This window comes from Saccostrea echinata, unplaced genomic scaffold (assembly GCF_033153115.1).
Source record: "Saccostrea echinata isolate AGI-Se365-2 ecotype Australia unplaced genomic scaffold, CSIRO_AGI_Sech_v1 ptg000009l, whole genome shotgun sequence".
Taxonomy (NCBI): domain Eukaryota; kingdom Metazoa; phylum Mollusca; class Bivalvia; order Ostreida; family Ostreidae; genus Saccostrea; species Saccostrea echinata.
This window is the reverse complement of record NW_026889758.1, coordinates 5,365,992-5,438,080: the sequence shown is the minus strand read 5'-3', so window position 1 is coordinate 5,438,080 and position 72,089 is coordinate 5,365,992. Positions and strand designations below refer to the sequence as shown.

Below are 72,089 nucleotides of genomic sequence, written 5' to 3'. Positions count from 1 at the left end.
GGCGCACAATTAATTCAATTGAATGGAATATCAAACTATGTTTAATTGTCAGGGAAGGGTAACAGAAAGATAACTCGTATAATTGTTGTGGCTCAATAGCCCCGTTAAAAGCCTTTGTTGTGTTAAACATTAAAATAAAAGACATTTTTACACATCATTTGAGATCATAGTGCATAATTGACTTTAAAATTATTGACTCGATATTTATTATAATTATTCTAAAGGAAAACAAGATGTGTTTGTGAAACACTGATGCCCCTCGTATGGCAACTTATAGCGAAGGTTAAACTTTCTCAGTTGCAAATCAAATATGTTGGTTCCCAATTGCAAAGTAAGGTCTTGTCTCGAGGAATACACCTGTGAAATATGAAAGCCCTGGCAGCAACCATTGAATAGATATGGAAAAGGTTAAAGTTTTTCCAAAGTAAGTCAAACAACAAGGTCATGGTCAAAATTAATGGTACCCAAGGTAAGGCCTTCTCACAAGAAATACACATGTGAAATATGAAGGCCCTAACACCAACCGTTCAAAAGGTATGACCAAGGTTAAAGTTTTTCAAAAGAAGGTCAAACTCCAAGGTCAAGGTCAAAGGGTCAAAATGGTTGGTATCCAAAGTAAGGTCTTATCACAAAGATTACATATGTGTAGTATGAAAATCCTAGCACCAATTATTCAAAAGTAATGGCCAAGGTTAAAGTTTTCCAAAAGTAGGTCAAACTCTAAGGTCAAGGTCAATTGGTTCTAATTGTTGGTATCTAAAGGAAGGTCTTGTCACAAGGAATGCACATGTGAAGTATGAAAGCCGTAGTACCAACTGTTCAAAGGTTATGACCAACGTTAAAGTTTTCCATAAGTAGGTCAAACTCCAAGTTCAAGGTCAAAATTATTGGTATCCAAAGGAAGGGCTTGTTACAAGAATAACATACATTGTATGTGAATTATGAAAGCCCTAGTTCCAACCGTTCAAAGGTTATGGCCAAGGTTGAAGTTTTTCAAACGTAGGTCAAATTTCTAGGTCAAGGTCAAAGTTGTTGGTTTTCAAATGAAGGGCTTGTCATGGATTACACATGTACAGTTTGAAAGCCCTAGCACCAATTGTTCAAAAGCTATGGCCAAGGTTAAAGTTGGGTAAAATTTTGTAAAACTGGGTCAAACTCCAATATCAAGGTCAAAATATCAGATATGATGTATGCAAAGAAAGGTCTTGTCACAAGGAACAAACATGTGAAATATAAAAACCATAGCTCCAACCAATCAAAAGTTATGGGCAATGTTAAAGTTTTTGCGGACAAACAGACAGGTAGACAGACGGACAGGGCAGAAACTATATGCCCCCGAATTTTCGATTACGGGGGCATAAAAATCGTGAATCAGAGGTCATAGTGGATTGAGTTCTTATAGACCGGGCTTTTGAAAAAATGCATAAAATGTAAAATTGTAAAAATTTTCAATTGTTCGGATGTTCCTTTTGCACTTCTCTTTAACTGTAACTCCAACGATACAAAAAATCAGAAAGGTATCCACTTTATAAAAAAATACACTTAGATTTGGCGATAAAGATGCCATAAATTTTATTCAATTTAAAAACCGTGTTTATGCTTGATTTCATTATAGATAAATACGAGGCGCTGTTTCATTACTTTTTACACATTTTTTTCTATCTGATGTCTGAAATATTACTATTTTACAAAATAGTATTTTGTCAAATTCTGTTGTATAAAGTACACATAAGTTATATATAATATCGGTGTTTCTAAAACCCTCTGAGGAAAGAAATTAAAGTGTCAACAATTGAGAGAATTATTTCAGCAATAGGACTCAATACCTAGCTCTTTCCATGAGGGTGAAAAAACATGACGAAGAAATTTGGGGAAATTTTGTCCATTTTCAGCATTGTCAGTAGTATGAGGGAATTAAAAATTCCAGGCAATTGTTAGGAACACAAGTAGGAGAAGCATGACTGCTCTATGTGCTACATACTGCTGGGAGAGAATAAGCTAAGGAAATAGATCATATATGCTTAAAACGGCGCCCCGTACATATTTAACATGTAATGGGTACAAGTTTACAAACGCCATTACATTAAGCTATAGAATATTGACAGATGGTGATATCACATACTTCGTTCTAAATCAGCTCAACAGATGTTATCAAGTGTCATAAGTAGAAAATAATCAAAATTCAGTTTGACTTCTGTACAATGTGGGGACTTTTCTTGTTCGTTTTACTGATATTACGAAGTGAAGTTTGCTCTAATGACCATCCCACTGGTCATGGAAAGCCTATAGGTAGCCATCGCCCTCCTATAAAGTCAGTAGAAGAGAGAGAAACGTTTCCTTCTCCGAAAGAAATGTTTGAAAATTACGTAAAAGCTAGTAAACCTGTTATTTTCCGAGGCATCCTAGAGAAAGGAATGCTACCTGCGTACAAACGCTGGACAGACTCCTACTTAAGGTAATTGATATAATAATTAATAATCTTTAGTTTTAAGATTTTTTCCACGATGCATGATAACAGATTAAGATTTTTTTCGCGATTATTACATGTTCTTTTTTTTCACGATGACTACAGATTCAGATTTTCTTTTCACGATGACTACATACAGATTCAGATTTTCTTTTCACGATGACTACATACAGATTCAGATTTCTATCACGATGATTACACACAGATTCAGATTTTTTTCACGATGACTACAGACAGAATGAGATTCAGATTTTTATCACGATGACTACATACATATTCAGATTTTTATCACGATGACTACATACAGATTCAGATTTTTATCACGATGACTACATACAGATTCAGATTTTCTTTTCACGATGACTACATACAGAATGGGATTCAGATTTTCTTTTCACAATGACTACATACAGATTCAGATTTTTATCACGATGACTACATACAGATTCAGATTTTTATCACGATGACTACGTATACAATAAGATTCAAATTTTCTTTTCACAATGACTACGTACAGATTCAGACTTTTTCCCAGTAAATAAGTACAGATTCAGATATTTGACCATTACTAGTATTGTTTTCAGATTTATTTATTTATATATTTATTTTTTTTTTACAAAATTTATGTTCATATTCACATTTTTTTCATGATGACTTCAGACTGAGATTTTTTTCCTCGAACCACGAGAACAGATTCAGTTTTCTAGCGATTATAACATATTCATTTTTTTTTCATATAGACTTCAGATTCAGATTTTTTTTTACGATGACTACGCACAGAAGGAGATTCAGATTTTTTTACGCTGATTAAGTACAGATTAAGATTTTTTCACGATGACTATGTACAGTTTCAGATTTATAACGATGGCTATGTACAGTTTCAGATTTATCACGATGACTAGTACACGTTTTGATTTTTAACCATGACTACGTACAGATTCAAACTTTTTCATGATGACATAATGAGATTCAGATTTTTTTCCACAGAGATTTCGTAAAGATTTAGATTTTTCACCATGACTACGTTAAGATTTAGATTTTTCATGGTGACAACACGAATTAGATTTTTTTAAAAAAAAAATTAATGATTTTTTTTCCACTAAAGATTCAGATTACTAGTATCATGATAACTAAATGCAGATTCAAACTTTTTCACAATGACTATAGAATCAGTTTTGTTTTGTTTTGGTTTTTTTTCAAATAAAATTATTACAGATTGATTTGTTTTGTTTTTTTTTTCACAATAACTACAGATTCAGATTATTTTCATAATGTCTTCGTACAGATACAAATATTTTCACGATGACTAGAGAATCGTTTTTTTTTTAATATTAGACTAATTTTATTTTTTTCACAATAACTGCAGATTCAGATTTTTTCCCCTTGAAGACGAAAGAGAGGGACAATAAAGACTAAAGAGTAATATTAAAAATAAATTAATATCAGCTGCTGAAAATATTGACTTATGTTGAAATATATTAATGTTGTAAATATTATTTGGATTGTCCAATAGTACGTGAATCTGTTGCCTGTAACACACAGTAACACCTGTTATTAGTGTTTGGTACATTTACTACGACGTGTTCAGTAGACTTGAATTTCAAGTGTCGAGCAAAAACGGAACAAAGGACTTCTACAAAATCAATACATTATACAGACTAAACGATGAACTTCCATAATGAGATACTTTTGTATGTCAAAAAATGCTTGCCGTGCATAATAGATTTTTAAGTATGGTTATCATGATACATATACATGTGTACGTGACAATTCGCATAAATAACGAATCTAATTTACGGTGTACATGTATGAATTATTTACCATGTGCCCCCAGATTATTTTATTTAACTTTTAACTCCAAATATATAATCATCTTTTAATTCAACCAATTTTTCCTGTTGATGTACGCTTCGCTTAGTACATGTACTTTTAAAATTGAATAAAGAGCATTTTTTATTGAAAATTTCATGTGAGAAAATGTTTCTTATTAAAAAAAAAAAAAGGAAAAACACTTTGATGTAAAATGAAATAACCAAATGGAATGATTTCTTACAGCTCCTAACATTCTTACAGCTCCTAACATTCATATGTAATTTAATATTATTCCGAAACTAAAACTTGTAATTGACGTGTAGGTTAGCATTTTTATTGAAATACAAACTAAATTATGTTTTAAGTTACAAAATTCATGGATTGTTTTTGGCTAACAGAACGTAATAGTTCGAATTTTAGTACAGAGGTCATTGGTTAAAACATTTACAGAAACCGTTTCTTAACTGTTTAGCTACAGTTAGATATCGGCATTAACTTACAGGATTATTAGGTCAATATTTGTTTTCAATTACTCTTTGATGAGATTTTTATTCATATAAAATCTTCCTGAGAGTTTTACATACAGAATCATTAGGTAGTCAATTTTTGAAAATTCTTTCAAGAATTTGAATTTGCAGTGAAGCTTTATAGAATGAGAGAAAAAAAAAACCCATTCAGATTCAATATGGAACAATTTATTACCAAAAACTTTATTATTTCTTGCCAGATCTTCGTCAAATAAAATTCTTAGAAGAGGTTTGAATCATGAACAATTTAAACATGACCAAATTATGTCTTTTGCAGAGAACATTTTGGAACAGAAAATGTCGATGTAGAACGCGGTAAAAAGGAGGATAGAGGAGGAAACATGCTAAGCATTACTATGTCTGACTTCTTAGATCGATACCAAAAGGAAGACATTTATATGGTTAATGACGCCTCCGAGGAAATGGCCAGTCAGTACAATTTTTCTTTCTTTTTTCTATGTTAAAACCACACGATCAAGTATTGCTTATATTCCTGAAATAGATAGTCTAAAGTTTTTTTCCACAGAAAATTTAACTTAAAAGTGCTTAAACTTCGTTTTTCTATGGAGAAAAATTAAGTGTTTCACCTTACAGAGGAAATAAACATGCCCTCCATGTTCCTGTGTGGGGGCTTCCAGAAAGTTGTACAGAATGTGATCATGTGGTTCAGTAGCGGAGGAACAAAGTCAGTATTACACAACGACGGATTGGACAACGTTAACTGTCTCATTGACGGCGAGAAATACTTCGTCATGATCGACAAGGTAGCAGTAAAGCCGAAATGTGAAACTTTATAGGGGATATTCATTGTTCAAAGCGGGATAGTGTAACGTTTTTACGATGTACAAATGATTAATAATTGGGTTCGCTTAGGTTTCCTTCCTAAGAATTACGCTTATGATATAAAATCAAAACAAACTTCAATAATATCAATGTCCCTAAAAGAACAACTGACTGAAATCGACTATATATGCTTTTTCCTGGGTCCTATCTGGATAATGATTTGTAATTAAACTAAACGAACTATATAACAAGAGAATCACCTTTTATCAAATCAATGATCAAATCTATAATATCTCAGTAGCTGCAGACTGAGTGGTTTAACTGACAATTCTGTTGTTTCCCGACACAGTCTGTAACTACCCTAAAACACACCCTAAAAAGTCACTGAGACAACTTTATTATGTTAAGTCAACCAGACACAATCTAAAGTCACCAAGACACTAGTCACTGAGACACTAAGGAACTAGATCCTTGAGCTGAGTGCTCCAACAATTCTGTTGTTTACCGACACAGCCCAAGAATATAGCCTTAAGAAGTGATACTCAAGCAATGAGTTACAAACCATGTACACGTAAACTTGATGGGTGTCTGTATTTAAACCTTTTATCCCATGCCTAATTACAATTAATTAAATCAAAAATTAAATACAATTACAACTTATTAAATCTGCAATGATTTGATTAGACGATTCCAGGCGCCTTTCAATCCACTTTGATTATTCTTTTTCATTACAATAGGATTATTTTTTAAAGAATGCAATGCACGAGTTAAAAGCTTATCTCACGAGTGAAAATTACAGGACGTTACATATTACATTTTCTTTAGTTGTCTTTCCGTATTGCAATGTCGTAGGCCGTGACGTCTGTGCTAAGCGGGGAAACTGGCAATTTTGCCCCATGTCACGATGGTTTCTTTACTTTCGCTATGTATTTACAACACTTCTTGAAGGGAAGGTTATATTTTAGCAAAATCATCACTTTTGATATTTCACTGCCACTTGCAAAATTATCACTAAATTACAGTACATGTATTTCACAGAAAATGTAATAAGAAAAATTATATATAATATACGTTCATAGGATCTTCCATGGTTTGTGGTTGGATATGATTTTATCCAACCCGTCGTGTGTTTTCTATTCCCGAGCCTTGGCAACGGGAGATTCTTTTTATCACATATTTTATACATAGCTATGATAATTTAACATTGTTTTTATTTAAGAAATACATGTAAACAATGTTATTTAGTGAAAAATGGCGTTATGAATAGCAATTGCTCTGCTGGCATATTCTGCCAAATATGCAGACAGAGAAATTGCTATTCATATCGCCATGTTCGCTGAATTTCGTTATCTATTACTTATATATTTACATTCCACGATGTTGTGAAGAATGATAGAGGAAGGACTGGCTGTAATTTGTTACACAACTGCATGTCAAATGAAAAAAATAAGTGATGAAAATAGATCAGCAATACAATTTAATTCCATACATGTAATACGATTCACATACAATATTCAGGATATTTCTAAACACCAATTTTACGCTGTTTTCAAAATATTTCATTGGTAATATTTCATAAACACTATGACGTCATCATTCGAAGTAATTTACCTCCACTGCAATGGGCTCAAGATTTTTGACATAAAGTTCAAAGAAACATAATATTCTAAGAATTATTTTAGATTAATAGTTTTGTACATGTACTCGAGTCAGTGACAGTGGTGAATATCTTAAACAGAACAACTGTTCAAAGCAAATAACCCTTTTCTGATTTGACTGTGATAATTGAAACAGTAAGACGTGTACATACTTTGACAGAAACACAAGGCGGAGGTGGAGGGCGATGGTTGGACTGAAAATGGCGCTTACAGTAAAGTGGATGTGGAAAAAGTGGATCTTTATCGATTTCCTAAACTGCGTGATTTACCGTGGTATGAAATCAAAATGCAAAAAGGAGACTGTCTTTTCATCCCATACAAGTACGTACATAATTATATAAATAGGATCATGTACAGTCAAACCTCGATATCGCGAACTTGATGGGAGCAAGAAAATACTTCAAGATATCCAAGGATTCGAGATATCCAGGGTAAAATACTTAAGCAATTAGCACCTGGGACTTCAAATTCACTTCGACATATCAATGGTATTCGAGATATCCCTGTTCGAGATATCGAAGTTCAACTGTATTAGTGTATTTACCTTCGCTTTTTTGTCCCCCGCTTTCGCTAAAACAAAGGAACATTAAACCTCATTCATCTCTCAGTCTGTCAGTCTGTCTGTCACTTTAACCCTGGTCATAACTTTTGGATAAGAAAAGATAGAGTTTTGATATTTCACATAGTACATTACCTTTGACAAGACCTTTTAAAACATACTATGATTTTTTAATCTGTGACTTTTTAAACATACTATGACTTTTGAACCTGTGACCTTGAAGTTTGACTACTTTTCAAAAATTTTAACAAACTTAAACCTTGCAGGCCCCTAAGTGACCTCTAAAATTTAGGCGCCAGCTGGCTCCTAATCAAAAAAAATTTAGTCACCAACAAAATTTTTTAGTCGCCAAGCTTCTCAGGCGCCAACTTTAAAAGCTGATAAACAAGGTGACAAAGAAAACACAAGACATGCTCATTGCTAACTTTTAAACTTCTTTTCACCTCTTTAGAAAAAAAAATGTTAAAAATGTTTATATTTTGGAATTTGAGAATCGCCAAGGCAATAAAAATGGTCGCCAATTTGGCGACTTATAGAGAAATTTTAGTCGCCAGTCAAAAATTTTAGGCGCCGTGGCGACTAAATTAGTCGCCAATTAGAGTCCTGCCTTGGTCATAACTTTTGAATGAACAAAGATAGTGCTTTCATATTTCACATGTACATTACCTGTGACAAGAACTTCCCAAATATACTATGATTTTTGACCTCGTGGCCTTGACCTTGAAGCTTGACCTAATTTTCAAAAGTTTTAACATTGGTGATAACTTTTGAAGAAGAGATGATAGGATGTTCATATTTGATAAGTGCATTACCAGTGTCAAAAAGTTTCCGAATGGTGATATGTTATTTGACCATGAGACCTTGACCTTGAAGTTTGACTCAAATTTCAAACAATTTAACACTGGTGATAACTTTTGAATGAGAGATGATAGAGTGTTCATATTTTACAAGTGCATTACTTATGTGAAGTTTCCGAGTGTTACATGATATTCGACCCCGTGACTTTGACCTTGAACTTTGACCTACCATTTTATCATTGTTGCTAACATTTGAAGGAGCGAAGATAAAGCATTCATATTTGACACATGCATTACCTGTGACAAACATTTCCAAATGTACTGTGATTTTTAACCCAAGACCTTGAAGTATGATTTAATTTTCAAAAATTTTAACATTGACGATAATTTTGATTGAGAGAAGATATGGCATTTACAATTGACATATGCATTCCCTTTTTCAAATTAAGACCTTTTCGAATGCACTCTAGTTTTTGACCTCGTGACCTTGACATTGAAGTTTTACCTTCAGTCTTTTTCAAATTAATTTTTCATTTGTATTAACTTTTGATTTAGAGAAGATAGGAGTTTCATATTTTTACATGTACGTTACATATGACAACACCTTTCAGAAAGACATATCATTTTTGGCTTCATGACCTTGATCTAGAATTTTGACCTACTTATCTTTTTTTTTTTTTTTTTTTGCCATAATTTTTTTCTCCAGAAGAGATGGGGATTTTTTTTCACATGTGCATTACTTGTGATATATTGTATTATGATATATAACTTTATGACCTTGAAGTTTGACTAAGTCTTGAGAAGCTATAATCTTTGCCATAACTGTTATTACTTCAATAATTTGAATTTTTTTTTTGTATGATGCACAGACAAGACAGGAAATACAAACAAGACAGTTACAATATGTCATAAATAATTTCATCCTAACCACTAAAACACCGATAGCGGGGTACGACAATTTTTTTTAAATTAGCTTGTTAAAATACTTACATATTTTTTTATGTCTGAACATTTGTAAAAATGATTTATGTAGATGGTACCATCATGTAGACTCCAAAAAGGGTAGAAACTTTGCTATAAACATTTGGCTACATCACCTCACTAAATTCAACGACAGTGATTGTAACATAACCAACCCTGACGAAAAGAGCTTTGTTTCCGTGTCTGCATTCAGGAAGGACGCGAGCGTCACAGATTTTAGGTATATTTGAAAATCTTTGCAGTTGTTCCATCTGGAACACTAATACATGTATGAAATAACATTATCACAAAATAACATTCTGGAGACTTGCTAACCGTATGAATTAAAATTGTTTGTAAAAACTTCAGGGACTTTTTGATGGCTGAAGTAGAAGAGTTAGAATCTATGGATTGGCAGAAGTTTAAAAACTTAATGAATTCGGCACAAATAAAAAAAGAGGAAATTGAAAAGGTATGTGTCCGATACTAGTATTTAATACAAGCGGAATAAGTGTCAAGGACAGTTTTTAGCTCACCAAAGCCAAAGGCAAAAGTGACCTTTTTCTAAAGAGTATCCAGCGTCGTCTGCCTGGTTGTGTGTCTTCTGTCAACTTTTCAACCTCTTCTCCAGAATATTAGGGCCAATTTCAACTAAACTTGACGCAATGCATCGTTAAGAGTGACGGGGATTCAAGTTTCGTTGAATAAATGGTCATGCCTCCTCTCAAAGGGATATTTGAGGGAAGGGGGATAGGATCCAACTCTCTCTTTGCGACAATGTAGTATTAGTAATATGTAGTATTACATTAAGGTAGTCCGCTCCTCAGGTTCTGAAAATCAGGCATTGATAAATTGAAAATGCTCAAAAAATGTCTCTGAATTCTCAAAGTAATGTGAATTTACCCACTGCAATTGTTCAAACTTCATCATTAAAGTTAATCATATTATGTAGGAAAAATTAGTAAATCTCAAATAAAATTTCAAGAAATGCGAATAAAGACACCTGCTATGCATTTTCTAATTAGAAATTGATCAACAAAAACATTTTAGGATAAAAAACAATAGGTATCCAGGCATTCGAAGAAAATTGCATGATTTTATACTTACACAGTACTTTAGTTTCTTCTGTGTACTTCTATTATTTTATAATGCATAGTTTATAAAGTGTTTCCTTCATTGCAAAACACCATAAATCATTTCTACTTTCATATCATGCTAATTTGCATTGCTATCTAAGGCTAAATTAAAGGAAAAGTCAATTTCTTTAAATCTGTATTTTTAACATACCTTTATAGGGTAAAAATATCAACGTTTTAAAAGACTGTTTCTAAAACTTCAAAGAACCTTGAATCACATTGAGATGCATAAAATGAAAATTGTTGCATGAAAAGATTTCATATTTTTCAACTTCATTTTGAGACTTTTTGAATTAAATAATAAATCAAAGAGTTATCCTTCCTGGCTGAGGATCGGATATCCTTAAGCTGGGAAGATGTTACCATACTGCAACAAAAAAGTGGGGAGGGAAGGGGGGGGGCAACCGGCTGTCAATGAAAGTTTCCAAACTGACTTAATATTCAGCAAAATATTGTTTTCGGAAAAAAGCTCCTCTCCTCTGATCTACGTGCTTGCACTCTATTTCTTCGTCACTCGTTAGTATAAGTTGAAACCCCTTCAGTAAATCCTTTAGGTAGGCTGGTTAAAAAAAGCATAATTTTTAGCCCCCTAAACTTGAAGAAACGTTTTTTTTCTTATATTGTCTCCTTCTCTTACTAAAAGCAAAGGATATTAGTACAAATCTCTGCTAGCCTTGGACTCTTAGTAGGGCGTGACGTTCTAGACGCTTGATACCGGTAATTACTGTCAGTCAAATGGTGATCTACATTCTCATTGGTTAAGAAATTAATATTATCATCAACTTTTTTAATTAGATTGTTGTTGACAAACGATGAGAAGACTAAAGCCCCATATCTTTACTGTAAGAAACGCTGTCATTGGTCCCTTGCTACACTTTTTGACGTTTGCCTGATTTTTATCCCATGTACAGTATATTTCACCCGTGAATGAAAAGCTGTGTAAATTTCAGTTTGTCACCTAGGGTCATTTGACCGACTTTCTATAAATCATGATCAAAATTAAAAAAAATGACGATCAGACCACACTATTGCATTGTAGTTAAAATGGTAGTGTACAATCTTAATTAGGTCGGAGAAATAATAATTTTTCAATGGTGAGGACATATTAAAAATATTTGCTTGCTCTCTCCCGACACAGGGTAAAAAAAAATTGGGTCGGTAGGTAGGTGGGCAAATCTTTATTTTCTCGGAAAATTTCAACATATATGTTGACGAATGGGAAAATTCAATTCATGAATAAAACGAAGAAAAAAAGTATCGTAATTCTTGGAGGTTGAAAAGGCGGGGGGGGGGGGGGGGGTGTCATATGTACATGTATATTAAAATGTCAACTTCGAGGTATTTCATATAGTGTTGGTAGATCCTCTTTAAATAGATGTTATATTAAGTATTTTTAAAAGATAAAAGATGGACTTGGGGCAGTTTAGGGAGTTTTTTTTTCTCTCTCTCTCATTGTCATTTTTTGGGAGGCTGCCTCCTTTTTACTTTGAAAAACTTTGCTACGGGCTTGACTTATATGCCACCTACGTATTGGAAAAATATCTAATCATCTAAATTTACACCTGCTATGCAGGATCCTAATATGTTCCCAGCGTAAGTGTTTCCAAGCCATGAATTGTTTGTTGCCACTGAAAGAAAAATTAAAAAATTAAATGAATGTCATTGAAATACGAACTCTTACTCGTGCTTATTTTTGCAAAGTAGACAACACGCAGAAAGAAATTATCGAACGCCCCGGCCCACAATTCTGCGTTTTCTTTTCTGGCACTTTTGCTACTTTATGAATATTGATGAGCTACATGTAGCAACCAATGAGAATTTAGGTCACCATTGGAGAGACGCTAATTATGCAGCGTTGAGAATGTCACGCCTTACTGAAAGTCGAAGGTTAACAGAGAATTGCCCTAATTTGAAATCCAGCCGTCCTTGCTATTGTCATTTTGTCTGTTTGTATCATTTTAGTTTCCGGACAATATCTCAAAACGTCCATCAGTTTTTGAAATGAAAATTTATAACTTAACCTCGTATGACTTAAAGAATTTGCAATCACAGGGCCAAAGGACGAGGTCAGAAATGTTATATATAGATCTAGAGAAGTATTTCGAATTTCTTTTCCAGATGATAACTTTAGTTCTCATGGAGCTTTTTCAATGAAATTTTATATGATTAATTAAAATGGTTTCCCAGATGACAACTCTAGTTTTTTTTTTTTTTTTTTTTTTTTTAGCTTTTTAAGTGAAATTTGTATCATAAAAGAAGATCCCTATTTATTTTAAGGTCCAAAAGTCAAGGTCAGAAATTTATATATAGCGTGACATCTTCAGTTCTCTATGAAGTTTAGCAATGAACTATTATATCATTAGTCAGTATGGCTGAAAGAAGACCCGTATCGACTTTGAGATCAAAGACAACGATCAGAAATTCATACTTGCATAATGTAGTTTTCAGATGATAACTCTAATTTTCTGTGAGCTTTTGCCATGAAACTTAAGGTTATGAATTTCTTTAACTTTAGAAAGAACCCCTGTTGACTTTAAGGCCAAAAGATGAAATGTCGAGGTCAATCTTTTTTTTTCCATCTGCATTTTTTTCTGCCTTTCATACTCTTATTTTGTCCTTAAACGGAGGTCATAGCTTGTTCAGTGTCCCACTGGCCCTGTGATTCTCAATCTCAAACATCGTTTGAGAAGCGGTAGCGGATTCGGAGCATCTAATCTATAATTAGATTGTAGACAATAATGATGAACATAATTACCTAGCTGGCCAAAGTCTTTTATTATACATTTTATCGATTTTCCATCGATTTAAAAAAGAAATAATCATAATTTTAGTTCGACTATGTAACCAAATCTTGCAGCAAGTCTGTTTTTTTTTTCATTGGTCTAATACAACTGTCATATTTATTGCGTTCTTCATTTTTTCATTACCTTTTTCTCAGCTATTTAGACTTCTTGATGCTGATGAAGATGGAAAGATAACAGAATACGAAGTGGAAATGGCGGATATGGAAAAGGCTTTGTTAGAGATTCCCACAATACGTAAACTCCTGGATGGAGAGAGTGGATACAGGGAAGAAGGAGAAGACTCTGAGGAGCCAGAGGAACATCGTCGCTTCAGGGAGGAAACTGTGTCCCCGACTGACGACTCTAATGTAGACGAAGAAATCAAAAAACGACTTGGGGATTTTAGTAGCTCGCCTAAACAAATATTGGAGAAAAAAGAGGAGCTTTGATGTCATAATCACAATTTATTATTTACATTTTCAAATCTGCCATCTGAAATTCTAATTTTTCGCAATACTTTGTTTTTTCTAGAAAAATGATTTTTTTAACAGCTGTTTAGCCTTATAAATGAAATTCTGACAGAAAGCAGCGCTATTGTTATCAAAGCTTTGTGGTGAATTGTAAATCTTGTAACCTACATATGTTGGTTACATTAATTGTAAAATGAGTATAGTTTTGTGTTTTGACTCTTTTTTTCTTATCCATTCCAAGTTTTCAGCCTTTTTCTGTTCTCAATGTTTAGATAGCTTAACTTAATAAAATATTTTAATATGATTATATACATGTACCTCTTGATAAATGAAACTTTGTAATTTGTCTCAAAATAAGAGTTCACGAATTCGTCGATTTTAATTTAAACTATATATGTAGGCTTGATCTGAACTTGACAAATATTAGCCTTGAAGTTCTTATTCTTCTGAATGTCAATATATTTGTCATTAAAATTTGTGTATTGTATTTGTGCACATCTGTATGAGTAAACTTTTGTCCTCAATTTTGGACACGCCTTAGTCCCTGCTTCTGTCATGTTCTAAATGTTGAATTGACTAGGAGTGAATACAGAACATGACATTTTGGCCAAAAATCTATCTGCATATAAACAAGCTTTACTATTGAATTGATCTACTCTCTCTAGATGGTTTTAACTATTTTGCCATGCGTATGCCGGAGTAAAGTTTTGAACACCATTTGTGTAAAATAAATCCAAATGGGTAATGTTTCCACTAAAGTCGGTGCATAAGCATTCATATATCAAATTTTTGAAACTATAACGAAAGTCCTTTGAATAACCAGACCAAATTGATTTTACTCCCTTGATAGAGGATGTGGCTCTTCTTTTTGACAAACTTTCAAGAATCCTCTCCACAAGGATGCTTTCTGTGAATGTTGGCCCAATGGTTCTGGGAAAAAAATTGAAATTATGCAAAGTTTTGAAAGAACACTCTAACCCGAAGAGTTCACTTTGTCAGTCAAGGATGGTAGACATCCAACTGGGCTGCGCATCCATCCTCCCATCCGAAACAGTGACAAAGGTCTCCCACAATTGTAACATATACATGTACATCCATTTTTAGTAAAATTTTCTATAAAATCTCATCTTTTTGCTTGATCCTATAAACATTACTCCACAGAATGACATAAATGTAATCTTGATCACTTTTGCAAGCACGAATTCATTGTAAGCGTGTTTGCTACAATTGTTTTATTGTATTCATATTCACTTTATTACGTAAGATTTACATCTTATTGTATAAAATATGTAGTAAGGCATAGCGCAGGTGGTAAGGTACAGTTAGCACAATAATTATACAATCAGTAATTCATTGTGGAGAATGCACAAAACATAAAAAAAAAGTTTATAATACAACATGGCATTCATTAAGCATTTTAAAAGCATGGTACAGAAATTTTCCATAATTACAAAGTTCTTTGATATTGTTTACACATAATAATTGTATTAATTTTAATATAGATGGTTTTTCACAGTAAAAAAAATTGAATATATTTTACACGTAAGTCCTTATATCGTGAACATTTTAAAACAAAATGGAATTCGTGTTCAATTTCAGATCAACACGGTTCACATATTCGGTTATTTCGTGGGATATTTTTATGTCGTCCACTTTCAGTAGCTAAACCATGTGATGACAGTCTTATCTTACTACTTTGCTTTTTATAAATGCTAAAATTGGTTTTACCGAAGTATGTAAATTTATCCAGCACTTCTATTTGCTCAATATATATACGCCACGTTATTAAGTATTTTTCCTCTATTTCTAAAAACAACAATTTTAGTTTTCTCAACATTAATGGCAAGATCCCATTTTGATGCATACTCATACAATGTATTTAACATTTGTTGTAGTTCGTGTATAGATTCAGCAAAACAGACCATGTCATCTACATACATCAAAGTAAAGAGATTTAATTCCTGAAGTTGTACAGGAATATTACCATTTGTTATGAACTCAATTTCAAAGTCATTCACATACAACAAGAAAAGTTCCTGGTCACCATTTGACAGAATTAAACAAAGAATATTGAGTATATTGACAAATGAATGTATTTTATGTTACTTTAATGTTCAAAGCAATGCATTGGTAGCAAACAGACTACTTTAATAAGAAAGTCAAGTCATTTTCTGAAGTTCCCACCCATTATTTTAGTGATTCTTGCTTACTGAAATAAAATCCTGTTTTTGATATTTGATCCTTTTAGTGGGGAAAAACAAAACACATAACATTAACTTTAAAGTTTAGTTTATTTACAAGTATAGAACAAAATTTGCAAACTGTGATGACAAACATACTGAAACCGGGAGAAGCAAGATGAATACATGTACATGTACCATACATGGATCATGGGGTGTATCTGCCAATTTTGTCTCGTAGTAATTTCTACCCAGTGTAATGCATTTCTTTGTATTACAATTTAAGGTCAGGAAATTTTGCATTGAAATTATAAGGATAACTTATTGTATCCAAGCCATAAAGAAAAATTATTGAAATGTAAAATACATTTTCAAACTTCTAAATGAAGAAAAGTTCAACCTTCACAAAACCTGAAGCTTAAGAATATAGTCATTAATTATACTGACAAAACTTATGGTTGAGTCAATGTGTATATATGTTTAAGGTTCATGTTAATATTAAAATTTCCCCAAAAAGAAATGGCATTAAATAAACTTTGTAACATAAGACATTTGACAATATTTATTTTTCCCTTGGATGTGGTAGTACTTTCTGGTTTTTCTAAAATATTTTGTCTAACAATGAATCCCTACAGACAAAAATAACTCAACACAGTCAAACTCTTTATTTTCCTACACCATAAACTGAAAGACAATGTAGACTTCTAAATCTGTACATTACGAAATATTAACAGTAAAATTAAAGCCCTTATTTACAATGTACAGGAGGATGCTATTTATCATCTTTTGGTCCAAAGAGTCTCATTTCAAACAATCTGTCGTAGAAGGATCTGTCATCAGGTTGTCCTGGCTTTTTCTGTGGATTGTCTGGTAATAACATAGGCTGACTAGGATTTCGTGCAGAATTGTCCCACTTATCATTAAAATCTTTCTTATTTCCTATGAAATAAGATTTGAATTATTTAGTTCAAAGTTTTCTGATTATGTTTAACTGATCATGAGTATTCAATCATTTCTTTTGATTTAGGTCTCTACAGACTTAATAAAAGCAAACACTTGTTTTAATACTTGCTGGGTTTTTTTTCATTTATTTATTTAATATTTATTTTTTTTATATTAACAAAGTACGATGAAAATAAGGTTTATTTTTATAAATATAATAAATCGATGATGAAAGTAACCAAAAAAAATGCAAATTTAAAACAAATCAAAATCTTGCTTTCCTTAGAAAGTGTGACAAGTTAATCAGAACAAAATCAATGTGTAGCATGAATAATGTAATAATCAATTACCCTCATCAATATTTGTGAAGGTTTCAGTTGTTTCAGGGGTTCCTGAGGGGTCTACTTTGGTTATTACTGTATGGGTTTGGTCCCCTACCGTGCGTGTGACAGTTGTCTCCTCCCGCCCTGATGAGTCTCTAACTGTCCTCTTTTGTTCAACTCTCTACAATAAACAGCTGATTTTATTTTTCAAAAACATTAAATATTTTCCTAATAGTCAGGTATTAGACAGTCTGAAATAGGTGCAAATCATACATTGTATCATTCTTTTTTCAATAAAACTACCTAAAGATGGATACATTTAACTATTAAGATCATATCCATTGAATTTACAGAAAAATTCAGAGTAATTTTTTTCTACAATGACTCTTCACTTCCAATGTTATGACTGTGTTAACTTTGATTTGACCTCGATTGACCTGTAGAATATTACAATTGAATATTACAATTTATCATATGGTGTCCAGCTGCAAGTGTTGTGAAAAAAATTATTCTACAATGTAACCTTGATCTAAATCAGGTTTGAGAGTTTGTTTGGTTGGTCTGCCATATACAGAATTGAACAAATTAAATTTGTTACATGTGTACAAATGTTCTACCTAACATAATCATGTACTGGTATATGTAGATGTTGCTTATGAAATATTTTGGATTCACTTCATTTACAGTTTAGCAGAGGAATCACAAAAGGACCCAATATAGGGCATAAAGTTCACTCATTGACATTCTTTACCAGAATTTTGCATGATGGAGAAAAGTTATGCTCCTTGCTTCAAATAAAGGTAATCTTAGAAAATCCACAGTTAAAGTGTACACATCAGAGTTTACTATTCATGAAAAATTCAGTACCAAGAAACCCTAGGCTAAAGTCTTTTTTAAATTGGAATAAAAGTTGAAATGCAATTAACACTTTGAAATACAAATGTACTAGTATTTATCTGAAATGTAATTCACTTAGTTTTAAAAAATATAATGATGCATGAACTTTCAGTTTTAAATGTAGAAGCAAGACGCGAATAAATAATCAGATGCATTCTCTGTTTAAGCATTATTTTATATAAAAATAAGCTCAGGCAGTAGAAGAACAATGCAGCGTTTAACCTTACCCCATCAGCACCCCTAATAGTGGTCACCGAGATGCTACTCCCACTGCTGAATATCCCCCCTCTCTGTGGAGCTGATGGCACTATTCCAGATTTTGGATCAGTAAATACTTGGGCAATGTCAATATCTTTTGCTTCTTTATCTAAGTCTATTAATCAAAAAAGAATAAAAGTGAAGAATAATTAAAACTTAAATATTATTTCAGAATTTGGATGAGCGAATATCTTTTTCTTCTAATCAAAAAGAGCATAGTAGTACATTTCCAAAAATTAATGAATAAGAAAATTTCATTTCAAAGTGGCACAGGTCAAAGAAACTTAGGGAATATAGATACAGTGTAATTATTCCAGCTTTGTAATATAAATTTTTCTCAGGGTTAACATACATGTAACTACCCATACCGAAATAAGTTATAACTAAGTTATAACTTTTCTGTAACTTTTTTGTACCTCAAGAAAAAGTTACATTTTAGTTATAACTTTTCTGTACCTAAAATGGACTTAGCCATTTTTAGATGTAACTAAAATATAACTTTTCTGGACTTTGTCATTTTACTGTATAACTTTTTTGTACCTTTTTGAACTTAGCCATTTTCTGGTGTAACTAAAAGATAACTTTTCTGGACTTTGTCATTTTACTGTATAACTTTTTTGTACCTTTTTGGACTTAGCCATTTTCAGATGTAACTAAAACATAACTTTTCAGGACTTTGTCATTTTTCTGTGTAACTTTTTTGTACCTAATTTGGACTTAGTCATTTTGCAGAATGGCTACTTAGTTAAACTGAATATTTTGGTTTTTTTTTTTTTTTTTTTTTTTTTTTTTTTTTTTTTAACCATACACCTAAATTAAATTTTTTTTATATAACTGTTGAAATTTAATCATATAAAATAATAAATAAGCATAATTATATTAGTATAGTAATACAGTTTTACATACCTGTAATATCTACAGAGGATATGAATAAAAAGGTGGGTATGATTAAGGGCTACATAAAGGTACCACTGTTTATATGCAGAATTTTCTTTATCTAAAAATTATTCATATAATGAATTGCATTATATACTGCTATTACTTACGCAGACATTTATTTTTCTGCTTTGTTGTGAGTTGAGATTTTTTTTTTTTTAAAGAAAAAGGGGGGCTTCTTAGACATCTTTACTACCAATGTTTTTCTCATCCATTACAGTCCACAGCCACATCCACTGTTAAGTTCAACAGAAGAGATGTGAAGTTGAGACTTGTAGTAAATTACATCTGAAGTTGGGAATAAATCTCTCTCTAAATCTCTCTCTCTCTCTCATTAATAAATATTGTTGTTTAATTAATATTTGTCTTGTAAGTACTAGTTTCATCTAAAGTTGGGAATAATCTCTCTCTCTCTCTCTTTCTCTCTCTCTCAGAAAACACGTATTATATAGATTTCATGTTTTGTAAATTATATGCATGTACATCTTAAGGTGGAATAATTTCCCTAATTCTGGAGAAATATAAATGTTCAAGAGATATAAACAGTGGTCAAATGTTATAATCTCATGAAATCATTTTGCACAGATTTTTCTTCGTGTGCAAAACAGTGTTAATTTCCCCATTGTTTTCTCGTGACACAGGTGTTTGTACTAGATGACCTTTTTGGCCTACACTTCGTAAATTTCAGCTTGTGTATTACGCAATGGTACAATTTTACAAGGGTTGTTTGAAATCTAAAGTAAATCAATCGGGTGGCTAGAAAGATAAACAACAACAACATACAGTGTGTGTATGTTCATTTATTAACAGATATTACGATGTTGGGAATAAAGACTGCCAGTTATATTAAGATTTTAGCAGAAGACTAGGACATGTGGATTTTATTATTTGCCTGATTAAATAACCCAGTTTTGCTAGTTATTTTCATAAATAAATAAAATATTAAATTCAAAAATGCGGCAACGACACAAATATGGCGGCCCCGACGTCCGTTTTGTTGGAACTCTGTTTCAAAATTTTAACACCAACTGGCTTTTTAATATTTCAGATAACTTTCAAAATACACAATTATGTTTATTTGGATTTAAAATAAATTAATTATGAATTATTTATTTATTTATTTTCAATCACGTGACTTATTCTAAGTCTCTGATTGGTTAACATCAGAGCGCGGATTTTTTCATGGACGATTTGAATGTTGGTGTGTTGAAAGTGTTGATAGAAAAACGATGACAAAATCATTCGGTAAGGCAATATTTATGTTAATATTTTGATGTTTTTGGTAGGAAATGTTTATTACCTCTAGATGGGCATTCAAAAAAGAAGAAATATGTAGAATGAACAAAATTCTAGGCATGTGAATCTCAGATGAATGCGGGTGGTTACGTTCCGACTACTTGTTCGACCCGCGTGGTTTCGACACGAATCCATGTTCGACCCGAGTGGTTTCGTTCCAAAGCAATTAATTAACAATTAATTGCTTCCGAACGAAATTAATTAATACTTTCAACAGTTTTACATTTTATTTTTTCGTCTACATTTTTTTTTTATATCGACCGCGTATATTTGTGTTAATTATCGTATGTAATTTAATTTGGAGAAACCTACATTAATGTTTAGACAGTGCATATGTAATCACGGTACATTTGATGAAGTATTTGATTAATTTTTATGGAAAACTGTTCAAATATAATTCATTACTAAATCAAATTCATCAACATCCATGCTCCGCGATAGTAGAAAAAAATGTTAGGAAACCTTCTCACTGCATGTTGACTACACATTATACGGAAACAACTACCTATTGACACCAGGGACCTATATACTAACGTTAGTATATAGGCCCCTGTTGACACGTACATCTCTGAAGCCATACAATATACAGCTACCGAATATCCATTTGTTTACCGCACAGTGTATACCCCTGTACTCAGGTATTCACATGTAGGGATATACATTAGAGTAGGTCGAAACCACTTGGGTCGTAACCACGTGGGTCGAACACGGAATCGGAACGTAACCACCCGACACCATCTCAGATTTCTTGTTTGTTTTGATTGGTATGTCAATGACAAAGACTGAAGTGAAGAAATTGAAACATAATATTTTTTCAGCATTTAGTATAGGAACAAAAAATGTTATTCTTTGTCATATTTAATTCTTTAAATATTCCTATAGATCAGTTTAATTATTAAATGACCTATATTGTGTAATTGTTTAACAGATTCTCTGAACTGTTTTAATATTGTACATATTGTAGCCTTTAAACACCACATGATCATAACATGATATAGTGTACTGAAATGAGTAAAATAAAATTTCTAATTTTTATTTAATTTCAGCAGTATACTGGTACATTATTTCTTTCCATGAGCATCTCATGTCTGTGCCAAGCTGGAGTGAATCCTTCAAAAATATCACCTGTTTTAGGTAAGTAAATAATCAAATCTTGTTTTTATTTCAAATTCGATAAATCTAAAGCTAATTCCTATAAAGCTGTCAGGTTCTATATTGTTCTTTATGTTTAAAATTTTTTTAATGCATGTTTATGTGATGAGCCTTGAGGTTGAATTTTCTCAATTACACAACAGAACTCTAATTCTTGTTTTCCAAGTTATAGATGCATATGCCTTGAATTTGAATGAATTGATATTAAAGAGTGGTTCCAATCTGATATGCTTTGAGTGCAGGAACACTTCAACTTTTTTTTAAAAGAAAAAATTAAAATATTTAAAGTTTGAACCTTTTTAATTTTTGCAGAATTGAAGAAAAATGAAGAGAAGGTTGAAATTGCAAGCATATTTCAAATGAAGACTCGGACGACTACCAGTGCAGGTCATTGAGGGGCGCAGACTGTCTGCCGGCCGGCCAAGTCCCTCGACCAGCTCGGCCAAATACCAGTGCAGCCTGTCGAGGGGGACATACTGCTGGCCGGCCAAGTCCCATGACCACTTCAGCCTACTACCAGTACAACCTGTCAAGGGGCGCAGACCGCTGGCCGGACGGCCAAGTCCCTCGACCAGCTCAGCCAACTACTGGTGCAGCCCGTCTTTAAATAATCCAGATAAAAATCACAACTGTACATCCACAAGGATACCTGTGCAAGGACTTGGGTGGTATGCAGCTAAGAACTGTGACTGAAATCACTGCTTAGAACCTTCTTTTTTTTTTTTGAAGTACAGCTAGATCATGGCGCTAACATGAAAAACTAGAGAGTTAAAATCTAGGCAGTGATGCCTATTTATAAAAGTTCACAAGAATAGAATGCAGTTTACTAGGTAATTTTACAAAAACTCTTATGACTATATGCTAAAAAAATGTATTTTAAGAAAACAACCATTCTGAGAAATTTCAATCTGTTATGATGGCTTGATGAAAAATAAGGTAGACTTGAAAACATGAATGTGCATTCATTCAATTGTATTTGACAATGAACCAAGCTCTCTTAATCATGTTTATAAAATAAAATTGTAAGTGCTTTTAATTTTTTTTAAATAATCTTTTTTGTAAAAAATTTAATAATCTTTTTGTAAAAATTTTAATGAGTAGCTTTTTTAAAGCCTATAATTGAGTAATTCCACCACAGGTCAACATGAAGTGTATAATTTTATTGTAACTTTTATTAGGTATAACTTTTTGTAGTTATAACTTTTTTTTAGGTATAACTTTTCTGTAACTTTTTCATAACTTTTTCATAGTTATAACTTTTCTGTAACTTTTTCATAATCTTTAAAGTTATAACTTTTCATGGGTATAACTTTTTTTAGTTATAACTTTTTCATAACTTTTTATTAAGTATAACTTTTTTATAACTTTTTAAATAACTTTTTCCGGGTATAACTTTTTTGTAACTTTTTCCACCGTTTATTTGGGTATAACTAAAGTATAACTTTGTAACTTTTTTATAACTTTTTGTGTAACTTTTAATAAGTATAACTTTTTGTAGTTATAACTTTTTTGTAACTTTTTGCACTTGCTGTATTTATGTTGAAATAAAAAATGAAAACTTATACAAAAGTTATAACTTTTTTGTAACTAAGTTATAACTAAATTATACCTCACTTAAAACAGGCGGTTCCAAACTCCGATAACTTAGTTATAACTTTTTTGCACCTTTTTTTAGTTACAAAAGTTATAACTAAGTTATAATTTATTTCGGTATGGGTAATAAAATATTAAAGAAAAATGCATACATGTATCTTTGTTTTCTTTAATATATTTTGTTACATTATACAAAATACCTATTGGAAAGAGACAATTTACTTTGAATCATAAGAATATAACAACTTGAGATACATGTACATGTATTGTAGCAATCAATATGAATTAAAAAGTACTCAGCATTGGAATTGCTGTATCATTACGAATACATGTATCATAGATCCTTAAATCAAAATACACTGCCCCCAATGATCAGAATATCCTGCCAGGTTTATTACATACACAGTCTATAAACCAAAGGTCTGGTGACCTCATTAGTAATCTGGTAGTTGTGTTACTCTTATCAAACATGTGTCTTATAATGATGTACAAAGCAATAGTAAATTTTATGCAATTAATTATTTATTTCTAAGTAATTTCTAAATGAAAATCACTTACAGTGAGTGATGTGCCTAAATAAAATATATCTGTAGAACTGTCTAGTGTCTAGATCTAACGTACCTTTATCCTCCTTGATTCCTGGTTCTTGTGCGTCAAACTTTCGAAAAAAGTCATCAAACTAAAATAACACAAGACATATCATGGAGTACAGAAAGATGCAAGTCTCATTTTATTCAGTATTTAATGTTTTTGTCAATCATAGTTCTAATCAATATATTTCTCATTTAACTAAAAAACAAATTAGTGAAGATGTTCATTTACTAAATTAGAGTTGATAAAATGTGCAAAGAGCCCATAACTTACAAAGTGACGATGTCCCCAGGGCTGAGGAAGTGGAGGAGAGGTCCGACTTTCTGGTGGAGAATCTGCCTCTTTCAGCATGGAGTCTCTAGGGTTATCCTCTCTTCTACTTGGATCTCTCTCAGGAAAACTATCAACTGCAATAAACAATTATGTATATGTTGACAATAACTTGAGACTCTTTGTTAAGCTTGGCATCACAAATCAAATTTCCTTGAAACACTGGATCATAAATAATGAGGGATGATGCAGGGGTAGGTTCATATAAGGATATCCGATATATATTATATAGCTAATAGATAGTCTAGTGTAATTAAAAAAAAAACTTTTGCCAACTAAAGATGACACACAGATGCAGCATGCTTTGGAAGGTAAGATAAACAGATTTGATAAATTCAGGTAATTTAAACTCACATGGTATGTCCATTGCTCCAAATCTGCGAAATATAGTCTCCATTTCTCTTTGCATCATTTCCATGTGTTTTTCCATGTCACCAAAACTTTCAGTAAAGATACTGTTAAAATCTTCAAACTCATCTCTACCTCTTCTATTCCCAGGAATCTGCTGGCCATGTTTGAAGAGTCTTGAAAAGATAAAAATAATATCATTAATATCTTAACATGACACGAATTGAAAAAAATATTAAATAACATTACATGACTTTTTGTCAATCAAACAATTTATATTCACTCCAAATAGAGTGGAGGAGGAACAATGGTATTAAGCAGTTTAGAAAGAGTATTGTGCAATGTACTTTAATTTAAGACCTTTTTTTCTATTCTTCATCATGTTCATGCATATATTCTTTTATTTTATGATATTGTTAATCTTGTATGGACTTATAAGATAAGTACAGTCAAACCTCATTATCTAAAACTCAATGAGACAGAGAATCAAGTTCGAGATATCCAAAGATTCGAGATATCTAGGGTAAAATACATAATGAATAAGTGTTTGGGACTTCCAAATCACTTCGACATATCCATGGTATTCGAGATATCAGTGTTTGAGATACTGAAGTTTAACTGTAGTTTAGTTAATTAACATGCTTAATTTTCATATTACCAGAGACACATATACTACAGACTTGTTAAAATCCGTCGGTCCTGTCGGCAAGGCCGGTAAAAATTTGTCTGGACTGATAACTTGGATTCAGAATTTTAATAAACAAGATTGTAGATAATATTTTTCATAAAATTACGATTTTTGAAAAATCATGCGACAAGTCCTTTAAGAAAAAGTCGGTCCAAATGACCGTTTGAAAAAATCGAGTGTGATGCAAATTTAAAAAAGGTCGCGATCGGGATGCGCAACTGAAGGTCACAAACACAGAAGAGATGGCTGTGTGTGCGGTGTAGTGACGATGGTCAATTTAAATTGTTACAGGAAAGACATAAAATATGTTATTTATGTCTCTTATTCTTATTAAAGACTCTCTATCCTAAGAAAAGAAACTTGTGAGATTGAAGGCTGTTGAAAATAATAAAGGACATTTTGGTGCTGTTATTTATTTTCCTTTCTCAGCGTCAAAATAAGGTACATATATCTGGTCTGACAAAACTTCGTCCAGTCAGACTGAACATTTGACTTTGTCAGACCAAATGTCTGCCAGTGATTTCAAAATTTCGACAAGTCTGATACTAGTACTTCCTATGTAGCTTGTAACATTAAATTGGTTAGCAAGCCAGGTGTTAATTACCCTTGAGCCTTGAGCCCAGGGTAAATAATGTGACATCACAATGCATAGTTTCATTTGGTTACATAGGGAATAAATTTCTTATACAGGTTCAATCCCAGTACACCCTTGACCCTATATACGAAACAAGTGCATGTGATATGCGTGCCTGATATCACCACCTGTTCCTACTTCGGTATCGAGTGTAATTTGTTATGGAAATCGGTATTTTCTTTTGGATGGACTCATTCCGGAATTGATAAATACACTTATTGTATATGATCCCAGACTATACCTTGATTCGTTAACCCACAATTTACATTGCTCATGAAAGCTGAACACATATTTCGTCAGACTTTTACAAGCCTTGTCCGATGAACAGATGTACAAGTAATACAACTTACTGATCACCGTCTTCAATTGGACCAGGACGGCGTTTATTTGAACCAAAGAAAAAATCGTGGAACATATCACCTAAACCCATTCTACATGTAGTAAGTAGTTGGTTTTACGCAACGATTCGTCTCCGGTCTCGTTCTTTCTGTTTACACCGGAAGCAGTAAGCATAGTTTAGGGAACATACTAAAGACCTGACCTACTAAAGACCTGACTGACCTGACCAACAAAAAATTCTCCAAATATCAATATTCTGAGTTTTTATATCAACTTTTTCATGATATTTTCTTAATCATAAGGTGTAATTCAATTGAATAAAGGTATATTCAATCATTTTTACCAAATTTATTGTCATTAATCAATTCATTTCATGAAAATTTAATGACCTGACCAAATTTGAAATGACCTGACCAAATGATAATCGTTCATAATTGTTATCTTTTTAAAAATATTTGATACATTTTTAACATATATTCTCTATTATAGTGATTGATAGTTTAGATAAACTGTTTTTAGATGCATTTTTATCAAATATTTAGTCAGTTATCCATTCATTTCATGAAAATTTAATGACCTGACCAAATATGAAATGACCTGACCAAATGATAATCATTCATAATTGTTATCTTTTTAAAAATATTTGATACATTTTTCAAATTTGTTCTCTATTATAATGATAAATTTTATATTTTACCAAATATTTAGTCATTTATAATTATCCATTCATTTCATGATAATTTAATGACCTGACCAAATTTGAAATGACCTGACCTAATGATAATCATTATTAATCTATCTTTTTAAAAATATTTGATACATTTTTAAAATATGTTCTCTGTTATAATTATTAATACTTAGATAAAATGTTTTTAGAAATATTTATACCAAATATTTAGTCATTTATCCATTTATTTCATGCTAATTTATTGACCTGACCAAATATGGAATGACCTGACAAAATAATAATCATTCATAATTGTTATCTTTTTAAAAATATTTGATACATCTTTAAAATATATTACCTATTATAATGATAAAACTTCAGATAAAATTTTTTTTAGAAACATTTATACCAAATGTTTAGTCAATTTATCCATACATTCATTTCATGATAATTTAATGACCTGACCAGATACTGATCGAACATTTTTACCTCAAGATTAAAACTCTTAATTTTCTGTATGTTCAAGCACACACACTTTTTAAAATCTTTTTATCTATCAGCTGAAATGAAATATTTTTTTTATATCCAAGTATATAGATTATGAAATCAATATTGACCTATAAATCGACTGTACGATGACCTGACCGATTATATATTTGAATGTATCTTCAGATATTTATAACGTGCTTTAAATAAAATTTGTCTTTTGTTTAATTTTCCCGGAAGTAATATCAAGTTTTTATAACTTGACCTGACCAGTGTAGAGACCTGACCAATCTGACATGAATATATAAAGACCTGACCAATGTAACAAACTAAAGAACTGACCGAAATGGGAAGTATATATAATTACAACTTTATAGACTGTTATGAATTCTAATTTAAACTAAGAGAGTTGTTCAGAAAGTTCGCGGAATTTAACTTAGCATCATGAGGTTCTAAAAATTACTCTTTCATGGATTCATCTCCGCATAACTATTGATGCCAATTTACATTACTAATTATTAGCAGTGCATGCATTCGTCATAAAACATCATCTTGAAAAATAATTTCTGCATACAAGGATAAAAGTGATGACTTGTTCTTCTTATAGGATCTTAAACAATTAAGTTTAAATTTGATTAACTCGAATTTTAATCAGTAGTGTAGTATATACATGATATAGTCCACTAGTTATACACAAGCTCCCTTGAAAGGATATACATGTAGGTAGGTAATTGTTGAACAAACAATGGGTGACCAGTGCCCCCTCTTGACACTTCTATCACAATAAATTAGCAGAGTAAGCGGATCAACAATTATCCATTTCACCATTTGATATACAGTTTATAGATTTGATCTAAAGAAGCATTCTTTTAATTCATTTGATAATTTTTCACACTCCTTCATTAAAAGTAACCAATTTTGTAAATATGTATACACTTTCCTGTATCCAAAATTGATAAAAAAATAAAAAATAAAAAAAATACCCAAACAGGTTGAAATGATGATATTACAAGCACAAATTAAATATTATTAAAATGATTTGATTTTGAACATATTTTATTGTATATTACATACAAAAGGATTGGATACAAGTTTTTTTCAACTTAAGAGATCCTCTCCTTGTTATACAAGCACAATGATGCATGATTGTCATAACAAATAAATTGAGATAATTTACAAATCATGTTATACATGCAAAAAACAAGATAATAAATACATGTATATTGGAAAGGTTAAATAAATACTGGTACTGTAGATATATATTATTTTAGAAGATACGTGAAACTTTGACATTTCTAACTTTGTGCACTTCTGAATGTAATTTACATATAGAAGTGCGCTGCACAAAATTAAGAATATCAAAGATAGTATATATTACATGTATCATTAATCAAGATTTCTTTTATGGTTATTTTTTCCTTATTTTTTCCGTTCATTTATTTATTTTATTTGGTCGGTCAACCCTATTTGTTTTACTTAATGTATTTATGTCTTTGAACAATGTTAGTTTATATGTATATATGGTCGGTCAGGTCTTTAGTAGATATGATCAGTCAGTACAATAAATATAGATATGATGGTCAGTCAGGTTTTTAGTATAGACATGGTCTGAGTCTGGTCACTGCAATTGCTGTCAGGTCATCTATATTTTATTTTATGCTTAAAAAATATAAGATAAGATTTTTTAATTTAAGCGCATACGATACTTTAAATTATAATTGGTGAAAAGTTGCTTATGTAAATTCGGCTTAGTTTCATCAGGTCAATGCATATTTAATATATAGGTTCATAAGTTTGTGTTTATCTGTCAGAAATGTTTAATTACAAAGTATTACACCTGAATATTTATAAATTTTAAACATTATATGTATTAAATATTTTTATAAAATGATAACGATTACAAATGATTTTCATTTGGTCAGGTCATTTCATATTTCGTCAGGTCAATAAATTTTCATGAAGTGAATGGATAAATGACTAAATATTTGTTTTGAACATATTTTATTGAGTACATCAAAAGGATTGGAAACAAGTTCTTTACAACTTACAAAGTTCCTCTCCTTATATATAACAATTTGTCATGCAAAATAGAAGAAAATAATACAATTAATACAAGTGAAAAAGCAATTAAATAGACTAAATATTTGGTAAAAATGTTTCTAAAACATTTTTTCTAAAGTATGAATCATTTTAATAGAGAACAAATTTGAAAAATGTATCAAATTTGTTTAAAAAGATAACAAATATGAATGATTATCATTTGGTCAGGTCATTTCAAATTTGGTCAGGTCATTAAATTTTCATGAAACGAATGGATAACTGACTAAATATTTGGTAGAAATGTTTCTAAAAACATTTTGCCTAAACTATCAATCATTATAATAGAGAATATATGTTAAAAATGTATCAAATATTTTTAAAAAGATAACAATGATGAATGATTATCATTTGGTCAGGTCATTTCAAATTTGGTCAGGTCATTAAATTTTCATGAAATGAATTGATTAATGACAATAAATTTGGTAAAAATGATTGAATATATCTTTATTCAATTGAATTACACCTTATGATTAAGAAAATATCATGAAAAAGTTGATATAAAAACTCAGAATATTGATATTTGGAGAATTTTTTGTTGGTCAGGTCTTTAGTAGGTCAGGTCTTTAGTATGTTCCATAGTTTAGCGGTATATGTCAAGTCTTTCTACAAATAACTCGTACTAGTCGACTTTTGGCTGGCTAAGCGGAGACCCATGAGAGGAGGGGGGAATATTTTTATTTTTATGTCGATGAAGGACATATTTATTTTCAAGATAATCGAGGACTAGATAGAATGTGGTTTAACCAGGACCTGTCTCGAGACATGCGCGGATCTAGAGCCGGGGGGATTTTGCAGAGTAAATATGCGTATGACTTAATTCTCCTCTCTACTACTAAAGAAGGTCTTCAAAACTCAATAGCTGTCTCTCAGAATATTGCATAAAATCCAAATTGACTGTTAACCTTGATAAAACTAAAGCAATGATTTTCTCAAATAAGAAACCTGACACAGCTCAACATTGTTTTTATCATATAATCATTCAATAGTTCATCTTGAACATGAGTATAAAATCTGGGAATTATTTTTACTTATAATGGTAAACTTAAGTATGCAGCTGAACAACTAGCTGACCGTGCAAGAAAAGCTTTTTATGCAATGAAACACTCTTTACCATTTCATAATAACTTATCCGTAAAAACTCTTTTAAAACATAATATTCTCCACTTATTGAACCTATAATTTTGTATGGTTCTGAGATATGGATTTCAGACTTTAATATTAATATAAACAATTGTGATCAACTACCTTTTGAAAAGATACAGCATTTAATATTTAAAGACATCTTGGGTGTACAGAAAAAAGCTTCAAAAGCCATTAAATATGAGCTAGGAACACTTCCTATTTGTTGCAAAGCTTTCATCTCTATGTTTAAATATTACAAGAGACTAAAAAACCATAAAAATAAAAATGGAATTAGAAATCAAATTCTTATTGCTGTTTTCTTAGAAGATGACAATCTATATAATAATGGTGTAAAGGATAATTGGCAGAGTCAGATTGAGAAACTTAAACTTCCATCATTAGATATTACTGATAACACATTTAGCAGCTGCTTGGAAAATTTCTACATAAAAAATGTTAATTTGCAACTTCAGAACATTGAATTCACCAAATGTGGTAAATTATTATTTTACAGTCAAATTAGAAAGAACTATGAATTACTACTTGAAATTTCCAATTAATAAATCTGTACGTTCTAAATTAACAAAACTGAAAATTTCTGCACACCCTTTAGAAACTGAAATAGGCAGATATTCAAAGCCTTGTATCCCAAAAGAATCTCGTTTTTGTCACTATTGTAAAACTGTTGTAGAAAATGAAATAAATTTCATATATGACTGTCCTATATATAAAGATATATAAAGATTTGCGAAAAAAGTATTATCCTTTGAACATCTATAATTCAAATGATAACATGTTGAAGGAAAATCATTGTAAAGTACTTTGTAATCCTGACAATGCAGTTCATGCAAATTTTTACATGAAGGTTTTGAATTGCGTTCTAAAAATAGAGCGCAATAATATATATTTAATGCATCAATTAGTTCATCTCTGTCCATATTATACTGTTTATACTATTTGCATAATGATTATGTATAACTTCAAGTTGTAAACGTGGTTGATTTCACCGATTTGTAAACTTGCATGTATGTATGTACTTTAGTATGTGTTTAAGTAATCTGAAAACACACTGTATTTTTTTTCATTTTGTAACATGGTTGTATGCCAACATGTTTGGTGAATCAATAAATAAATTGAATTGAATTGAGATAAATATACTGAAGCAAATAAAAAATTATTTGGACTACCCCCCCCCCCTTTCCCCTTAGAAAACGTTTTTTTTTTTTTTTTTTTTTTTGCTTGTCAAGAATTCTGGGTTGGACATTTTTTAACTGGGGTGGACCCCCTCCCCTCCCCCCAGGAAAAAAATTACTGGATCCGCGCCTTTGAGACACAGTTAGATTATTCAAATTAATCGAGGACAGATCATTTATTTTCTTCTTCAATGAAAAAAAGTCTGACAAGCAAAAAAAAAAAAAAAAAAAAAAAAAACAACAACAACAACAACAACAACAAACCCCTCTACTATTTTCTGGTGGGGTGGGGTGCGGGGGTGGGGGGTAGCAACAGTCAAGGACAGATTATTTATTATTTTGCCATTCGATGATAGTTTATATATTTTTAACATTTTCGAGGACAGATTATCCTAAATCTGCCTGCAAGCCAGCCCCCCCCTTTCAGAATTTTTGTTTTCCCGACCTTTTCAGACCGCCCATCCGCAACTTTTTTATTCAGAATTTTAATCTAAATTTTCAAAGGATCAGACTCCAGGATAATGCATTTCATGAAAATCAATCCCACTGTTAAGTTGTAAGTGAATTAAATATTTGTATATATATTAAAAAGTTACAAAAATGAATCTGCCGAAACGTAAAATCTACTTAACAATTAAGGCAACCATGAATTATAAAATATTTATATCCACCGAATAATTTCTTCTTTATTTTTTATGAAAACCGATTGCTGTTATCAATCTATTAGCAATAAACTGGTTGGAATCAGTTTTTAAATAACCTTTAATTACAGCGTAGTTTTAATGTGTGTAGGACCATGAAGTGTGTTTGAATATTTCCCGCCACATTACAAAGCCTATTCTTAGACCGAAAGTCACATGACCAAATTGTTCAAGTGTGTGTTGTATATATAAAAACGAAAGAATGAATGAACGGCATTAGACATTACAAACTAGAAATTGGCACAAGTGTTAATAGAAAGAACAATGGATTTCAGGAAGAAGGCAGAGGAGGTTGCGGATAGATTACAGAGATATTATAAAATGACCGAAGGGTGGACATCATCTAAGAAATCGGTGAGTTTTGTCAGCACATGTCCAGAAACATGTGTTTGATCAATATTAAGCTGTTAAGTGGACATTTCCTGATTATGCAAAGGGTAGAGATCTAAGATGATTTAAAAGGGAATAATAAATGGCAATAAATGACAAGATTTATTTGACAAGAATTTTAAGTCGAGAAAGCGGCCTGTCATGTATCGATTTTCTTCTTTGTGCGTTCACAACAATGTGAAGAATTTATTTAGTATGCGAAGTTTTTTAAAGATGTCCTTGAACTAACTTAAAGTCTGGTTAAAAGCTTGTGGGATGAAATTTGTGATTAACATTTACAAGTTAATTTGAGGAGTGTCTATGTATATGATTAAATGTTTTAAGTATAAGAGAGCACCCTGGACATTGTCCAATGTATGTATCGTGTCTTAATAGCTGTTATATAGCCTACATGTATTTCTATTAATTTATTCATTCTAATTATACAGGCCCGTAGGCAAAATTATTGGGGGGGGGGGGCACGGCCCCCCGTGCCCCCCTGGTTCCTACGGCCATGAATTACATAAATTTGCACAGAAATGTTAACTTTTATGAGAAACCACTTGACTGTTTCCCCGTAAGTCTAGATTTTGATAAACTTGTGTATATGTATCCCTTCAACAATATGCTTAATTTTAGTAAAAAGATTTTTTGTCCTAACACTCAAGTACATTGCCTGATGTAAGATGTCTGTGGGATTCATTGTTCTACTAAAAAGAATTAAATTACATGGGTCTGAATGACGAAATTCCTTTCTCCTGTTCACAACAAAACATAAACTCAAATTTAAGATTGTTATAATGAAAACATATAAAGTTTTAAGAATAGATATAGAACCATTTCATTGTTATTGTAAATGCAGCCAGCCAGAGACAAGTGTGCTGAATATATAGTAAACACTGAATATAGTATAAATAGTCAGACCTTTTTTATGCCCCCCGGATCGAAAGATCCCGGGGGTATATTGTTTTTGTCCTGTCTGTCTGTTTGTCTGTTTATCTGTTTGTCTGTTTATCTGTTTGTCTGTTTGTCTGTCTGTCTGTTGTTAACTTTAACCTTGCCCATAACTTTTGATTGGTTGGAGCTATGACTTTTATATTTCACATGTGTATTCCTTGTGAAAAGACCTTTCTTTGGGTACCATCAAATTTGACCTTTTGACCTTGACCTTGGAGTTTGACCCACTCTTGCAAAATTTTATGAGACTTTAACCTTGGCCATAACTTCTGAACAGTTGGGGCTTGGGGTTTCAAACTTCACAATGTATTCTTTGTGACAAGGCCTTCCTTTGGATATCAACCTCTTTGACCCTTTGACCTTGACCTAGGAGTTTGACCTACTTTTGAAAAACTTTAACCTTGGCCATAACTTTTGAACGGTTGGAGCTAGGGCTTTCATACTTCGCATATGTTATCCTTGTGACAAGATCTTTCTTTGGATACCAACCACTTTGACCTTTTGACCTTGACCTAGGAGTTTGACCTACTTTTGAAAAACTTTAACCTTGGCCATAACTTTTGAATGGTTGATGCTAGGGCTTTCATACCTTACATATGTAATCCTTGTGCAATCACCTTCCTTTGGATATCAACCTCTTTGACCCTTTGACCTTGACATAGCAGTTTGACCTACTTTCGAAAAACTTTAACCTTCACCATTACTTTTGAATGGTTGGTGCTAGGGCTTTCATACTTCACATATGTAATCGTTGTGACAAGACCTTCCTTTGGATACCAACAACTTTGACCTTGAGCTTGACGTTTTACTTACTTTTAAAAAACTTTAGCCTTCGCCATAACTTTTTAACAGTTGCAGCTAGGGCTTTCAAATTTCACAGGTATATTCCTTGAGACAAGACCTTTCTTTGTGTACCAACATTTTTTATCTTTTGGCCAGGATTTTGACTTGCATTTGAGAAACTTTAACCTTCGCCATAAGCTGCCATACGGGGGCATCAGTGTTTCACAAACACATCTTGTTTTAAATATGCAGTCAAAGCTTCATTTCATGAACTGCAACTGATGTTATATATACATTTATCACAAGAGTCTACATGAAGTTTTTATTGTGCTAAAAAAAAAAAATTAATATTTAACCTCTTTTAGCATGTTTAATAGTAAAAATGTTGATGTTACAAAAGAGAGGAAAGAAACCACCAGACTATTTGGCTTGAGAGGGTTCAGTACTTTTTTATTTATTATATTCCAGTTGCCTGGCCTTGTATTTGTATAAGACAGCTAAAGACCAAACATGCTATGCAATATATGGTACCATATAGATGTAAAGGGGTATATACAGTCAAACCTTGTTATCTCAAACTTGATAGGACCGCAAAAAAACTTCAAAATATCTACATTTTTGAGATATCAGGGTAAAATAGTTAAAAAATAATATGTTGGGACTTCCAAATGCAGTTTCGACATATCCATGTTATTCAGGGTATCAGTGTTTAAGATACCAAAGTTCAACTGTATAGCACAAAATGAATCTGGCCCCAGTGGCTTCATACTGAAAATTATTATCACACCATGTTGCATGATCCGTTTTTGATAGAAGAGGGTGTATCAAGAACCCTCACTCTACATTCACCCTGTTTTTTACATATTATAATATATATTGTATACAGGGTTATTTTCGCACCGTGTTATTTTCGCCTTTTCACACTTGCATACAATTTTGCCCCGTTTTAAATTCGCCCAGTCAAAGTTTTGTTTAAGAAATTATACTGTGTTCTTTGAATTCGCCCCGCTGCGGGCAGGGCGAAAGGCTGGCGAAAATAAAATGGGGCGAAAATTTCCCTGTATATAGTATATATAAATAATAATTATTCTAGATTCATGTTAGCAAATATTAGGGATATCTTTCCACTGATGATATAGAATCAGAAGACATGATTATACATACAAACAAAACATGTACCACATACATCTCCATTTATGGAATATATCTTAAAAATATCAACATGATAAAACCTTTCATTCATTAAAATGTTGTATATTTTTTTACAGAAAAATTTTGAAATTTCATACCGCCAGTCCGAGGAATTTTCTGGACACTTGTAAGTACTTCCTTTCATTCTATACGAGTACCTTATTGCTATTTGCACCAAAACTTTAGCATGCAGGGGGGGATATTTGAGGGTATGTGATGTAAAATATTTAGAAAGTTTCTAAGGGTGTACTTATTCCTCTCTGTTGTATTCACCTGCTGAAAGATTAATTGACTTAAAAACCCTAAGGCCAAAAAATAAATAATAATAATAGTCTTGTTTCCTGCTACCAACCTGAAAAAAATAGGGTAGGTAGATAGGAAAATTATTATTTTATTTTATTTTTTTCCAATGGTATTTTTTGGATATGAACTATTACAAAACCAAATTAAACATGTCATAGGTCAATATTATCTTTTAAAATTAAATCTAATGTCTTTTGATGCACAACTCAAGTGGTATTTTATGAAAGTCCATATTTAAAACATACAGTTTCATGAAATACCACTTGAATATATATTTTTTTCAGTTTTGGAACATGAAATTCTTGAAATTTCCAATTTTTTTCCCCAAAACTAAAAAAAAAAACAAAACTTTAGGGTCGGGTGCAAAAAAATAGGGTCGGTCAGGTAGCAGGAAACAAGACTATTATTTTGTTTGGCCTAAAACTGAGAAGCACCCAGATAAATATGTTTGACTGTACTTGTCAATATTAATTGACAGATGAGATGGACCTGAACAGGCAAATTGAAATTTTCCACAGTTACTCATTCCTCTTGCATTCTACGGAAGTTACAGTTGCATGATGATAGTGAACATGCACACTTATAATTTGATGGTTCAGTGCATTTAATTAAACTCATGCATCAAAAAATAATGCAGTAATGTGTTCCACTTTAGATTATTTAAACTCGGTATATTTTAAGGATAAAAGTAAGGCTTCAAGTTTTATTATTTATTTATATGTCTTACTCTGACAGCATCAAATTTCTTTGGGTTTTTTTTTTTCATAATTTATTATAAAACACTGCAAATTGACATACATTTTTCTTGATCGAACTATTAATGTTTTTTCTTAAGAGAAGCAAGTTCAAATCTCATGATTCAAATCAAGTGACACCCGTAAAAAGGCATGTTCAGACAAGAGGTGTTAAAACAATTAATCTCTTGTGTAAATCCCACCAGTCTATAGTTGGACAAGATGCTGCAGATTAGAGAGGAATGTTTGATATCAAAACCACAAACACAGCATAAAAAGAAACAACTGTGGGTCTGCACAGGTGCCTATACTACAGAGTTTGATCTCTAGCATACTTGGTGTGGTATCAGAATTTGTCTACAGCCAGCAAAAGTTCAAACTAACAAATATTCAAGTTATCAGGAAACATTTCATGTTCTGTTAATATTTTTTTTACTTCTGTTGCTGCTGCTGCCGTCAGATAGAGATTGAAAGAAAAGAGGGAGATAGAGAAGTGTACAAACACATATTAAGATATATTCATCCTAAATGAAAACGTTGAACTAAGTATAGGTCTAGTAAAAAAAAAAAACCTGTTTAGAATGGGAAAGAGAGATAAATCATTATTCACCATTGCATTTGTTGCAGACTCATGAGTGCAAATACCCATTTAGAAAAATCTCTTGTATATGGAAGTCATCAATACTTAAAGTTTCACTTCATTAATTCCCATTACTCGGAGGCAAAAGAGAACATTGATTTGATTTCTATCTGAAAAGCTCTGACTAAATAAACAACAATGCTTTTGTTCATTTTTCACAGATTAATTAGTTTTTAAAGGGATATGTATGCCAGATTTTCTACAGTCTAGATCACTACCCTGACAGAACTCAATAACTGTAGCCTATTTTAGATAAGCCATCACTAAAAGTCTCATAAAGGACTGATCTGTGTTATATCTGCTGTATTTAACTGTTACATTGCTTCACTGCTTAGAATTACACATGACATTAGCAGGAATTATTTGATTAGAAGCTTCCTGTATTTTAATCATTTTCCCCCATCCCCTATTGCTTCAAATTGAAATGTTCCTTAAGCATACAGGAAACAGATTGCATGTACATCATGCTAGTCATTTTGTTGCTAAAACTTTGATACAATGCATGATGTTCTTTTTGCTACTTGATACTTAAAGACCTTTAAATACAATGTAGCATTCAATTCAATGAACCAATTAAAAAGAAAATGTTTCAAATGCTTATATATATATATATATATATATATATATATATATATATAGCCAGTTGAACACTAAATTGCAAATAAAGAACGATTTCATAGTACCATACTTTTTTCGCCCTCTTAGAGGTAAACTTGTGTATGTATATATATAGAGGTAGAATTGTCACCAGGTTTTGCTGCCTTTATCATATGATTATATAGCAATAAAACAGTTATCAACTCTACAGTAAAACTCAGGTACAGCGAACATGCTTGTATGCACACTTACAGCAAGTATCATTTTCCTTCCCTGAAGTTTTAAAACATTTAATGGATAAATGAAGTGGTCAAAATGGATCATTCTATTGGCACATTGCTATAAGTGGGTTAAAACTGTATGTACATTATTTTTTTTTTTAAATCTGTATCTACAATTGTCAATAAATATCTTTCAGTAATTAATTAATTAATTGATAACTGTATATTTTTCAAAGTATCTAGCCGTGCAGCCCCCCCCCCCCCTCCCCCCATTTTTTCCAATAAAAAAAATGTTAAGAAAATGTACAAATATATTAAAATCTCTTCCATCATATCTTCAACATTACCTATAAAAGTAATATCTTTCATTTTACAAATATTTAGTGTGTTTGACTAATCTCTACATTTGCAGCTGTATCGTAGACATCAGGGGCTTAGCATTCCTTATACACACACTCACTCCCATGACTGTGTGGTCTGAAACCTTAACTATTCATATAAGGTATGACAAGTCTTGTGTAATGAGCTTGCACTCTATTAAACTTGAGAACATGGATTAAATGCTCTCTTAGGCAAGCAGTTTTCAAGGTAAAGGGCTGGTATGTGAAAGGTTTGAGCCTTGACACAGACAAACTATTTTCCTAAATAAATATTTCAGATGACTTACAGGCTTTACTGAATTATTCGTATAGCGTTGATTCTAATTAAATATGTTCATTAATTTCTCTCATGATCTGTAAGATTACTTTTATTTGAACTTAAAGTCCATGATCCTTGTAGAGGACTGTGTTTTATACAATCAGACCATTGCCTGCATCAGGTTTCCCTCCAATTGTCACATAAAAAAAAACCTGTCAGACACAATTAGATGATCATATCTGTTGACCTTTGTTGTGGTGGACTAAGAGATCTACCTCACAATAATCAAACAAGTGTCCTTAACTTGCTGCTGGGCTAAGGTCAAGCTGTAAATAGTCCTAAAGGGCAAACATTAATGTCTCTGGCCACTTGAGGTGTTGGTACTGTCAGTCAAGTGCTGAAATGAATGACCGATGTCTGAGGTCATCCAGTGCATTTGTCTGTACTGAGTGACTTATCATTTATGTACTCGGAATGCATACAGTCAATATCTCTATTATAGCTGATTTCATATATGATCTGGAGTTCATGACTAGGGATTTTGTGTTATGCAATACACTCTTAAAATAAAAACAATTGGAATCTCTTTTATCAAGTGCTAACCTAGTGATTTATATGGTATTTCAATTTCCAGTGCAGCAGTTCATTGAGTACAGTGTGCAAAGACAATGTCAGGAATTTAAAATCCACTTATTTTATATATTTTAAAAGTGATACAACTTCATGATTTATACTGCTTTAACAGTCATATTTCTGTACTTTAACTTGAGGACACGTACTGGAAGTCTAAGGAAGTGGACCAAATCTCGGGAGGAAATCAGATGATGAACAGATTATAGCTGTCTATAGTTTTGAAGGAAGTTTAAAACGGTTATAAAGCAATTAAAACTCCATAGTTTCTACTTACTTTTCACAGACTAGAGAGACCATTCTGAATTATGTGAATATAACTTGTAGGTGTCAAAGCTCAATAAAATCTGCTTTTAATCAGATATATATAGGATCTCCCATGATTTGTGGTTGAATATGATTTTTATGCAACGGATTGTGTTTTTTTTTTATCCCAGAGCCTTGGCAAGGGGATAAAAACACACAAGTTGGATAAAAATCATATCCAGCTACAAATCATGGGAGATTCTTTTTATCCAATGTTTTATACGTCACTATCAATATTTTACACTGTTTTTATATAGGAATCCACTTTATTTTACTTCATCATTTTTACACAAAACCCATTGTGACGTCAGAGCAGTGGGATATGAAAAAAGTATCCAATGAGTGATATCCACAGGATAAAGGGGTAAACATGGGATAAAGCAAATTATTTGTTTATTCAAGTAATAGATTAGCAGTTTTCTTTTCATGCCTCTACTTTTTTGGTCCTTTAAATATTTCAAATTGTAATATAAAAGAAAAAAAATAGAGCCATAGGTAAACTCTATCGGTAAACTCAGAGCATCCCTTCCAGTACATTCAGCAGATTCCTTAATGTTTTCCCTCTTAGCACTCTGAATTCAGGCTTTTCCAACTTCAATTTTCAATTTTATTAAGAAAATGTCTTCAATTAAAATTGCCTTTTTGACTCTGATTAGATACACAGGTTAAAGGAAGATCCTGTGATGCAGAAATTAGCAACATGTGCTGAAGTATCAGCAACCTTTCTCCTGGTGTTTCCAGACAGACGTTTCTTGATCAATATCAACTTAGATATTGGTGCAGTTTGATTAAAGTTCAAATAAGTTTTCTCTTTAAACACTTGTATATTTTGCATGATTATTTTAAAAAATCTTCAAAGAAAAATTTGAGCATTTTGATATCATTTCAAGTATATAGTGTTATTCCATTTGAAAGGATCAAAGCATTCTATGGTGTATGTAACCACACTCCAGCTTCAATAGTCAAGTCAATACATGTAAATACTGCAAGAATATCTTGGGGCATTCATTGCCATTTAATATAAGCTAATTGGAGTATGATGTTACAGTAAGATGCAGTTTTATATCCTGACATAAACTTAATCTATGGCACAAAAGGTCCAGGATGTTCATGGTTATAGTACATCAATGCCTTATAAACTACACAATTAATAAAGACTTGCTCAGAAATAAAACAAAATAAATCCTATGCATTTTGCACATCCTGGAGCTGAATGACTTTGCTTGACAAATATGGCATTTGATGTTTGTGAAAGACCAGTCTGAGCTGATGTACAGAATTAAAAAAACAAACAAACAAACAAACAAAAACAAAAAACAAAGCCAAAGTCATGAGTAAACAAGGTATACTGGTAAAAAAAAAATTTGAACTTTTTTGAAGAATTATTTAACAAATGTAATTGACAGTGTAAAATTTTGGTGTAAAGTAAGCACTTTTTTATTCAATTTTCCTTTGTATTGCAGATATAAAGGTGAAGCCATCTATAACTGTCCCCCCAAAACTGTGTTTGATTATGTAGAACCCCTGCCTGATGGTCCTAGAGCTAAATGGGACACCAATATGAAGAAAATTGAAATCCTGAAGTGGATAGAAAAAGTAAGGGAGATTCATTAAGTTTTCTTTTGATTTGGGAAGCATTTTTCATATATACCAGTACTAATATCAGTTTATTCATAAAGCAAACCACATTAAACAAGATCCTGGGGGGTATATTTTTATTTTATTGCAATTGAAATTTTGTCAGCCATTATTTTCATGTCTCTGTGCAAATAGGAAATGATCAATTCTGGACCAATAATTTCAGAAGACAGTAACTGGAAATTTGTCTGATCTGTTCATAAAACTTATAATAATGGCCTTTACAGTCACTTTACATTAGATTTATACCAGCCGAGGAACTGTAGACTGCATGAATGTCAGAAATGTTGATAAAACTGTAGAATTTTATCACCAATTTTACTGATGTGATGGTTGTTTTATTCTCTGACTCTGGAAATACATTTCATTAAAGACCAGTTCCATTAAGTAGGCGGAAATCATTGATTTCTCTGCAGTTTTCCTGTACATCTTATGGGTGATAATTTCTACATTATGTCCTTTTAAAATAAGCTGTTAGATATGATTGGAATTATGATGCATTTTGTAGGAAATGGATCAAGAAACAATAATTTTACAAGTCTACTATTTATAACAGATAGAGTTAAGTTCAATTGATTTCTGAAGGGAATCACCTTTAGACAGCAAATTAGGTTTCCTGACTAAAGGATGTAAAAATAAAATGATCTAAATTTAACTTTCATGAGAGATTGCAGACGTGGGTTAGAATAAAGTACAGGGAAGCATACTTCTTTCTTTCTGGGACAAGTTGACCTATTTTTTTTCTCTGAAACTTTAATTAATATTTATCACAAGAGAGTATAGGATGTATAGTACATAGCATGCATATGTATAAAGTGAAGAGCTAATTTAGGTCTGTTTAATTAGTGTATACTTAAACATGCTGAAACTTTTATAACGACTCTTTATTACTGGACCATGACAAGACAGTTTTTCTGTTGTACAGAATATACATGTACCTAACAAAACAATCCCTTTGGGATCTGAAAAGATGAAATAATTAGAATTATTATACCTCATTTATAATTAATCTCCTACATTTATATATACTGTAAATCACTTTTTATTCGTGAGAACTTTATTTTTGCGTAATTTTGCGAGACAGTGAGCTCACGAAAATTTCATTCTCGCGTATAATAGTATTCCTTAAGATTATATAGAGGAATAACAATAATTCATGAAAATTATGTCTCGCTAATAAAAAGTCAATGACTATCTCGCGAAAATAAGGTGTCGCGAAAATTTAGTGATCTACAGTAACACATTATCTGATTGGTTCTAGACAGTCATGTGACAGGGCCATAAAACTTCATATTTCCCTGTCGTTGTCATGCTTTTCGTTATATTTAACCTTTATGGAGAACTCTGGCATTTTCCCACAATACTTATCATTCTTTGAAGAAAAACTCCAAATAGCAGCTAGCAGATGTCACAATTTACAATAGTAAAAATGTTTTATCTACATAGTAGTGATCTTCTTTCTAATAAGGATGCTTATAAAAAAAGAAAGAAATCAAAGAACATTGTCTGTGATAGTGTCTGTAAGGGACTTTAGTAAAGTGACTTTTTTCAAAAATTGAATGTGAATTTAAAAGTGCGGCACAATTTAAAAGTTTGTGTTTATTTTTAAAGGTTTGGCTTGATTGGGTTTAATAAACTTGTTACAATTCATTGCATGAACGTTCAGGAGATATGAAGATATATTCACCCAAGAAAAATTATATTCCCCTCCTGCGGGAAATCATATCTTACTCACTATCATGCAGTAAATTTAAGTCATGAATATATTTTCTATGTAGTCATTATTGTTGGAAAGCAGCTGGTTTCATAGTAATCGTATAAAGTAATACAGTAAGGTATAAGTCACAGTTGAAATATGTGTTATCTGGAACAATTGATATCAATATGTCAAAATGAGTTAGAATCTGAACTGCTTTTTCTTACTGTATTTTACCCTCAATATCTCAATTCATTTGATATCCCAAAGTTTTTTCTGGAGCCAAACAACTTTGAGATAACAAGGATTAACTGTAGTTTAATCAGTTGTGAGACTGTGAAGGAGTGGGGGGGGGGGGGGGGGGGACTGGAATGCACTCCAATACCAAACATTTAATAAAAAATGTTTTATGTCCTTGATTATTGATTTGTTTTTATATATGAAAAGACATTGCTTTTCTATCCAAATCCACACAGTACAGGTATGTACAAATGGGGAGTCGTATTGGGGATTTCAAATCACCACTCCCCAAAATAGGATTTTATTAATCACAACATTGTTTTGCTTGTCAAGATATTTTGGTGTATCACTGAATAAACAATATGTTAGATTATAGAATCATATATATTTATATGTATCAATGATTTGAAAGAAATGGATAATTAAGAAAAGTAAAAAGGTACACACACCAGGTATTTTGTCTTGATTGAGCAAAACTACTTAAGTGTGTAGTGATGTTTAGTGATGTTTTCGTTTCTGTTTTCAGCCTGATTTAAGAATAAATCGAGCTTGTACAGCTAGTGCTATGCTTGGTCTGATCTCACCTCGAGACTTTGTGGATCTCATTCTTGTTCGAGACACAGAGGAATGTCTTTCAACAAACGGTAATGTCAGCTAGAATAGAAGATTTGAATTTTTATCTTCAAGTACATAAAGATAATTCAATTTTTAGCTCACCTGAGCTGAAAGCTCAAGTGAGCTTTTCTGATCACCCGTTGTCCGTCGTCCGTCCGTCCGTCCGTCCGTCTGTAAACTTTTCACATTTTCAACTTCTTCTCAAGAACCACTGGGCCAATTTTAACCAAACTTGGTACAAAGCATCCTTGGGTGAAGGGGAGTTTAAATTGTTAAAATAAAGGGCCAAGCCCCCTTCCAAGGGGAGATAATCAAGAAAAGACAAAAATAGAGTGGGGTCATTAAAAAATCTTCTTCTTAAGAACCACTGGGCCAGAAAAGCTGAAACTTATGTGAAGGCATCCTGGGGTAGTGTAGATTCTAAATTGTTAAAATCATGACCCCCGGGAGTAGGGCGGGGCCACAATAGGGAATCCAAGTTTTACATTGAAAAATGTAGAAAAAATCTTGAAAAATCTTCTTCTCAAGAACCACTGGGCCAGAAAAGCTGAAACTTATGTGGAAGCATCCTGGGGTAGTGTAGATTCTAAATTGTAAAAATCATGACCCCCGGGGGTAGGGCGGGGCCACAATAGGGAATCCAAGTTTTACATTGAAATATGTAGAAAATATCTTTAAAAATTTTCTTCTCAAGAACCACTGGGCCAGAAAAGCTGAAACTTATGTTGAAGCATCCTGAGGTAGTGTAGATTCTAAATTGTTCAAATCATGACCCCCGGGGGTAGGGCAGGGCCACAATAGGGAATCCAAGTTTTACATTGAAATATGTAGAAAAAATCTTTAAAAATCTTCTTCTCAAGAACCACTGGGCCAGAAAAGCTGAAACTTATGTTGAAGCATCCTGGGGTAGTGTAGATTCTAAATTGTTAAAATCATGACCCCCGGGGGTAGGGCGGGGCCACAATAGGGAATCCAAGTTTTACATTGAAATATGTAGAAAAAATCTTTAAAAATCTTGTTCTCAAGAACCACTGGGCCAGAAAAGCTGAAACTTATGTGAAAGCATCCTGGGGTAGTGTAGATTCTAAATTGTAAAAATCATGACCCCCGGGGGTAGGGCGGGGCCACAATAGGGAATCCAAGTTTTACATTGAAAAATGTAGAAAAAAATCTTGAAAAATCTTCTCAAGAACCACTGGGCCAGAAAAGCTGAAACTTATGTTGAAGCATCCTGGGGTAGTGTAGATTCTAAGTTCTTCAAATCATGACCCCCGGGGGTAGGGCGGGGCCACAACAGGGAATCCAAGTTTTACATTGAAATATGTAGAAAATATCTTTAAACATTTTCTTCTCAAGAACCACTGGGCCAGAAAAGCTAAAACTTATGTGGAAGCATCCTGGGGTAGTGTAGATTCTAAATTGTAAAAACCATGACCCCCAGGGGTAGGGTGGGGCCACAATAGGGAATCCAAGTTTTACATTGAAATATGTAGAAAATATCTTGAAAAATCTTCTTCTCAAGAACCACTGGGCCAGAAAAGCTGAAACTTATGTGGAAGCATCCTTGGGTAGTGTAGATTCTAAATTGTTCAAATCATGACCCCTGGGGTAGGGCGGGGCCACAATAGGGAATCCAAGTTTTACATTGAAATATGTAGAAAAAATCTTTAAAAATCTTGTTCTCAAGAACCACTGGGCCAGAAAAGCTGAAACTTATGTGGAAGCATCCTGGGGTAGTGTAGATTCTAAATTGTAAAAACCATGACCCCCGGGGGTAGGGCGGGGCCACAATAGGGAATCCAAGTTTTACATTGAAATATGTAGAAAATATCTTGAAAAATCTTCTTCTCAAGAACCACTGGGCCAGAAAAGCTGAAACTTATGTGGAAGCATCCTGGGGTAGTGTAGATTCTAAATTGTTCAAATCATGACCCCTGGGGTAGGGCGGGGCCACAATAGGTATTACAAGGGGGAAATCGGGTGAAAAACAGCAAGGCCAAAGTTACTCAGGTGAGCGTTGTGGCCCATGGGCCTCTTGTAATTTGATAACAATCACGTTTTTCTACAACTTATACTTAAATATATATTTATATATATATTTATGAGGACACATTGGGGGAACCTTAATTTGCTAAGGCTTTTTTTTCTCCTTCATATTTCTATTTTAAAAGATTAACATGAATGAGAAGTTCGCTCCTACATAATGTTGAGATTTATCACTGGGATTTATTACAGACGTATATCTTCTTGAAGTGAAAAGCTCTTAGAAAAACACATAACCTTAATTAACAATAATCAACATGTATCAAATTTTATTTATTCAGTCCACTTATCCTACTCTTAAAAAGGGTGTTTCAATGAGCCAGAACTTTTAATATAAGTATAAATAAAATTGTTTATAAAAGATATTTCTTACATGTCATTTTCTATTTGTTGTAACCTTTAAGTTTATAAATATTCAGATGGGAAACTCAAAAAAATAGTGTATAGTTCTTTAAAATAAAATTCCAAGACCTTCATCAAAACAGTTAGGCTAGGACATCTTCATGGGTTGAATTCCACCTGCTGTTAAGAACGTCATAACAACCACTTGTCTGCAGAAAAATCTTAAAACAATCATATCAATAAATTGCATGATAAATGATCTTTTCAACTTCAGAGGAATTAAATATGGATACAAATGTCACAATCTCCCTTGATAAAATTTCCAAATATAGAAGGCATTAAGTCAGTGGATATCACTTCTGGAAACAAACAGTTGATAGTCATCTAGGAATGGTATAACTGTTTATCACAGGGAACTTTGTACTTGTAACTCAGTCATTCTAAGATAATCATATTACTCATTAAAAAAAAACGGTCTTGAATTGCCTGAAGTAGTCTGTTACTGCAGTCAGCTCTCAAAATAAAACAATCATTTCTCCTGTTACAATATTTACAGTAAACAACCATCCAATACTGGGTTTTTTCTCCATGTCTTTCTCTCCTTTTCTCTCCCCATTCTCTCTCTCCCCTCTTTTTTTTACATGATGCATATGATCAAAGTGTGTAACCACTGATTATGTTACTATTTAAAAGCAGTGATAAACATTTTCATCTTATTTCATAGATAATAGATTGGTTTGATTTCAGCTATCAGTATTGATTACCCTGAATGCCCAGAGGTCAAGGATCATGTGCGGGGTTGGAACTGGTCATGTGGCATGATCTGTGTCAAATACCCAGAGTAAGTCACATGACTGTACCCAGCATGCCATGCGCCTAAAGGAATGGCTTGATTTAGACTAACACCTCAAACTATCTTTTTTATAACACATACTTCTTTTTATTTGTTAATGTAATGACAGTTTTATAGAAAAGGTGCACTTCCATAATAGTATGTTTATGTTTTCATGGTAATAGTAATAATAAAAAGATGTGTGGGTTGAAGATGCAATCTATCAAGGTATAATTAATCATCTAAACTCATATTTCAAGTTCAGAAATATACAGAACATAACAGAGGAAGATTAAGATAAGGTCCTACAAGTTCTCTTTACATAAACATTTATTAATGAGGGAGTTTGCAGAATGATGTTTATATTGTCATTGCTTCAGACATAATTTGCTAATCCCTTTACAGGTATATTGGCTGCTTTGGTTCCTGCTGATGATTCAATTTTGCTACTTGAGAATGCCATTATCCTCAAAATACAAAAAAAACTTCCTAATAGTTTTAACACTTTCTATGGCTATTAACACAAACTGATAATGAGAATATCGGAGCAGTATGAAGTGTGTATTTTCAAGTGGCAAAAATGTATGAATGGGTTGCTTGCACATAAATGGTCAGTGCTTGTTACTTTGAGCTTGTTTTGTAGCGTGTAGTGTGGAGCTAGAGGAGTTTCCTGAGGAAAAGAAGTATGTAAGAGGCTGGAATTACCCCTGTGGAATACTAGTTATAAAATACCGATTGTAAGTAGGATTAGGGAAAACGTCACAAATTACCATCTTTCTACATGGGTTTGGCTTTGAAGTTTAAACCTTAAATGTTATAAAATCTCTACAAACTTGTAGATTTTATCAGAAATGATTTTTAAAAAAATGCGATTTGAAGAATGATCTAATTTTTCATTCATTATATTATACATGTAATTATAGAAATATTCTGAATACGACAATTTAATATAAGAAAAGCGCATGATATTTATATTTAATGTTTAAAAATTGCGTGCCAGTAAAGTCACGAAAAAATTACATTTTTCCTTCTTTTTTCCCTATCACATTAAACCCATTTCTACCTATAACGCCAAAACCAAAACTGTTAAATGTGAAGGGAAACTATCTTTAAATTGTACACCTTGCAAAATTAACTTAGAAATGATGTACACCTTGCCAGATTTTAAACTTAGAAATGAAGATGAAAAGAAAAATCATTTTTGGAGATTGAATTATTATTTCCACCTGTATTTTCTCTACTAATGCTTGAAAGCTTATTTTCTATGATTCGAATATAAAGAAAACAAAAAATAACAGAAACTTATCCCCGTCTGTTTCTGCAAGAATAACATCACTTTTTTTCACGACCAATGATGGGGGGGGGGGGGGGTGTCTTGCTCCAAGTGCTAAAAACCTGAATGTTTTAGATGTCGTTGGCAGTTTGCAGACTCTTGCTTAATATCGATCTTTTTGCACTGAGTACGGTTTTATTCTAGTTTCTACTGCTTTCGTTGAATTTCGTTTCGTTGAACAGCGTGACGTTAATTTATAGCTAGTCTGTTCATTATCACTTTTCTGATAGAAATGTATGTTTGATGAAGGCTTCATTTTTTTCTGCTGAGTTTCAAAGAGTCTTGTTTTGTTCCAATACTGATTCAATACCGATTTACTTGTAAATGGAACAGTAGCGACAGGGTTGGGGGAAAACTTCTATTGGCCCTTCTGCCAGTGTAAATATTTTTAAAATTTAGCAGAAATGGGTGTTGAGTAAAACATATAGGAGAAAAAATACCTGTGTAAATAGATGTTGCATTTTCTATCAGCTTATAGAAATATGTACACGATAACCATTTTTACAGCTTGTGGAAATTTCTGAAGTGTAAATAGAAATCCTATCTTGGAATTGAAAACAAAAATAAGAATATGAGATAGCATGGATTTTTTTTCCCAATAGCATAGCATGGAAAAATTGATATTTTGAACTTTACGAAGGTAGTAGCACTTGAAATTTGGGAGAAAATATTAAGTATGGGATTCTATCTTTTCAAAAAATCCCCAGAGAAGGTCAACTAAAACAGAAAAGTCTAGTGCAGAATATATTTAAATATTTTACGTAATCGCGGCCACTAATATATTTTATACATGAAATACGTGTACATGTACTTCTAACAATGTTATTAACTTTGTATGGATTCCACACTACATATATTCTATATAAACAAACAAACAAACAATATTCTATAAGCTCTGTACATGCAGCGATTTCCTGCTTAATTTATTCCTGCAAAAGTATACTTTCTAAACGAAATTAATAAAAATGTGAGAGTAATTTTTACTGTCGAAAAAGTCACAGGTAATGATCTAATCACACAATCTGTGGCTCTGTTTGAACAGTAAAAGTTCGCCGCTGAAATGTCTATTTTTGAAAAAAAAATTGTATATTTATATGTCACTTTTTCAAAAATTTGTTCAGATGACGAATTTAGCACTTCATAGAGCATATTGCCCGAGAATCGTACTAAAGATCTGCTATTACTTAGATATAAATAAAATCTAGAACATTCAGAATACTAGTATATATGTATATAACATTGTAGTCTCTTTTCCAGACCTGTTTTATTTTCTGCCTATTTACAGAGACCCTAATAAGTGTAAGCTGGTCAGCTTAATTCAGCCAGATATCAAAGGTATGCTTCCTAAGAACGTTGTAGAAGCTGCCATCCCAGGCTCCATGACTGAGTTCTTCACAAAGCTTGAAGAACAACTGAAGAAAGACGGAAAGATTACTAGTTGAGGACATCCCATTAAGCCCAGTGCTTGGTGTTCACCTTTATTGTATGTGATTTGTTGTCCAACACTATATTGTTGTGAAACGCAGATTTCAATTATTTAGAAAGGAACAAACATGTATCATGAACAAACGCTAGATATGTGTGCTGTAAAAAGCATGGTAAGATTGGCAAAAACCAGAAAAACCTAACAGAGTTGGTTATCTTTGTGCCTTCCAACTAAAATTTTAAAAAGCCAAATCAAATGCAAAGAAATTTTAAATTTCAAAACACCAGTATTTTAGATACTGTTTTAATTTATATTTTAATATTAAATAACACTTATTGTAATATATATATAGTCAAATTAACTTGCCAAATTAATATATATATATATATATATATATATATATATATATATATATATATATATATATATATATATATATATATATATATATATATATATATATATATGGCAATTACTAAATGTTGTTTACCTAAATGCAGTTTTCCAATTTTTTTTGTGTTAAAGACACGTCTTTGTGTTGGAGCTGAAAGATTCATGGAAATAAAAAAGGATTGTATTTTGACCAAAACTACAAGTAAAGAGAAAATGTCTGTATTGTTTATTATACACATGTTATTTATTTTGTACAAAATATATGAGGGAAATAAATTGTCAAACTTTTGTTGATTAATATAATACATGTAGTAAGAACAATAATATGAACAATTTTGGAAAAGTTATATCAGTGATTGTTCCATATATTTCTGTATAGGCAATACCATGATGATATTCTCAGGTTATTGAAATCATTCTCCATGAGCCTGGAAGACATGTGTTGATGCATTTCTCTCAAGATGATTCGTTTAGGGAGAAGTTTCGTGTCAGATTGCAGATGTTATTTCGTAGAGAGGAATTTAATTGAAGTCTTGTACATTGTGATTATTTTACTTTCAATATAATTGGCAGCATTTGACATGTAAAGCTAAAATACCGAGATTTCACTCATAGGGCTTTTGATATATCAAACATCTGAAGTTAGCTAAATCTATTTAGGTCATCGATTCTCGAGACCATTTTTTCATAGCAGAAGAGCATGCTACTTGGAGATGAAGAGAGATTTGTTGACGAAACGAGCTTCTCTGTGTCTTTGTTCAAACTGACGTACATGTACACAAGCACATTCTGACGTACATGTACACAAGCACAACCTGACATACATGTACACAAACACAACCTGACAAACATGTACACAAACACAACCTGACGTACATGTACACAAACACAACCTGACGTACATGTACACAAACACAATCTGACGTACATGTACACAAGCACAACCTGACGTACATGTACACAAGCACAATCTGACGTACATGTACACAAGCACAATCTGACGTACATGTACACAAGCACAATCTGACGTACATGTACACAAGCACAATCTGACGTACATGTACACAAGCAGATTAACGGAGTCTCTGTCCAAACTAGGGCTGTGTATTGAGCAAAAAAAATTCGATACGATACGATACAATATTTTATAATGCGATATCCGATATATTGGATACTTTAATATGTCTATCAAAAAAGTCTTATAAATCATTAAATGCGTGAATTTTTAAAAAAACTGATTGTTTTATAACTCATTTTGAAGGTCTTGTCTCACTGTCTCTACAAATAACACTTTAAATTCAAACTTTTAATGACTGTGAAACAACATGTTAAAATAAAGTTGTCTATGTATTTTGTAATATTTATTTAAGATGTGCTATCTCCTTAATCATTATCTCATTATTATCAATTTTAATTCAGAACAGTATAAATATAACCTTTTGTGATTAAAATTCCCAACTTTTTCACAGAATTATGAGAAAATCTGCCTGTCCGATACGTATTGGAAGTTATTTTTTCGATACGATACATTCTTAAATATCGATACGTATCGATATATTGATACAGCCCTAGTCCAAACATATCAAACGTACAATGAAATATGAAGATAACAAACAATAATCAAGCTTCAGTGTCTTTTGTAACAATACAAATTTGGAGCACAGCAAACACGGGCCTCTAAAAAAACATCAGAGGTGTGATCAGGTGCCATGGAGGAATAAGCAGTCACATTTGCCCTGTGCTCCTTTTCATGATCGAGCAAACGGAAAAATCCATAGACAATGAAGTGTGTTAATAATGGCGTAACAATTCGTATGAAATACTACAGTCAGCATTCGTTTAATGATAGATTGTATTTGCTGACAAGGTCATTTTCTCGACTATAGAACTTGACTTTAAACGAGACTATTAATATTCTTGTTTCATCAACTTATTTGTCAATAACTTTCCTCGTTTCAGAAGTTGTTCTCTTGCGTATCGAATCATCTGGGAGACATAAAATCCATATGCATGTACACTAGCATAATTGAGCAATAAATGTTAGGCCGACTACGAAAATTGTGAGCCATTACGTAAAATTGCAAAGATTGCATATTCTAATAATATTAATATTATGCTATAAGATTAGAACAAGAGGCCCATAGACCACAACGCTCACCTGAGTCTATATGGCCGTGCTGTTCATCAGCATACTTTTTCTATCATAAATTCCTATGTAAAACTTTGATCCCTGTTGTGACCCCACCCTACCGACAAGTGTCATGATTTGAACAAATTTGAATATACACTATCAGAGGATGCTTCCATATTCATATGACTAATCATGGATTTGCTGTTGTTGAGAAGACGATTTTTAAAGATGTAGCCCCTCCATACCTCTGGGGTCATGATTTGAACAAACTTGAATCTACACTCTGAAGATACTTCCATGTCACTATGACTGAAAATGGCTTTGCTGTTTGGGAAGATTATAAGGTTTTCCTATGGTATACTTACAGCCAATTGGTGGCCCAAACCTACCCCTGGGTGATTTGAACGAACTTTAATCTGCCCTACCTGAGAATGCTTTCATATATATATATATATATATATATATATATATATATATATATATATATATATATATATTACTATGTAAATTTTGCTCCCCCATTGTGGCCCCATTGTTTACCTCTAAATGCACACTCCTTCATATTTGGGTAACCAAGGAAAAAGCCACAATAATTCTATAATTTACACAGTACTTCTATTTGTCAAATCGAGCATAAAATACTCATGCAGGTGAACGTGTGGTCCATGGGCCTCTTATGTAAGCATTTCATATGCTAAATTCATTACCAATCTGAAATTACAGAATTAAATTATGTTTTGTTTTGTTTTTTTTTTTTTTTTAAAAAAAAGAGGGTGATGTAAATTAAATTTGGCCCATAATTGGAAGTTTTTAAATCCGTTTTCAAAACAACAAATATTATTTTAGTGCAGACGTTTTTGATGAAAATTTAGATGCCAACTTTCAGACGATCAAATTGTGCAAACTTTTATCAGTATTTGGGTAGGCAAAAACCCTCTCCAAAACCCACACCCGATCAATTTTGTCAAAACCACACCCTCCCCACAATTTGCCTGTGTTTTGGAAATAGATAGCACAAAGTTATGAAAATCATTGTTTGTAATTATTACATAAAATTTGTACATGTACCATGTGTACACCTTGAAAATTTCTTGACCCGCGCCACATATTGGACTTGCGTCACCCTAGGAGTACTAGTTTTACCATTATCATTATTTGATTGCACATGTGTAATCATCATTATATCAGTAGGAATTAATTAATTGTGTGTTTTAATTGGATTATATTTAATGAAGTTGACAGAACCTATGTCAGGCGATGATAAGTACAAGTTTAGGTATAGAATTGGGTAAAATAATCTGAAATGCAAATGGTTAGGTTATAGTTTAAAAAGGGTCAAAGATCATCGAATTCCACATGCAAGTTATACATTGAAGCAGGTCCCTGGGGGGTTTGTCCCATTCCCTGGAAATGGAAAAAATCATATAGCTTTAAATAAAATGGGAAACTCCAAACTTAAGCCGTGTTTGTATTATGACAGATTAAATGGAATAAGGGGTCATAACCCCCCCCCCCCCCCGCGGTCTCTCTGGCACCCCTTGTCCCTGAAACGACAAATGATCATGTAACTCAAAAAAAAAAAAAAATTGGTTGAAAACTTTTCCGCTTGACCATACATAATTTTACTTTTTAATTATACCCGCACTTTCTAAAGAAAGTTCATGTATATTGTTGTTACCCTGGTCTGTCCGTCCGTCCGTCAGTCACACTTTCTTCTTCCTCAAACTCCCCTTTTATTTTGAGCAGTAACCAATTAATATTTTCGAAGGTGATAGGTGGTGTCCTGTAGATGTGCAATAAAGTTTTGGAATTTTAAATATTACCCCAGGGACCAAATGGGGGCCAAAGAATGACAATTTTTTTTCTACAAAAACCTGGTTCCCAGAATTCCTGTTACATCTGATGCAGTAGCCTAATCATCTTTTGGAAGATGATTAGTGGTTCGGAGTATTGCATATATATAGGATCTCCCATGAGATTCTTTTTATCCCATTTTTAATACTTCACAACCAATGTTTTACACTGTTTTATATAGGACTCCACTTTATTTTACTTCATCACTCTAACGCAAAAGTTAAACCATTGTGACGTCACAACTGTGGGTTATGAAAAAAATATCCAATGAGTCATATCCACTGGATAAAGGGGTAAACATGGGATAAATATATATATATATATATATATATATATATATATATATATATATATATATATATATATATATATATATATATATATATATATATATATATATATATATATATAAGGCCTCAGGCAAACAGTTTGGTTCATGGGTCCGAAAATTGATTTTCAATAGTTATTATGAATACGTAGAATATGAAGAATACTGTGAAATATTGTTTATTAAAAATGTTATCAAAATAGACAGGATATTCCGACATCTCCTGCAGTCGATTCCATCCATGTTGAGAGGAATTCCAGGCTGTGCTTCCTCAAATCGAAATCTTTGAATAAGCATGGTGAAAAATAAACAGCTCTGTCTCCGCTAGCTGTTTTCCAAGACACATCCGTTTCCCTAAACATTAACTTTTGAAATAAGTAACATTTTCCTTTTTTGCATGGTGCATTGGTTGTTATTTGGAAAACTACGTTCATGTCATAAATTACAAGAAAAGGCATTTTCTTAAGAAATTGAATAAATAAACCCCTACTTAAAACATACTAATTAAAGTTGAAATTGCACATGCACATTACTATGTAATGAAATAAGCGTGTCTAAACAAAGAAGATGGACGGACAAGGCGAGCGAAATGCCTATGGTGCGACAAATACTGGTATGATGGTGAAAATTTGATCTCAATTATGATAAATTTTGTTTGATAATTGAAAGTGTTCTTTATGTAAAATCTCCATAATTTGCAAAAATCTCACAAAGATTGAGTTTATTTGTCTATGAAATAGCATATACACACACTAAAAAAGGGCAAAAAGGATCATTTTCTCCTATTATAACACTTTTCCATATGAGCGGGTCTTCGCTCCATTTTTTGAAAGTTTATCCTCAAAGTATGCGTAAAAATATACATTTTTGGTTAACAAAAACATAGTGCAAAGACCCACAGTACACACTTTTATGACAAAGCATTCGTACAACTCCGAGAAATACTTAAGTCCATTTATTCAAGGGTCTTATCACAAACATGATTTAAATGCAGCTTTTTGTCATGAGCTGTGTAGCGTAGTGGTTATTGTGTTAGGCTCAAAGAAAAAAAAACTGATATGCAGGATTTTTATTGCTAGGGTTCGAACCACAAGAATACCTTATTATTTTTTTAAAGATAGAATATTTTTTGCCGAGAAAATTTTCAAAAGAAAAGTTTTGTCTGTCATAATTTCATAAATTTCAATAATAAAAACTTTACTCTAAATACTAAATTCACAAACTGAATATGATTTTTATATATCTGAAGCTATAGCATTCTGCACGCCTTGTTCGCCCATCTAATTTATATACCCAAACCGAAGGGGAAAAAGGCCTCGTGACGAATGATAGAGTTGTTTTCATCAAGGAACCTTTCTGGTCGGAATTCCTCAGGTTTTTCCCAGTACTCATTATCGTAATGTGCAGACACAATGACTTCTACCATGGTAGATCGTTTGGGTATTGTTAGATTATCAATTTGTATGTCTTCTAAGGCAGTCTTCGGAACAGCCATTGAGGCTGAAAGAATAAAATTAACGTCGAAGTCGAAACGAAAGATCACAGTTTTGTATTGATTATGGACATTTACACAATCCATATTTTATTTCAACGCAATAGAAAATTTGATTTATATCGCAGTCAGATAGAAAAGAAAATACCAACGTTAATAAAGTGGTAAGATTTTTTTTTGTACTATATCTCAATGTCTTTTTACCTATAGTCCTAAGCCGTTGGATTTCGTTCACAGTCGCCACTATATAAGGAAGTTGATCTCAGTATTAAAGTTTTTACAATAAATATCTAAATTAGCATCAGTATTCATGTGGTCATGAATTTTACAACTTTAGCATAGAACTAACTACTCAATATACTGTAATCATGCAATTGGATGGCCTCAACAGAGCTCCAAGATTTTTGGAAATCTAGAAGAAATTTTTGAAGATTGCATAAATTTTGAAGATTGCAGCCCCATTCCTCAGGCCCCAGAGGTGTGGGGACAACAATACAAAGTTTTTGTTTTCCCTCATCCATAAACACTTTGAACTAAAATCCATTGAAATTGGTGCTGCCATTTCTAAGAAGATAACAAAAAAGCAATTCAAATAATGAAGTATTAATATTCTTTAATGATAAATCTTTCTGCATATTCATGGAAGACAAAATAAAGAACAAAACAAGAACACTGACAACGTAATACAGGGCCCTGCAAAGTGAATTTTTTGTCCTGTATAGGAAAATGAAAGTGAAAATGTTACATTCAGTTTAAAATATACCAAAGTTTTATACTGAACTGCATTCATTACATATATAATATTCATTATCAATAGTCTTGAGCATTTGGCCTTGATCTTAATTCAAAAAATGTCTTCTTCCAACAAATCTTAAATCTTTGTAGTAAATGAAGATTGTAGTTTTAAAAAAATCCATTAGACAGGTTATTGCACAGACTCTGAACTTTGACTTCAACCTTTTTCAAGAGATTGTATTGTGTTTTATTTTCTCCAGAAACAAAATGTCTGAGTTATTTCATTACAATGGTCAGATTAGGAATCTCAGTCTTTGACTTTCAAAAAGTGACCCCAAATCTTCATGTATATGTTGATTTTATGTACTATGGGAAAATAGTTATTGCAGCACTTAATGTGTACTGGTGATGGTAAGTATTTTGAATTTTGACCTTGACCTTTGATCAAGAGACCCCATAAGCTTTAGATGTCTTCCTCTAAGCATCTTAAAGCTATGTATAAATAGAAGTCTGTAGATTACAAGGAACTCAAGTGATTGTAGTGTTAACCGGCAACAGACAACTAGACATACAGACATGGTGATTACAACAAGGCACCCACATCTTGGCGTAAGGCCCTTAATAAAACTCTCAACATCGAATATTTAGGGAAAAAAATACCAGCTGAAATCTGAATAGAATCAAACATATTTACATCAAATATTAAACCTATAAATCAATCATGACACAAAACAAATTCTAACAAAAATTGTATCATAGCTTTCATATTTCTGTGCATGCAGATAACTTGTAATATTACTTGTAAATACTTTTGAGTATAATTGCATTTTCCAAACTATGGCGGATGCATAATTTCTGCACATAAGTAACTACAGATCCCCACCCCTTCCCCACCCCCAAAGAGAAGCTATAATATCTAAGATACCAGTTTTTAACATTTGACAATTTTATATCACAAGACAAAGATAATCATTATGTTATTTATCTATAGAAATGACATACTAATACTGAAAATTCTCACTTCAAGTTTTTCTGGTCAGCAAAAAATATTATAAACAATCAAGTATACAGGGATTTTCAATGAATTTGGATTCAGCACTGAACTGATATCATCCTAAGGTTTAATATCACCTTAAATGGCAGTATTACATGCTTGTACAAGTAGCATATCCAACTTCTAAACACATGATGAAGGCTGAACAAACAATGCACCTGGTACCCTAACAGAAAGTCTCTCCAGATCAGATGTATACTGCCTTGTCGTCCTCCCTACCTGTGTCTCGAGCAATCTCAACTGTGATTCCAATGCTGCTATCTCGTCGGAGATCTCTACTGGAACACCTAGGCCCTCTCCAAGAGCTCCTGGTAACCTGTCCATAGGTTTGGCCATGTTTGGCTTTTTCTTGTCTTTTTTGTTGAAAACAAATGTTGGGTCTCTCATTAGGAAGAAGTCCGAACTGCCTAGAGCTAAGTTGGATCTCTGTAGCGAAATCTCCATGTTTAGCATATCTAACAGACCGTCCAATTCTTCCTCTGTCACTTCACTTCTCTACAAAGTACAGAATGTTACCAGATTAAGGCAGGCTCTATCAATGTTTTTTTTTTGGCTAAATTCTCATGTTCTGAAGATTCTGAATGCCTGTAACATGATAAGGTCCAAAATAGAACATTCATATACATAAAATATGCAAAAAACATGGTAAATTTGAAAAAAATGTTTATGAAAACTTTGTACTTTTCAAAGAATTTACACTACAAATTTTAAAAAGTAACTTTAAAATATGTCTGAAGTAATGAAATATGGGGATAATGAGCAGTATTCAAGCTCAAAGTCCAGTGGATTCAAAGCAGTTGAGCCACATTTTATTGTCATAATTGATAAGCAAACTTTGTGTCAAGTATGAACTTCTATGACCTCTGCATTTCAAAATCTAGGAATATCATATATTATATAAATACTACATGCAGTTGAATTTACACCCCAAGAAAACCGTTGTAAACCGAGGCACAACCGAGATTGACAATAGTTTTCGAGGGGTGAAAATTTTCAATGTTACACTCAACTACCTGCAGTATTTATCAAATTATACTGAATGTTTTATACAAATACTTATCACAATGAACCTTGCGCACATAAATTCTGCGCAGTCAATATTTTTTGGAATATTCCCCGTCGTCAAGCTATGTCGCCTGTTGCTATGCTGGAGGGCATGGGTTCATTATTCAGCGGGTAATAGTATATTTAAACAAATGTTTCTCCATAAATCAATTTCAACTAATTTACATGAAAGCATAATATACAAAAATACTGCCCAGTACATAACGTTTCTATATGATTGTTTACCTCAAACAGTGACCGAATACTGAGCAAACACAGCATGGCCATTGGGATAATTTATATTATCTGTCAATATGGTATTTATATGATGGTTATGTTTAATCTACTTTCTTCATACAGTAATACAAAATTTGTGAGAAATGATCACTTACTTTGGTCTCCCACAGCTCCTCAATCTGCTCGATGATTGTTTCGTATCTGAGAATGGCTTCCTCTAACTTTCTTCTGGCTTCATTCATCCTTGACACTGGATCAGGAGCTATATTGTAATACAGCATAGGAGCTTTCTCATTCCTGGGGGTTTCTTTCACTTTCAGCTCTAAAACACTCTCCTAAAATGATATAAAAACAAGAGGTCCATGGGCCACAACACTCACCTGAGTACCGGTAACTATGGCCCTTATTGTCTTTCATCAATACATGTACATTCTTTTACCTATATATTCCCATGTAAAACTTGGTCACCCTTTGTAGCCCCACCCTATCCCGTGGTCAGGATTTGAACAAACTTGAATCTACACTACCTGAGGATGCTTCTTAATAAATATGATTGATCATGTTTTTGCTGTTCCTGGGAAAAAGATTTTTAAATGGTTTTGCTATTCTTAAAAAGAAAATTTTGAAAATTGTTTGCTATACATGTATTTACCCATGTAAAATTTTGACCGTCCAAAGTGGCCCCACCCTTGCCCAAGGGGTCATGATTTGAACAAACTTGAATTCACACTATATCAAGAAGCTTTCTCATAAATTTCATCTTTTCTAGCCCAGTGGTTCTTGAGAAGGTTTTCAAATAACCCCACCCAATTTTTACTTTTCTTAATTATCTCCCCTTGGAAGAGGGTTTGGCCCTTCAATTGAACAAACTTGAATCTCCTTTATCTAAGGATACTCTGTGCCTAGTTCAATTGAAATTGGCCCAGTGGTTCTGGAGAAGAAGATGAAATTGTAAAAAGATTACAACAATGACAATGATAACAAAAACAGACAAATTTTGATCAAAAAAGCTCACTTGAGCCTTTGGCTCAGGCGAGCTAAAAAGTATTGAAACTTAGACCACTTCAGATTGTCTACAAAATCTAAGTATATCGAGTACAACTATCACCTAGCATTACGCTCCCTCCACTAATTATATAAGTACCAGATCAAACTATTTCTGAGTTCTAAAATCCCTATTTAGAATTTACTTGTTTAGAAAGTACAAAAATATATTAATAAAAATATATAGGCATCATAGAAAAAACACCACTCTCCTATTAAAAACTCTTGGAATCTATATTGCGCAGATAAAAATTCTGAAACCTTATTTCATGCTAACATGCCATAGGCAATCATAAATATATACATGCATTTTTTGTTACTATCAATGAAAAGAAGAATAACATTTTTGAAATTCAAAACTTAATTACAGTAGTTTGATAATACGAAAAAAAAAGAATTTTTGTTTTGCCTTCGTCTACAATGTAGGAGGAGGTCCAATGAAAAGAAATTGGAACATCTAGAAGGTAACGTACAATAGTGAATCAGATTTGAGTTGCACATGGGCTTATTCTGATTTAAAAGCAACTCACCATTGAAAAGTATATTATCATGGCATTACCTCCAACATGACTGTCAGATTTAATTAGAGAAAGTTCAGAGGTTATTATAATCTAATGCCAACCATCCACTTCCAGAAGATCTGTTCATGATCTTTCCACTCCTGCATGTGTCTCAGTCTGACATTGTCTTTCTCCAGTAGTGTGGTGATCTTGTTCATCAACTGAGGGTGCCTTAATAGGTGGACCTCTAGTGAAGAAAGATGAGGCATATCTGGTGTAAGGGAGGAACCTTGAGTACACTCATGGACCTAAATAAATACAATTTTAGCATAAACTTATCCCACATGCATTTGAACTTTTAAGAATCCTATAAGAAGATCTAATATTAATATATACCTGTGTTCTTACACTAAATCGAAATACTGTCAAACCTGCCTTATATTAGTGAAGTAGGTCACTTTCTGACAAGCATGATCGCTTAAAATTTAAAATCCCCCCTCCCTTCCCCCAAACCACTGTAAGTTTCATTGTTTATATGCATTGCCAACCTGCTGTAGCTATTATGTCATAACACTGTTTTATGCACTATTTTTTTTTCATTTTATGTAATCATTTCTAAATGTTTATATAATTCTGAAAGAAATTATGCAATGTCAAACTATAATTTGCCTCTAGCAGAAACCTACACTAAGAGCACATTTCTTTCAATTTATGTTTCAGAAAAGGTGTGGACCATACTAAACTGTATAAATTTACCACCTGTTGTAAATACATGTGACCTCCATTGATTTTCCTTGATAGGTCACTAAATACATATTTCACTGTGTGAAGTCAGCAGAGATTTAAAATATATATATATTTATTTTGAATTGTGGCATATTGATGCAAATATACATGGACCATTCGTTTTTTGTTTATTATTTCATAAATATACCTGGTAATAGAATATAAGGCAAATAAGTGGAATCATCTTGTTCTCACTTATGAAAGAATAACAAAAAGATGATTTTACCCTGTGTTGTAGCTTTGCCTTCTCTCGCTGTAATGCATATAGTCTCCTTAAACTACTTCTTAACTTTCCATTTAAGAGTTGTAACTGTTGAACTTTCTGCACTGGTGTCAGGGAACCTGCTGCTACTAGAGTTCTAGGTTCCTTTGTTGTTTTGTTCTGCTGAAGCTTTAGAAAATAAAAGCAGCTTTTAAAAAAATAATTAAATTGATAAATAAATGTAAAATCAGCCTATAGTACAGGTATCATTTAATAAATACAAATCAGTATAAGTTTTAACCAGAACATAAAAAGAACAAAAATTAAATTAAAAAACACTGGTCAAAGCTCACTATCGTGTTCATAGAAGCCATGGGTCATATAGCAAATTAAACACATGACAATATAAATAAATTTGTAATTCAAGGAGTTAAAATTTTAAAAAGCTTTGGCTCTTTTAGATGATTTAATTACTCTATCTATCATGTTGGTAAGGTGTATTTTCTTTAACAATTTTCATGAACGGAAGAAAACAGAAGTTTTTTCTGCGAACTTGTTATTTTCACACTAAAAAATTAACATTTTGTTTTCACACCGTGAAGATAACACCTGTGAAAGTATCAATTTCATTCAATTACATTTAATATTTCCCTGTTGAAAGTATTTAAGCTTTACTTTTCCAAGGGTAACAACTCTTACCCAGGTAAAAATAATTAGATAAAATTTCTTCTTTTTTGGGGGGTGGGGGGTGGGGGGGGGTTATAACATTTTTTTTTTTTTAAAAGTTATTTCAAGGAGAACTAAATATTTTTTTCTGAAAATCAGATACTAGAACATTGAAACATTACCCATGTATCATTTTTACTTGAAATTTTTCTCAAGGCATAGCCTTAATCATGCAAGAATCTGAATATCAGAAAAGTTCATATCCACTGTCGTAAAGTACCTCAATAAAGTAACTAAATTATGTAAGTACCTCAGATAACAAAGAAGAGTCTTCCAGTGGAGAAGAGCAGTTTTCCATGAATTTGTCAATGAGATTCTGTTTACAAACCAGCCATGCAAAGGCCAGTAATAATTCCCTGCTACCAGACCTAGCATCATTTGGAAGGTGCGAAAACTCTTTGGAGAGAAATCCTAGGTTCTGTAATTCTTGCTTAACATAGACAATCAGCTCTTCTACAAAAAAATGTTTTCAGTTTTTTTTTAGCTGGAAGTGTATTTACTCAAATTAATTCACATTTTCCCCAGTCATTTATTGATAGTTCAGAAACAGAACTTGTAAGGTTTCCTTACCTGTTGTTAGTTCTGAGAAAGCCTTTACAGTGACCTCGTCAATTATACCGTATTTACAATAATAAAGCATCTCAAAGAGTAACTTCCACAGAGCCAATGTCTACAAGAAAGGAGAAAAAAACATCACAAGGTTTGATTACAAAGTGATAATTCAATTTCATAAATCTCTTTAATTTAGATAAAAACATTTTTCAAATAAAATGGAAGACTACACAAGTCCGAAGAATCTAGCAATTACAGACGTCAAGAATCTAGCAATTACAGACGTCAGACGACAACTGTATCATTACCGCTTCATCTTTGTCGAACTTTGCCAGGCGAAATATTTCTGCCTTAAGTTTAGAACATCCATTTTCATTCAAGATGAATGTAAGTAATTCAATTGTTTCACGAACTTGGGCCATCAGCTTCTTTATAAACCTCAAGTCTCCTGTCTGTTAGTCTGTTAATAATATTCTCTGTGGTCGTTTTCTACTTTCACTTTACTATAGATAACTCGTTCTCGGATTTACAACTGAACTGGAGATAATACTTTTTTCTTGATATAGTTGACAGCATTTTAACAATTATATAAAATAGCACAAAGTATAGCTCTCAGAAATATTTCTTTTTAGGCCTGTTTATTTTTAAAAAGTCCATAAAACTGAAGCGAAAGTGCACATTCACAGAGTAAGGAAGGACAACTCCGCCTTTGGAAAAAAGGTGAAATGACCAGAAGTACACGAAATGGAATTGACAGTGTTCGTGAAAAGTATATTTAGTTTGTCTACTGTGTATGTGGTTATAATACAGGTAAAAGTTTCTATCCAAATAACAATAACATGATAATAAAAAAGTCTTGGTTTCAATAACTTTCAATTTGCATGCCGATTGTTCAATTCGTGATGTAACCAGGAAACTACAATTGTAAATCCAGATCCACAGGTGCTTGGTGACGGACCCCCCCCCCCCCCGTTCTGTACCCCAAGGGTTCGACGACTTTTTTTTTTACATAACATATTTAATATCACAACTACAAAAAAGTCTTGAAGAAAAAAAAACTTGTTATATTAAATTCGGATCATGTCAGCATTATCTCCCTACATGGAGACAAGTATACATGCATGCTTGTGAAAAAGTGCAATAACATATGTAAGTCATTCTACACTTATATTACAGATTGTTAACAGGACCGCACTCCTCATTCACCAAGAAAAAGCGAAATTACAGCTCCTTCGTGAACAAAGTTATCCAGTAACTAACGATTGGCGTCAGCAAAATTACTCAAAATACATTTCAAACTTTGCGTCTCATTTCGGGAAAGAGCGATGTATGTTGGTGGGTAGCACAAGGGAGAGGACTCGACTTCGATTTACACGCGATGAGGGAGACTATGATTATTTGTTAATATCCGATGTGTCCATTCCTGCAGATGCCTTGGAATATCATGCAGACGTTTCATGTTTTGTTCATATCAATATCAACAAAGTACATCACGAATTTTCAAACGATTCTGTTGTGGGTGGAAAGTATTTGAACACATCTCTGTTGAAAGATTTTGATAAAAGGGTCTTCAAGATTTTAAGAGGCCTTTACGATGTTTTAACTTTGCCATCTTTAACAAAGTCTCATGACAGTATTCACATAAAAGTTAACAAACAGGTGAAGCCTGGTTACAACCAGATGCACTACGCAGGTTTTGAATACAGAGATGCACAGCTTGATTATATTCAAGTAGAAGCAGATATCGAAGCAATTACAAGGCAATTTAGGAAGCTGCTTGCTAATAGCGATATCTCAGTGGATATGATCTCGGTTTTAAGCAATACTTTATCTTTAATCGAGGAACTGCGACCTGAGGACATAACAAATTCTCTTACCTTTCAAACGTTTGGTGCTCTCATTAAAGCTGCGTCTGGCGAAACCATATCATCGCTTTATAAAGGTAGACCGAATCCGATTAAGGAAAAGGATACCGGTCAAACCAGAAAGGATAGACAAATTTCTTCTGAATCTCAAAAATATCTTGCTATACGTTATGAGTACAAATCTGGTCGCGATTTTATTCCCGCATTTCCGATTACAGGAAAACTCACGTGTTTAGATGAATGGAGAAACCGATTATTAAAATCAAACGTCTTTTGGCCAAGTCGAGAAATTATCAACAAAATCTACGAAAGTGAATTTTTTGTCATCGCGAAACCAGCAATTGTCAATGCCGAGGTTAACAAGGACTTCTGTATCGGCTTTAACAATGCCGAGATGATTTTGGCCACATCATTTTCCGATGGTCAGAGATTATGTTTCTTACTCCTGAAATCTCTACTAAAAGGCTTTCTAAAACCATATTCAGAGCGACTGACCACATATCTTTGGAAGTCAGCATTTTATCACGTGTCTGAAACTACCCAAAGAGACCAGTTTTCGGACACAGTTGGTATTTTTTCAGTTTTGAGGAATGTTATAGAATACATGGTTGAATGCCTTGAGAAACTTTACTTGCGACATTACTTTATCGAAAGTAATTTAATTGCTCATTTTTCTGAGGAAGAATCTTTTCAAGTTATCACTGCACTTAAATCTCTACTCTCAGATCCAGAAAGAGCTTTAGATGTTTACTTTTCTTCCAAGAAAACTGCTGAAAAAATTATTGATTACATTTCCAAAGAACAAATCGAAGACTTGAAATATCAAGAAGGCGACTTATCCCGAACAACCCACGCAGAATCAGTTGTGTCTCTTATTAGTCACCTCCAAGCCGGAACTGGTAACAATTCCTCCAAATTCGTTGAGGCCATACTTGACACTTTGTCTGTGGTGGTGAAATCTGAATTAAACTTTGACTGCTATAAACATGATTTTTGTGTCGAAATTCTCAAAATGATAGGTGATTATCTCAACACAAAATTCAGGACTAAAGAGGAGAGGAAAGCGAGTTTAGGGGGCATAGCATTAGTATTTTCCCTGTTTCAGTCCTTCACTTGAAAATTTTATTTTTATGATTTCACGAATATTTCGTCATATTTGCATGTGCGATATCCTTTGGTAATTTTTATTTAGTTCAAGTCGTACATTTTATTTCAATATCATTGTGATTTTTTTATGGTGTCTTTACTCATAAAAGAAATAAAATGTGGCTCTATGGCATTATTTCCGTTTGCAAATGTAAAATTTTCCATTTGTATTGTATAATTTTTATTTGTATTCTATATTTTCGATTTGTATTGTATAATTTTCCATTTGTATAATTTTTTTGGTATTCTACATGTATAATTTTCCATTTGTAATGTATTGTATAATTTTTCATTTTTATTGTATAATTTTTATTTGTATTATATAATTCTCTGTTTGTATTTTATAATTTGCTATTTGAATTGTTTAATTTTTTTTATTTGTATTCTATATTACCTATTTGTATTGTAAAAAAAATCATATGAATTGTATAATATTTTATTATATTCTATACTTTCCATTTGCATTGTAAATTTCTTGTGTGTATTTGTATTGTTAAATTTCTTATTTGTATTTGATAATTGTCACCCGCCTTCACCGAAAAGTGGGATATTAATCTAGGTCCGTCTGTCCATTCGTCCGTCTAGGCGTCCGTCCGTCTGTCTGTATTTCTATCTGTGTGTAACACTTTCGTTACCGGGCGATATCTCGAAAAGCCTTAGAGCTTTTGTAATGAAATTATCACATCTTCCTATGGCTTAAAGAAGACTCCTAATGATTTTGAGGTCAAAAGGTTGAAGGTCAATATCCTAAATTTATAATTCTGACTGCTTTTAAAACTGTCGTTTCCGCGCGATATCTGGAGAATCCTTTGAGCTTTTGCAATGAAATTTTATACCACAACTCCCTATGACCAAAGAAGATCACTATTGATTTTGTATTCAGAAGTTCAAAGGTCAAGGCCATGAATTCATAAATTCTGTCTGTGTGTAACACTTTCGTTTCCAGGTGATATCTCAAGAAGCTTATGAGCTTTTGCAATGAAATTTGTATTAAAAGTCATGTGGCACTATTTTTAGCAGGGGAGAATGTAGAGGTTGTCGGCGGACTTTACATGGTAAATGTTTTAGAACTGTTTAGTAAAGGCTAAATTAGACACCATATGTTGTGTAAATTTTTGACAATATCGAACGTGTATCAAGGTAGACATTTATTCTTTCTCCATCTGCAATTTTTTTTCCATTTCTCCCACCCTCTTCCAAGCGCAATGCAATTTTTTTTCCAAGGGAGGGGGATCCGCCCCAGTCAAGAAACTTCCAACCCAGAAACAATTGATATCCCCCCCCCCCCCAAAAAAAAAACTGAACTCCTTTCCCAACCATGAAAACCTATTTCTTAACAGGGTCCACGTTTTCTAGTGGGGAAAGGGAGGGTGGCCCAAAGTTTTTTTTTTGGCCTCAGTATATACATTTAATTACTGCAAAATCCGGGGGGGGGGGGGTTAGATCCCCTTTCTAGATCCGTGCATGTTCTTCTTTTACCTTAAGCGGGGACACAAATTCTCTGAATTTGCTTGTTTTCATTTGTATTGCATCCGAGGATTGTTTATTTGTTTTGTTACGAAGGATTTCCATGGTCAAGTTTTAGCCTGTGTAACTTACCCTCGTTTTAGAAGTTGTCTATTCGCAGAGCATGCTCTTGCGTATCGAATCAACTGAGAGATATAAACCCCATATGCAGGTGATGAGGGTATATTGCTGCATAAGTAAGGGAAGTTGACGATTGAAAAGTTAAAGTCGTCACGTTTATCATAAAGCTTTGTTTTTAGATTACCATTTATAACGTCTTTTTCTAGTAAAATATTCAAATATGAACAGAAGTGTCCGACTCTGTGGCATCTTTTATTTCAAGCTCACTGGGGTATATCGTGTCGACATATGAATGGAAATAACTATTGTTTATTGACAATACGTTGTCAATATGATGTTCAGTTGAAGGCAGCAGCAAGTGTTTTCTTTTTCTCATGCATAAGATTTAAAATAAATTCTGCTTCATATGAATACAAATATAGGTCTGCTAATAATAGGGCGCAATGGTACCCATGGAAATTCCAACAGATTGTTGGAAAACCTGGTCTCCAAAAACCACATAGATACTTTGACTCTCAGGATGGTACCGGTGGGAGTGATAGGAGCTGAGTAGCTTTGACTCTCAGGGTGGGAGTGATAGGAGCTGAGTAGCTTTGACTCTGAGGTTGGGAGTGATAGGAGCTGAGTAGCTTTGACTCTCAGGGTGGGAGTGATAGGAGCTGAGTAGCTTTGACTCTGAGGTTGGGAGTGATAGGAGCTGAATAGCTTTGACTCTCAGGGTAGATTGTCGATCAGAAACTCAAGCATCTTTTTAATATCAACTTCAGAGTACTTGTGTGTACAATCAGAATGTTTTTTTAACAAAATAATGTTGCAAATGACGAGTTCCATTTTTATTGAAAAAGTAGATGTCAAAAAGCCTGGACTTTAATTTATCTTGGGGAATGGTTGTATAAAGAGTTGAAAAGTCGTAAGTTTTGATGTTATTGATTTTGGTAAAATTTTGTGATTTCAAATTTTCCAAAAGTTCCTTGGAATTTTTAAGTATCCACATCTAATTTACACCACTTCTATAATATATTGCTGCACAGTACTCCTGAAGTCTCTCCTTCACTGCTTTTAATATATTAGTGAGGAGTAAAGAAAGAGGGTTGGTAGAACAATTACTCTAACCCGCTATGTATCTATGAAGTTTTGGAATCCAATATAAATATGTTAATTCAAATTCATTAATTTTCGCATAATTACTAGAGATGGTCTGCTCGCGAAGATCTCATTCTCGTGTATATTTTTGTTAGTATAAGTTATATACAACAATATCTAGAATTCGTGAAAAATTTTCGGGGCGCAATTGGTACCCAATGGGACTCCAACAGATGGTTTGAAGACATGGTCTCCAAAAAACCACATAGATATTGTCAATTGAAAACGCAAGCATCTTTTTAATATAAACTTCATAGTACTTGTGTGTGCAATCAGAATGTTTTTTTTAGCAAAATAATTTTGCAAATGACCAATGACAAGGTAAGTAAATTTACGAGTTCCATTTCTATTAAAAAGCAGATGTCAAAAAAACCCAGACTATAATTTATCGTGGGGAATGGTTGTATACATAGTTGAAAAGTCATAAGTTATGATGTTATTGAGTTTGATAAATTTTTGTGATTTCAAATTTTTCAAAAGTTCCTTGGAATTTTGAAGTATCCACATCTGATTTACACCAATATATTGTTGCAGAGTACTCCTACTTCACTGCTGTTAATATTTTAGTGAGGAGTAAAGAAAGAGGCTTGGTAGAACATTTACTGGAACCTGCTATGTATCTTTGTAAGGATTTTTATGAAGATTAGGAATTCAATATAGATATGGTATTCAATTTTATTTGGTTGTTGGGAATATTAATATTCAAAACTGACATATGATTTTGAAGAATTTCCTCCTTAGAAAGGGAGATACGTGTAAAATTGGATTACCACTTGCAGAATTAAATCCCAGTTTCTCTAAAATACAATTAAAATAATGAGCCTTACAAACAAAGACACTGTTGTTACCTGCTTTGTAAGCTGGGACCAGTGCATACTAATAGTGTAGTCTATCTAATTCTTTTTTCATTTCTGAATTATTGAACACAGAAGGATAGATGGTTTTAATATTGCCCCTCAATACAATCGAAAAATTGTCTCATACAGATAAGAAATTATACAATACAAATAAGAAATTATACAATGCAAATGGAAAATATAGAATACAAATAAAACAATTATACAATACAAATCAATGTTATACATGATGAATCCAAATGGAAAATTATTAAAAAAGAAAATCGAATGAAAAAATATACAATCTAAATAAAAATTATAAAATGTTCACCAATTTTATATTCAGTTCACTTTCACTAATAGGCCGTGTTACCATGTCTTCCTCAGATGCTGACCGTAGTTTTCACTCATTATAAATTAAGATGGTTCTAAGTGATAATTTGATTATGGAGAATAAGAATTGCTATGAAGCCAAATTTCATTCAAAAAAGCGATTTATTTTCGGATATATCTGAAGAGGAAATAGTTCATGCCAGCTAATATGTGGAAAACATAGAAAGATTCCATTGTTTTTTAATTAAAGAAAAGGTCTAGATGATTTGATGGGAAGCAGTCTAAAAATACGGAAGTTAAGTGCACATTGGTCTTACACCTTTTCGTAAAATGCCTCTGGATTAAGGTGAAATTCATAAACAAGAGGCCCATGGGCCACATCGCTCACCTGAGCACATTGGCTAGGCAAAAGCACAAATCAGTTCAGTATTGAAAAGATAAAGGGGGGGGGGGCTTGAATTTTAAACTACATGATGATGCTTCCATGTCAATATAACAAATGGCTTTGTTGTACATGAGATTTCTAAAAAAAAATTCCCATATATTTCTTTGTAAAAATTTGATCCCCCATTGTGGATCCTCCCTATTCCAGGGGTCATCATTTGAACAAACTTGAATCTACACTACCTGAGTATGCTTCCATATCAATATGACTAAACATAGCTTTTCTGTTCTTGAGAAGAAATTTTTTTTCTTTATGTTCTTATATAAAATTTTCGATCCCCCATTGTGAGCCCACCCTATACCCAGGGGTAATCATTTGAACAAAATTGAATCTACACTACCTGAGGATGCTTCCACATCAAAATGACTACACATGATTTTCTGCTCTTGAGAAGAAGATATTTTCCTATATGTTCCTATGTAAAATTTTCGATCCCCCATTGTGGCCCGACCCTATCCCCAGGGGTCATGATTTTAACAAACTTGAATCTACACTACCTGAGGATGCTTCCAAATAAATATGACTTATCATGGCTTTGCTGTTCTTGAGAAGAGGATTTTTGAAGATTTTTCCTGTATGTTTCTATGTATAACTTTGATCCTCCATTGTGGCCCCGCCCTACCCCCGGGGGTCATGATTTGAACAAACTTGAATCTACACTACATGAGGATGTTTTCACATGAGATTCATCTTTCCTGACTCTGTGGTTCTTGAGAAGAAGATTTTTAAAAGATGCTATTCATTTTTTACTAATTCTTAATTATCTCCCCTTAAAAGAGGGCGTGGCCCTTCATTTGAACAAACTTGAACCCCCTTCACCCAAGGATGCTTTGTGGTAAGTTTGGTTGAAATTGGCCCAGTGGTTATGAGAGAAGAAGTCGAAAAGAAAAGCTCACTTAAGCTTTCAGCTCAGGTGAGCTAAAAAGCATGGAAATATGCTTTAAAATTCTGATTTTATATGTAGTTGTGAAGAATCATGACCAATTTAGGGAATTAAATGTGAATTGTGAATAAAAAAAAATGTCATGGGAATTCCATAAACATGAATCTAAAAGTTAAAAAAAAATGTTTCGGGTATTGCGTTAAGTTCATTGTGTAGGTTAGGTTACCCGTGACATTAATTAACATATTCAAAATTAAAAATTTGGTTTCGTTTGACAAGTATCATTTTTCTTTTGATTTTTGCTTGCATGAAACTATCCAATTAGCTGAAAATAAATGTCCAATAAGTTAATTAATGGACAAAAACTTATTTGACACATACAGGTAACAGATTTTTTTAAAGTTTATAGGGACTCTGCTATATTCCAATCGAAAATAACAAAGTATTACATAACAAACATGTTTTAAATTCAAATTAAAAGATCTAAATGACAAATGTATGCTTTCACAC

The 72,089-nt window shown here is 32.6% G+C and overlaps 5 protein-coding genes and 1 long non-coding RNA gene across 7 annotated transcripts; 3 read left to right on the top strand and 3 right to left on the bottom strand.

Moving 5' to 3' along the window:
- Positions 1-2,115: 2,115 nt before the first annotated feature.
- On the top strand, positions 2,116-14,439 carry LOC133183197 (bifunctional peptidase and arginyl-hydroxylase JMJD5-like). The gene is made up of 7 exons (XM_061318145.1): positions 2,116-2,455; positions 5,084-5,235; positions 5,401-5,570; positions 7,408-7,568; positions 9,637-9,804; positions 9,933-10,035; positions 13,638-14,439. Exons 1-7 carry the CDS (start codon positions 2,202-2,204, stop codon positions 13,929-13,931), a joined length of 1,302 nt encoding a protein of 433 aa, XP_061174129.1. The 5' UTR covers positions 2,116-2,201; the 3' UTR covers positions 13,932-14,439.
- A 2,122-nt stretch (positions 14,440-16,561) lies between these two features.
- Positions 16,562-26,584, bottom strand: LOC133183196 (HCLS1-associated protein X-1-like). Its single transcript, XM_061318144.1, has 7 exons — positions 26,471-26,584; positions 24,805-24,974; positions 24,394-24,527; positions 24,151-24,208; positions 18,522-18,667; positions 17,425-17,578; positions 16,562-17,071 (listed from the first exon to the last, which is right to left on the bottom strand). Exons 1-7 carry the CDS (start codon positions 26,548-26,550, stop codon positions 16,905-16,907), a joined length of 909 nt encoding a protein of 302 aa, XP_061174128.1. The 5' UTR covers positions 26,551-26,584; the 3' UTR covers positions 16,562-16,904.
- Positions 26,585-32,910: 6,326 nt separating this feature from the next.
- Positions 32,911-50,626, top strand: LOC133181664 (stAR-related lipid transfer protein 5-like). 2 transcript variants are annotated; one of them, XM_061316221.1, is made up of 6 exons: positions 32,911-33,082; positions 36,106-36,155; positions 41,562-41,694; positions 44,199-44,316; positions 48,148-48,241; positions 50,123-50,626. In XM_061316221.1, exons 1-6 carry the CDS (start codon positions 32,993-32,995, stop codon positions 50,277-50,279), a joined length of 642 nt encoding a protein of 213 aa, XP_061172205.1. In that variant the 5' UTR covers positions 32,911-32,992; the 3' UTR covers positions 50,280-50,626. The 2 variants fall into 2 exon arrangements, with proteins under 2 accessions (XP_061172205.1, XP_061172204.1); XM_061316220.1 differs by lacking the exon at positions 48,148-48,241 and adding an exon at positions 47,420-47,513.
- A 4,613-nt stretch (positions 50,627-55,239) lies between these two features.
- Positions 55,240-56,731, bottom strand: LOC133183195 (uncharacterized). Its single transcript, XR_009720605.1, has 3 exons — positions 56,666-56,731; positions 56,263-56,469; positions 55,240-55,323 (listed from the first exon to the last, which is right to left on the bottom strand). It is a non-coding gene; the product is annotated as an uncharacterized LOC133183195 (long non-coding RNA).
- Positions 56,732-58,097: 1,366 nt separating this feature from the next.
- Positions 58,098-63,824, bottom strand: LOC133181663 (tubulin epsilon and delta complex protein 1-like). Its single transcript, XM_061316219.1, has 7 exons — positions 63,650-63,824; positions 63,360-63,459; positions 63,040-63,242; positions 62,088-62,252; positions 61,198-61,383; positions 59,687-59,866; positions 58,098-58,745 (listed from the first exon to the last, which is right to left on the bottom strand). The coding sequence occupies exons 1-7, from the start codon at positions 63,761-63,763 to the stop codon at positions 58,374-58,376; spliced, it is 1,320 nt and encodes a 439-aa protein (XP_061172203.1). The 5' UTR covers positions 63,764-63,824; the 3' UTR covers positions 58,098-58,373.
- Positions 63,825-64,064: 240 nt separating this feature from the next.
- Positions 64,065-66,454, top strand: LOC133181662 (uncharacterized). Its single transcript, XM_061316218.1, has 2 exons — positions 64,065-64,151; positions 64,518-66,454. Exons 1-2 carry the CDS (start codon positions 64,086-64,088, stop codon positions 66,321-66,323), a joined length of 1,872 nt encoding a protein of 623 aa, XP_061172202.1. The 5' UTR covers positions 64,065-64,085; the 3' UTR covers positions 66,324-66,454.
- The last annotated feature ends 5,635 nt before the right edge of the window (positions 66,455-72,089 follow it).

Coding starts and splice junctions, on each gene's coding strand:
- LOC133183197 (XM_061318145.1), top strand. CDS start 2,202: ATGTGGGGACTTTTCTTGTTCGTTTTACTGATATTACGAAGTGAAGTT. Junction 2,456..5,083: donor TGGACAGACTCCTACTTAAG/GTAATTGATATA, acceptor TGTCTTTTGCAG/AGAACATTTTGGAACAGAAA. Junction 9,805..9,932: donor GCGAGCGTCACAGATTTTAG/GTATATTTGAAA, acceptor TAAAAACTTCAG/GGACTTTTTGATGGCTGAAG.
- LOC133183196 (XM_061318144.1), bottom strand. CDS start 26,550: ATGGGTTTAGGTGATATGTTCCACGATTTTTTCTTTGGTTCAAATAAA. Junction 24,975..26,470: donor CCAATTGAAGACGGTGATCA/GTAAGTTGTATT, acceptor TATCTTTTCAAG/ACTCTTCAAACATGGCCAGC. Junction 17,072..17,424: donor CTTCACAAATATTGATGAGG/GTAATTGATTAT, acceptor CTTATTTCATAG/GAAATAAGAAAGATTTTAAT.
- LOC133181664 (XM_061316221.1), top strand. CDS start 32,993: ATGGATTTCAGGAAGAAGGCAGAGGAGGTTGCGGATAGATTACAGAGA. Junction 36,156..41,561: donor GAGGAATTTTCTGGACACTT/GTAAGTACTTCC, acceptor TTTGTATTGCAG/ATATAAAGGTGAAGCCATCT. Junction 48,242..50,122: donor CTAGTTATAAAATACCGATT/GTAAGTAGGATT, acceptor GCCTATTTACAG/AGACCCTAATAAGTGTAAGC.
- LOC133181663 (XM_061316219.1), bottom strand. CDS start 63,763: ATGGCCCAAGTTCGTGAAACAATTGAATTACTTACATTCATCTTGAAT. Junction 61,384..62,087: donor AGGCAAAGCTACAACACAGG/GTAAAATCATCT, acceptor GTATTTATTTAG/GTCCATGAGTGTACTCAAGG. Junction 59,867..61,197: donor AGATCTTCTGGAAGTGGATG/GTTGGCATTAGA, acceptor ATATCATTTTAG/GAGAGTGTTTTAGAGCTGAA.
- LOC133181662 (XM_061316218.1), top strand. CDS start 64,086: ATGGAATTGACAGTGTTCGTGAAAAGTATATTTAGTTTGTCTACTGTG. Junction 64,152..64,517: donor TGTATGTGGTTATAATACAG/GTAAAAGTTTCT, acceptor CTTATATTACAG/ATTGTTAACAGGACCGCACT.